Below are 71370 nucleotides of genomic sequence, written 5' to 3'. Positions count from 1 at the left end.
AGAAGAAAGTGGTATGCATACTGAGAAGACAGAAACATCAAATGTCCTCTACAAAGATTTTCCACTAAATGAGAATCTCTCATATTGTCCACTCTTTCCTGTTTTAGCAATCCTCACACTAGCTATTATAATTCTGGAACTAGCCCCTAAATGGGCTCGTTTGCTTTCAATCCCTCAGAAACCTATAGGCAACAGGATCTTCCAGAAGGGCTTCTCAGGTGTTTTTCCGCTTTTAACAATGTTTCCTTCTCTGATTTTAAAGTGATAAATGAGCATATTGGGAAATACAAAGAAAAAAAAAAAAAAACTTGCCCATAATCCCACACATACAGGGAGCCGTATTTCCGTCAGTCTTTTTTGTATGCGTGATAGGTGCTTTTTAGATACCGTCTCAGTTTTCTAGCGCTGCTGTAACACGAATATCACAAGTGGTGGCTTTAAAGAACAGACGTTCATTTTCTTACAGTTCTGAAGGCTAAAAGTTTCAATCAGGGTCTTGGCCATGTAGATTCCTTCTTTGCTGGTACCCTCAGGCGTTCCTTGGTTCCTTGGCAATTTTCACATGGTGTCTCTCATCCCAGTGTGTGGTATCTTTGTGCCTAATCTGCTCTTTTTAAACTCAGAAGTGATTAGGTTTAGAACCCACCCACTCAGGTATGATTTAAGCAATACAATAAAGAAAATACTACTTCCAAACAGGGTTATATTCACAGGTATAGGGGTTAAGATTCCAACATATATTTTGGGGGGACACAATCCATAACAGAGAAGTAAGCTCATTATATGTGTACAATTGTGTATGCTGTCTTTTCACTTCAGTAAAATCTGCTTGTAACCACCACTGTGACCCAAGAGGGTGGGGGCAGTGGGCCATGTCCCCAGCCCGTGGCCAAGAGCTATGGGTGCTATGGGTTTAGGGATGGCAGCCCCCAACAGGACTACAATCGATAAACCCACAACCAAACCCACTGCCATCGAGGGTTTCCAAGGCTGTGATCTTTACAGGAGCAGGCTGCCACATCTTTCTCCCACAGAGCAGCAAGTGGGTTCCAACAGCTGACCTTTTGGTTAGCAGCCAAGCACTTAGCCACCATATCAGGAAGGCTTCTTCCAAGATGGATAAGGTGGGAAAAAGTAGTTCCCCAGGTGAAAGGTGACTGCATTTTATGCAGACAGAAGAATAAATGGCAGGTGTTGTTTTTAGTTGCCATCGCAAGAGCAAATACAAATTAAAGTGTTGTTGTTGGTAGGTGCCAAGGAGTCGGTTCCAACTCAACATCGACCAAGAGAACACTGCCTGGTCCTGCATCATCCTCACACTTTTTGTTGTGCTTGAGCCCATATTTGCAGCCACTGTGCCAATCCGTCTCCCTGAGGGTCTTCCTCTTTCTTCCTGACCCTGGGGCCCTGCTGGCGAAGTGGTTAAGAGCTGGGCTGCTAACCAAAAAGTCAGTAGTTCGAATACACCAGCCACTCCTTGGAAACCCTATGAGACAGTTTTACTCTGTTCTCTGGGGTCACTATGAGTTGGAATCAACTCAAAGGCAACTGGTTTGGGTTTTTTTTTTTTAACCGAAAATAAGAGGTTTTAATTCTCCCTGTTGAAAATAGGAGAAGAGGCTCCCCTTCCCACTGCTCTTTCAGGACTCACTTTAGATAACCTGTAGAATCTTTATCATTCTGAGAAGTTACGTAAATCAAGGGTGTTTCCTCAAAGACCTGGGAACCCTCTCTTTTGAAATGTAATCACCCGAGGAACCTCACGTTCCTACCTCCCAGTATCCAGGAAGGAAATTAACATAACTTTAGGTATCCTGCCATGAAGATACTGGAAATTTAGCAATTTTATCTTCAACACGAATGTAATGGTTGTATCCACTCAGCTCCATAAAGGAGAAGATTTCTTTGTCTTTGCAATCTCTTTAGAGGGTTGCTTGCTTGTCGTGCATCCCATTCTGGTTCAGTGCTTATTCAAGGATAAAACTCCCCTCTCTTCTATTGTCGTGCCGAGGTTTTTTGGGTGGGGAATAAGCTCTTTGCATGTATTAACTCACAGGTACCTTACCACCCCATTTTATAAATCCAGAAACTGAGGCCCAGAGAGATTGATGACTTGCTCAAGGTCACACAGCTAGCAAGTGGCAGAAATGGGATGGGAACCCAGGTACGCTGACTGCAGAGCCTATGCTGTGAACCACTTCAAGAAAGTTTAAGAAAACCAAAGTGAATTGTGTCTGAAGCTGGGAAGTCGGGCAAATGTCAGGGAGTTTTTCTTTCTTCTGGTCGTGACTGTTGAGCCTTGAATCAACCGTTTGAGCAAGATGCCAAGCCAACTCCCCTTCAGACATGTAGAAACAGAAGTGATTGATCATGGAAGCCTCTCGATTGTAGCATGACTACCTGTGAGCTTCTCAAACCAGAGGTGTGGCGGCTGCTCCCCTCTGCCACCTCCCTGCTCTTTTCTTTACTGAGTTCATCCTGTCTGGACAACATGCTAATGAGCTAACCAAAAGGTCAGAACTGCTGATAGAGTTTTTTAATGAAACCCATGTACTCAATAGGAGAGCTGAGACTGGCAAATAAACCCGACAGCAGGAGTCGTGCAGGTTTGCCAAGTGGTGTTGGGGTAATTTAGTTCTGGGTGTTGTCCAGCCAACGTTACCACCTGCACAAGTAGAACTAATAAAACAATTGCAAAGCACTTACATTTTTTCATGAGGTACTGACGGTTCAGCGGTAGAATTCTCGCCTTCCATGTGGAGAACCTGGTTAGATTCCAGGGGAATGTACCTCATGTGCAGTCACCACCCGTCTGTCATGCTGCTATGATGCTTAACAAGTCTCAGCAGACCGTCCAGAATAAGAGAGAATACAGAGAAAGGCCTGGCGATCTACTTCCAAAAATCAACCAGTGAAAACCCTACAGATCACAGTGGTTTGATCCTCAACGCGTCACGGGGACAGCCCAGGACCAGGCAGGGTGTCATTCCATTGTTCATGGGGTCACCACGAGTCAGGGACCAACTCGATGGCAGTTAACAACCACCACAACGTATTTTGCAAGGTATTCAGAAGAAAGCAGCAGTATTAGAGGTAGAGAAGACACTGCTCCAAACCCTGGCTACCTCCATAGGGGAGGATGAGGGGATGGTTCCCATTTATGGTGCTGAATATGGCAACACTTAGCCTCGTTTAAAGACAGGTCCACTGAGCACATGCATTGGGCAAATGGAAAGAAATTAACAATGCCGCCACAGCAAGACCACGATTCAAACCTACAAGACCCGTTTATTTATTTACTTATGTATATTGTGCTTAAACCCTGGTGGTGTAGTGGTTAATTGCTATGGCTGCTAACCAAAAGGTCAGCAGTTCAAACCCACCAGGTGCTCCTTGGAAACTCTATGGGGCAGTTCTACTCTGTCCTATAGGATCGCTATAACTGGGAATCGACTTGATGGCAGTAGCAGTGGGTTTTAGATGAAGGTTTACAGAGCAAATTAGTTTCTCATTAAATAATTAATACACGTATTGTTCTGTGACATTTGCTGCCAGTCCCATGACATGTCAACACTCTCCCCTTCTCGACCTTGGGTTCCCCATTATCAGCTGTCCTGTCCCCTCCTGCCTTCTCGTCCTGGCCCCCGGGGCCAATGTGCCCAGCTAGTCTTCATTTACTCTATTTTTAATTCAGCAGCAAATCAAGAACTGCAAACAAACTAGCTAAGTGAAGACTTCAGCTTTAACAACTACAAAACTCTCCTAAAGCCAGGTCAGGGAAGACGGGAAACAAAGTCACAGAGATACATGGCTCCTTGTTGACGTCCATGACATGAAATTCATATCCCTTTTACTTTTTTCTGATCACGGGTACGTCCCGTGTGTGACAGAAAAACCTTTGCTGTGTCCCAGCGCGGAGAGTTTGGGGTTGTTTGTTACTGCAGCATAACTGAGTCCGATTCAAAAGTCTTGTCTTTGAAGGGTCTTCTGAATGGAAACCCAAAGGAAATGGGGGAGCAAGCCATGGGAGTATCTGCAGGCAGAGGGAACAGCTCAGCTGGTGCAAAGGCCCTGAGGCAGGAGCCTGCCTGGTGTATTTGAGGAACAGCCAGGAGGCCAATGTGGCTGGAGCAGTATGAAGAGGAGGAGGGTGTTAGGAGGCACATGTGGTGGCAAGGAAGGACAGGAATGTCCTTGTAGGCCACTGTAAGGCCAACAGTATTGATTATTGGCATTTTGGCAGGTGGGGTGGTCTACAAGCCTATCAACACACCTCCCCTTCTGGACCTGTTTGCAATGCTACCTTTAAAAGATATTAAGGAAGAGGCACAATGGTTGGTGCCCACCTCCCAATTCAATGGGCTAGAGCATCCTGTGTGACCCTCCCCCAATACATCAGGACCCTACCCTTTCTGTTTGCCTCCCCCACCCCACCCCCCAGTCTACCTGGGGCCCAGGGAGGCTCTCCTTTCTGCTGGGGGCAGGGGGAAGGCTCTAGCCGGCTTCCTGTTTTGTCGCCAAGTCCTCATTTGTTGCCCACCCCCCCCCAACTGATTCCAATCCGCCCCCCTCGCATCTGTCAGTTGCATGTGCCTCCCGGGGCTGTTCCATTTGTGGGAGCATCTGTTCAGCTGATTTTCTTTCTCTATTTATTTCTCCAATAAACAGCCAGGGCAAAGGCAGGGTTTGGTTGTATTTTCACAACTCCTGCTGCCTGTGCCAAGATCTAATGGGATACAGAGATAACAGTGGTGAAACACAGGCCCCAGGATCTGAGTGGAACATAGTGTGAGGCTCTGGAATCTCCACATAGAAGTCCGCATCCGTGTTGGAGGCACTGGGCACCAGAGGCCTGGGCCGAGCTGACCATGCCAGGGGATATCTGCTGCTTTGCCTGCTCGGCATCTGGTCCTTCTGCTGCTAACAGCACCCAGTGGCCTTTGGGACTGTTCCCTTTTCTCGACCCAGGGGTTTCAAGGTAGACCTGAAGCCCTTCCCTGTGCCTCCAGGAATAGCTATAGTACCCAGGCCTGGCCACTGGACTTATTCTATGCCCTGGCCTTTGTGATTAGGTTTATGGTGGTCATGAGACCCAGAAAGCTGCAGGACATGGACCTGGCCATTTAACTCATTCTATGCCCTGGCTGTTTTGATTGGTTCCACAGTGGTCATGAGACCCAAGCTGGGCCAATGCCAGTCACTCCAGGACTTGGAGGGAAACTGTTACCAAAAAAAGTGGGCTCTTGTTGCTTGGATTGCTACAATGGTACTTTGTAAGCACAGAGCTGCTGGTAACCATCTAGGCCACCCTGTGAAAAGAACCTGCCTAAGATGAAGACACCACAGAAAAAAGCACAGTGGATGGATGGGAAGATAGAGCTGTCTGAAAATTATATTTAAGCTACTAGATCAAGCTCAGCCTGAAGTCCCCGGATTTGGGGATTAAGTGCTTTACAGACTGATTCACATACATACAGCTACAGATATTGCAAATGGTTAATGCACTGACTGAGCTGCTAACTGAAAGGCTGGAAGTTCAAGTGCACCCAGGGGTACCTCGGAAGAAAGGCTTGGCAATCTACTCTGAAAAGTTAGCCCTTGAAAACCCTAGGTAGCACAGTTCTACTCCGACACACGTGAGATCCCCATGAGTCGGAATCGACTCGACTGGCAACTGGTTTAGGGCTTGGGGGGAGATGAGGACAGGGGCGTGATCACTAAGCAGTATGGGTTTCTTCGTTGAAAGAAGAGGGTTGGGGACCACGGAGCCGCAGTAGGCATTTGTTAGGTGAACCACGAATCTGCCAGGATGTAAATGGGGAGGCCCTCTGCTATATGCCCCTGCACAGGAAACTCGGGAACAGGAAGGGAAAACACCTTGGGAGTTCCAGCACGCTGGCTTCCAACACCAAGCATGCCTTCTGGTCTTTTGCAGAAGAGTGGCTTTCTATCAAAACCAGTTGCCAAGAAGTCTTAAAAAATCAAAAACAAACAATAAAAGGAGAAAAGGAAGAGGCCAAGGGGGAGGAGGAGAATTATTTTAGAACTTTAAAAGTCTCTTTAAATCAAAGCAAGTCTCTGTTTAGTGTTGACTGATTTTCAAAGCCGAAGACGAACAAGACTTCGATGCCTTTTGAAAATAGTTGTAGTGGAGTGTCTCAAGGTCATGGCCCAGCAGTTCTGACAAAGGGCAGCGGGTGGGGAGAGTCATTAGCAGCCCAGTTAGGGTGTGAGGGAGAAAGACATAAAAAGCAGAGGGGATGAGTCAGGCTGGGCTTACGCCAAGCAGCCACCCTGCATGCTCCGGGAACCAGGTCAGGAACCCTCCCTGCAGATCCACAGGACAGCTCAGCATGTGGAGGGAAACCTGCCTCTTCTCACTGTCCTCTGATTTCCTGGTCCGGCTGTAGTGGGTCTGTGGGTCCTCTGTGTAGGACCACGCGCATAAGCCAGTCTGCAGGGATTGTGCTGAGCGTGCTTCTGTTAAGGAGAGGTTCTGGCTAGCTCAGGGCTTCTCAACCTGGAGGCTGTAGCCATTGAAGTCCTGGGGGATTATAATGGAGGAACTAAACATTTCCAACTACCTATGAAAAATTTCCACACACCCCCCAAAAAATCGAACCTTAATCAATCAAGCCTCTAAATCTAATCCTCAATTTACAGGAAATGCCGGGGACTGAGAAATGTGTTAAATGACACTATGGGGACGCAGTCTATGAACTCTTAATTATAAAACTCTCTGGAAGAAATGACTCAGAAAGAAAAGAGCCCATAGAGTGGTTAAAGCGATGGACTGCTAACTGAAAGTTCGGCGGTTTGAAACCACCAGCAGCTCTGAGGCAGAAAGATGCAGCAGTCTGTTTCTGTACAGATTTACAGCCTTGGAAACCCTATGGGGTTGCTACGAGTCAGAATCTACTCAACGACAGTGGGTTTGGTTTATGGTTTTAGGGACCCAGACAGGAAGCCCTGGTGGCGTAGTGGTTAAGAGCTACAGCTGCTAACCAAAAGGTCGGCAGTTCGAATACACCAGGCGCTCCTTGGAAACTATGCAGCAGTTCTACTTTGTCCTATAAGGTCGACATGAGTCGGAATCGATTCAGTGGCAACGGGCTTGGTTCGGTTTGGTGGACCCAAACATACTGATGATCGTGAAGATGGCGCAGGACCGAGCAATGTTTCTTTCTGTTATACATAAAAAAAAAAAAAAAATACATAAGTTCACCACAAGTCAGAGCCAACTCAACTGCAACTAACAACAAGAGACGTATCAACCAACGGCCATCTATGGATGGACCTTATTTACAAATGAGGTGCTAACATGAACAAACTATTTAAAAAATCATAAAAAAATAATGGAAATTTCAATAGTGACTAGAGAGTTGGTGATATTAAAGACTAATTGTTGGCAGTTTTACTATGACAATGGGATTATGGTTATTTTATTTTAGTCTTTATTTTTAGAGGAGTCCCTAGGTGGTGCAGTTAAGGGCTCAGCTACTAGCCCAAAGTTTGGCAGTGTGAATCCACCCAGAGGCGCCTTGGAAGACAGGCCTGGCATTCTGCTTCCAAAAGGTCACAGCCCTGAAAACCCTATGGAGCAATTCTACTCTGCACACACGGGGTCGCCATGAGTTGACAGCAACTAACAACAACACTTTTAGAGATGAATTTTGGAATATTTATGGACGAAATAATATGATACCTGAGATTTGCTTGAATGAGGAATGTAGACGAAACAAGATTGGCCATGAGTTGACAGCTAGGGAAGCTGGTGATGGGGACATGGCAGGAACTGCGCATCTTTAAAAGCAAGCAAACTTGCTCAGATGTAACAAGTAGGACATCCTCTTCAACCAGCTTGTTTCCAGGGTGTCTTAGTCACCTAGTGCTGCTATAACTGAAATACCACAAGCAGATGGCTTTAACAAAGAGAAATTTATTACCTCACAGTTTAGGAAGCTAAAAGCCCAAATTCAGGGTGCCAGCTCTAGGGGGAGGCTCACTCTCTCTCTCTGTCAGCTATGGGGAAAAGTCCTTGTCATTAATCTTCCCCTGGTCTAGGAGCTTCTCAGTGCAGGAACTTCGGGTCCAAAGGATACACTCTGCTTCTGGCATTGCTGTCTTGGTGGTATGAGGTCCCCATGTCTCTCTGCTCGCGTCTCTCTTTTATATCTCAAAAGAGACTGACTCAAGGCACAACTAATCTTGTAGATTGAATCCTGCCTCATTAACATAGAAGAAAAGAATTTTTTTACATAGCTGCCTCTAATCCTGCCTCGTTAACATCATTGAAGTAGGATTTACAACACACAGGAAAATCACATCAGAAGACAAAATGCTGGACAATCACACAATACTGGAAATCACAGCCTAGCCAAGTTGACACACATTTTTTGGGGGGGGGGGACACAATTCAATACATAACATTCCACCTTTTGGCGCCCCCAAATTCATGTCCTTGCCATGTGTAAAACACACTCATTCCATCATATCATAGCAAAATTATTAATTCAACTCCAAATCCAAAATCTAAAAACTCCTCTTCATCTGTGAAATCTAAAATACAAATTACCTGCTTTCAAAGTACAGCAGTGGAACAGGCACAAGGTAGACATTTCCATTACAAATGGGAGAAACTGGAGGGAAAGAAGGTATAACAGGCACCAAGCAAGTCAGCAGAATAAATTACATTAGCTCTCTAGGCTTGAAAATAATCCTCTGTTCTCTAATACCACTTAGTCAATGGCCTTGTCCACCTGACTCTGGGTATTGGCCACACTGTCCTGATTCTGGGTGGAGGCCCCTTGGTCTTGGGCTTCAGCTTTGCCTTCCAACTCTGCTCCTTAGCAATTTGGGCAGTCCCATTCTCCTAGTCCATCTGAGTAGTGACTCCATCCTTTGAGACCCCAGACATCGTGACCATACCCTTTGAGAGTGAGGCAGCTCTGCTTCCTGTGTTCCTTGTCTCTTCAGCTTCTGCTTCTTGGTTCCTTGGCCTCTGGGGCAAGTGTTCCAAAGCTCTGTAGCTCCACTGATAAGTGCCTGGAGGCACCCCATGCAGCCACTAAACTTCAGCTGGAAGGCATTCAGCTCTCTTGCTGATAAGTGCCCTGAGGCACCCCACTCTACCAGGAAGCCTCCTGCACAAAGTCACTCAGCTCTCTCACTGTCTCACACAGGTCTCCTGGTTCTGCCGCTGCTGGTTCTCTGCTGCTGCTTCGCACTATCTGTTTTGTCTCCAGTGTAACATTTCTCCTTATTTCCTTCTGAGTCCTCACCAGAACTGTCTTCGAAGTCCATAATTGCACTAACAGTCTCTTCAAGGCAATCTAGGCTTTAACTATTACGCACTTTAAAACTCTTCTGGCCTCTATCCATTCAGTTTCAAAACAGCTTCCATATTTTGGGCATCTGTCAGAGCAGCACCCCACTCTAGGTACCAAATTCTGTCTTAGTTAACTAGTGCTGCTATAAAAAAAATACCACAGTGGATGACCTTAACAAACAAATTTATTCTCTCACAGTTTAGGAGGCCAGAAGACCAAATTCAGGGTGCCAGCTCTAGGGGAAGATTTTCTGTCGATTCTGTGGGAAGGTCCTTGTCATCAATCTTCCCCTGGTCTAGGAGTTCTCAGCACAGGAACCTTGGGTCCAAAAGACGTGCTTTGCTCCCGGCATTGCTTTATGGGTAGTATGCGATCCCCCTCTCTGCTTGCTTCTCTCTTTATATCTCAAAATAGATTGACTTAAAATACGACCTAACTTGTAGATTGAGTCCTGCCTCATTAACATAATTGCCTCCAATTTTGCCTGATCAACATCACAAGGGCTCCTCACTCTTCCCTCCCTCCTGCCATTATCTTTTCGGGTCTGTTAGGGCTGGATGAGGATCACTGAAAAAGAGGAAGATGCTCAATGAGATGGACTGACACAGTAGCTGCGACAACAGGCTCAAACATAGCAGTGGTTGTGAGGATGTTGCAGGATCGGGCAGTGTTCCCTTCTGTTGCACTTATGGTCACTATGAGTTGGAACCAACTCTATGGCAGTGGGTACGTAGGGTCACTGTGAGTTGGAATTGACTAAATGGCAACGGGTTTGGTTTTGATTTTTGGAACTGGAAGCAGTAATTGTACCTAATTTAAACGACACTCTTTTCCAACCTGCACAGAGGTTTGGACCTCAGACAAGTTTCTGGGTGTCAGGTTGTCTTCTGAGGAAAGACCCAATGGTGGGATTGGGGGGAAAACCTTTTACTTCCCCAAGTGAGTACAGGTGGAGTGCAGCTTGGAATGGCGTGACGGAAAGAGGAACTCAGTGGCAGGACTGGCCTGTCATCTGGCCTCTGCCTGTCTCATTTGCAGTCTGTTGCTAGGGGCGGAATATGTCTTCCTGGTTCCTTCTCACAGCCTGGGGCTGGGGCCCACTTCTTTGATGTGGGGGTGGTGTAAGCCGCTGCAGGGGGTATGCAAGCCAGGTGCCTGCATGGAGGCGGGATACCTGGAGGCCCCAGGCAGAGGAGCATCTGCATAGAAAGGACTTGCTAGGACTGTCTGCTTTTGTCTGCCCAGGTGGGAGCCCTATGGAGACCTTTCAAGTCAGCCCCTCAAGCTCCTCCCCGCAGGAATACCAGGTTTATTACAAGCTCGCTCACTTCTTGGTTTTGATCCCTTATCTTCCCTGTTGGATCTAGTAAGCCCGTTGGCTTCTGGCTGATTCCAGGACGAAGTGGTACACAAGGGTCCTTTCACCCCAGTTCAGCGATTTATCTCCAAGAGCCAGTGGCAAGACACAGAAAGAAGCAAGCCCAGAAGGTCCTCCTCACAGGTGAGAAGCACCTCCCAGCAGACAAGCCTCGATGACGTCATGGACTTGCCCACTGGCTTCATGGGCTTTTTAGTTGTTTGCTCCTCACTGAGGAGAATAAAGGAGAGCCCGCCGTGCCAGCTCCCAGCTGCAGGGGTAATTCCACCAGCAAAAAAGCCCCCAGAAAATTCTGACACTCCTAACCAGACCCCAGGATACTTCATATACTTTAGTTATGCATGTGAGTTCGGAGTCGAGGTGTGCCCCCAGCTCTGTCCAAAAAAAAAAAAATCATTGCTGTTGAGTCTATGCTGACTCATAGCAGCCCTACAGCACAGAGTAGAACTACCCCATAGGGTTTCCAAGACTGTAATCTTTAGTGGAAACCCTGGTGGTATAGTCGTTAAGTGCTATGGCTGCTGACCAAAGGGTCGGCAGTTCAAATCTGCCAGGCGCTCCTTGGAAACTCTATGGGGCAGTTATACTCTGTTCTTTAGGGTCACTATGAGTCAGAATCAACTCGACGGCACTGGGTTTGGTTGTGTTTTGAAATCTTTATGGAAGCAGAAGACTACTACATCTTTCTCCCACGGAGTGGCTGGTGGGTTCTAAATGCTGACCTTTTTGTTAGCAGCCAAGCACTTAACCACTGTACCACCAGGCCTCCTTTCTCTGTACCTTTTTTTGGGGGGGGATGCAATCTTGCTTGAATTGGTCAACGTCTCCAAGCCTCAGTGCCTTCTCCTGTGAAGTGGAGGTGATCACTTTTGCCTCTGAAGGCTGTGGATTATTTTAAATGCATTTCTTGGTGTGTCAACTGAATTATTTAAGTGGTCATCTGTTTCTCCTCAGCTTCCCCCTCCCCTGAGACTGTGATCCATTATTTATGATGGGGAACCAGTTATTTTCAGAACTATCAAGTAACTGGGAGCTGAGGGAAGAAAACAGTTCTCAGGAGTGGGACTGGAGACCGGTGGCTCTTCTGGGGCATAGTTCCAGGTCCCCATCCATCCACCTAGGACCAGGCCTCCACAGGCCATGATGTCACTCAGCCCAGAGATGAGCTTGCTCCAGTCTCTCCCCACTCTCCTCCCTCAATAACATCGCCCCCCCGCCCCAGGGCCAGGACTCCCTTCCTGGGCCTTCAAAGTTCCTACCTTCTGCCCTTCTGCTTTACAAGGCTTGAAGAAAGTGGGGGTTCATGGCGCAGCTCCTCAAGCCTGCAGTGGGAGGACAGGGTGCAGTGTCAGGGGTGCTAAATTAATAATAATTAAAAAAAAATACCCCAGTTAAACAAGAATTTCTGATAATTACTATTTTTAGTAAAAGTATGTCCCCAAGTATTTGTTGTTTCTCTTAAATTCCAGTTTAACAGGATGTCCTGTATTTAGTCTGCTAAATCTGGAAGTCCTACAAAGTGGTCAAGCTGGGATTTTAACTCAGGTCTGCCTAATTTGCGTGGACCTCACTTTTTCCTCTCCTACAAAATCAGGGTGATAACATTAGGAACTCCCTGGGGTTGCTATGACAACTGGAAGAGATCTGTTGTGTGAAATGGATTTTGCAAGCCTTCAACTACTGTGTAAATGTTAATGTCGAACCTAGCGCCTAGTTGTTGTTGCTGTTAGGTGCCGTTGAGTCGGTTCCTACTCAGAGAGACCCTGTATACAACAGAATAAAACACTGCCCGGTCCTGCACCATCCTCACAACTGTTGGTATGTTTGCATCCAATGATGCAACCACTAGGTCAATCCATCTCCTTGAGGGTGTTTCTCTCTTTCGCTCACCCTGTACTTTACTAAGCATGATGTTCTTCTCCTGGGACTGGTCTCTCCTGAAAACATGTCCAAAGTATGTGAGACGAAGTCTCCCCAGACTTGCTTCTAAGGAGCATTCTGGCTGTACTTCTTCCGAGACAGATTTATTAGTCTTCTGGCAGTCCATGGTATATTCAATATTCTTCACCAACACAACAGTTCAAAAACATCAATTTCTTCTGCCTCCCTTAGTCATTGTCCGGCTTTCCCATGCATATGAAAACCCAAAAACCCAAACCCACTGCCATCAAGTCGATTCCGACCTACCTTGGGTCAGGCACGCCTTAGTCATCAAAGTGGCATCTCTCCTTAATACTTTAAAGAGGTCTTTTGCAGCAGATTCGTCCAATGCCTAATTCTCTGTTTTAATGAAAAATCGCTCGTGCTGCTTTAACTAAAAAAGCAAGAAAAAAAGAGAAAATAAAACCATCTCAAGGAATTTTGAGTCCAACATCCCATGCATGCCGCATAAACGTCTCAGCCCTGCACATTCAGTTGCTGACCACACCGCGCATCCGGGAGGTGCGCATCACTTACACTCCCCAGGTGGGACCACACCGGAAAAGGGTGTGCGCTTGCGCACTCCACTCCATCGGAAAAGCGTCTGTAGGCATGCGTCCTCCCGACCCCGCCTCCCGGGGTGCGGTGTGCGCACGCGCGCTGGCCCAGCCCGAAAGAAAGCGCGGGAAAGGCGCGCCTAGCTGTGTGGAAGCGCGCGGTGGGCGGTGGGCAAGATTTCGTCGGCGGCGTCGGCCTTCATGGCCTTCGCACCCATGGGGCCTGAGGCCTCGTTCTTCAAGGTTTTGGACCAGCACAGGGCTTTCCTGCTGGCCGACCTGAGGAGAGTCGGCGAGGAGACCCCTCGCGGGGGGACCCGCCCTGCCTCGAGGTATAAGAGAGAGCGAGAATGTTCCATGGGGCGCATGGGTTGAGGAGGAGGATGTGCAAAATAGATTTTGGGGCGCCCCTTTCTGAGCTAATTCCTGTCGCTCTGACCTCAGGGGAGCAGGGCCATCTCGCTGTTGTCCAGGCCACGGGGGGGGGGGTGCCTCTCAGACCAGCCCCCAGCCCCCAGCCCCCAGCCCCCAGCCCCCAGCCCCCAGCCCCCAGCCCCCAGCCCCCAGCCCCCAGAGAGGCCCTTCCTTAGCGTTCCTGCCACCTTCCTGCTTCAGCTCTTCTTGCCAACCCCAAAGCCTGGGCACAGCCTGCTTTGTGTCTTCTAGAATGTTTTCCTAGAACGCTCTCCTAGAATGTTCTAGGAGCATCCTCGCAGTCAGGCTCTCGGAGTTCTTCATAAATTTTTAACTTAAAAAGATTTTTGACTGCAAGTTTTTTTTTTTTTTTTGAGGGAAAATGACAGTTCACACTCAGTAAGCAATGTTTTTCTCAAAATGACCAGTATTTCAGTGTACCTCTTTTAAGTAAGTTATAATAAAAGAACCGTTCTTTTGACGTATACACGGAAATGGACACAATGTAAATGATTTTTTAAAATTAATTACAGAGATTCTCCAGGTACTGCAATTGCAATTAACTACAGAGAATGTTATCAATTTCATTAAGTTAAAATGTTCTTCGTTTTGCTCGCTTTTTGTGTCTGGTTTATCAGCGAACTTTTTTTTTAAGCCCTAGCTAAGTGCCAAAAACGAAACAAAAACACCCATAAGCAAACAAACTTTTGACAAAAGAATTTAGTTTGAGGGAAAGCTTGAGAGGGTGAGAGAAAGGAGGGAGTGGGGAGTTCCTTGTTTACATTTCAGATGTAAATTAATCTGATTGTATCTTAAGGTTGGTTACAGTATTGTTGAGCAACATTTTTTCAAACTGGAAAAACTAATGAGATATTTGAGTTAGTTTTTACCTCTCATTGTTAGAAAATATTGCTTTTTAAATACGTGTTTTTTCAGCCAATGGAGTTTTCGTGGAAATTAAAACTCTACATTTTACCCATTTTCCAGATTTAATTTGATTTCCATTCCTACTCAATATGCTATTTGTGTATATAACAGAACATTTTTGAAAACTGATGGTTAAAGTTAAATGGTGAAATTAAAATTTTTGTCAGCTGACAGAAAACTGGGCTCAGTCTTAATATTGCTGTGAAATGGCATAAGAGTTGCGAAGTCAACCATTTGGTACAGAAATCAAAATTTATTCTTTTCATGGCACTGATTTAACTTTTTTTTCCTCTCTTTTGTATTACTAAAATCCAAAAACATTGATTCAAGGCACGAGATCAGCTAGGGTAATGTGCTAAGAGTAGTGTTTCTTTTGGAATATTTTCGCACTGCATTTTTGAGGAAAAAAAATCAAGTTGAAAGCCAGTATTACATCATTTTTAATTAAAACATTTATCGTTAGAATCTCAAGCCGACAAATTTGTATCTAAATTCAGCTACATTAAAGTAGGTTAGTATAAAAAGTAGGGAAAATGCGTTTATAAATTATATTGCCTTATTAATATAAAAGGGAGCTATGACTTCAACTGGTAATTGAGAATTACATAAAACTATAAGCAAATGAGTTTTTTTCCCTAAGTAATTGCTCTAAATGTAGCTGTTGTTTTAATGTACTGATGTCAAGGTTTAATGGGAGAAATCATTATTGATATGGATTACCTGGTCTTAAAAAACAACCAATGAAACGAAAGTTACTTAGTGTTGTTCTGGGGATAAGTCACATATTGTAAAGGCCTAATTTATAATTAAGATCAAATCACAGTGTGTTTCTTATTTCAGTACTGAGGTTCTTGCAGCTATCGAAAATATTATCCAAGACATAATCGCAAGCTTGGCAAGAAATGAAGCACCTGCATTCACTATAGACAACAGATCAAGCTGGGAAAATATAAAGTGGGCATTTTGCATTTTTATTTTTATATGCAGTATCTGTATCATTATTTGAATTTATCTCAGAGTTCTAATCAGACTTTATTTATTTCATTGCCTTTAACATGCCAAAAAGAATTTATGGAAATTTACAAAATATATTTCATACAGAAAGTTATGGAAGCTAGGTGTGAAAGATAAGGTAAAGAAAGAACAATGCTGTTGTTGGGTGCTGTAGATTCTGACTCATAGTGACATCATGTGGCAGAGTAGGGTTTTCTTGGCTGTAATCTTTAAGGAAACAGATCTCCCTGTCTTTCTCCTATAGAGCCTCCTGGTGGATTTGAACCACCAACCTTTGGTTATCAGCTGAGCACTTAACCGTTGCACAGCCAGGGCTAATTAAAAAAAAATAATAATAATGCTAGGGTTATAAGATGGAGCACCAAAAGAGGTTAGAATTCAAAATGCACATGATAAAGCCCTATTGTCTTGCTAAGAATAGACCCCAAACTTAGATCTAAGCTTTCATAGCACTCAGTGGAGGAAATGTGGTCAGTGGAAGTCTCATCAATAAGATACCGCAAAAGCAAACCACTTGCTCAGAGGAATTACAACCGATCCCGAAGACCAAAAACAAATGTATCTGGAGCATAGCAGCACATTTCAAAGGCTCTTGCTCTTGTCAGATCTCCTCTCTCTGCTGAGTTACATGTCCAAGAAGAGTAAGGTCAGCAATTGGCTTCATGAAAGTCCTCGAGCCTAGTTATATAGTTTTCCAGCTTTTCAGCGTATAGATTCTTCCCTGTAAAGATGCCTCATACTTTCTAAGAGCTACAGAAACAGAGTAAAAATAATTTGAGGCTCCTTACTCAGGAAGGTGCCTGGATGGGGCAAACTGTTTGCACTACTACCCTAAGGGTTGGGGGTTTGAACCCACCCAGTGGTGCCATGAAAGAAAGTCCTGGCAATCTGCTTCCATAAAGATTACATCCAAGAAAGCCCTATGGAGCAGTTCTATCCGGTAATACATGGGGTTGCCATGAGTCAGGAATCAACTTGACAGCAATCAGTTAGTTGCTAAATATTCCTTTGTAATTAATATAAACTGTAGTTTTGAATCATATTTTGTGTAATAATTTATTGTGTTTTCAGTGAAAATTAGGTTCCCATTTGACACTTTCTACAAAAATTGTTCAGTAACGTTAGTTACATTTTTCACAAAATATCAACATTCTATTTAATTGTGTTCTGGTTGTTCTATTTCCAGTACTTTAGTTTCCCTGACCCTTTATCTTCTCATCTTTGCTTGAGACTAAGTGTTGACATTGTGGTCTCATAGATCTTTTTTTTAATGGGTCCCAGTACTCATGGGTAATATCCTTTATTTTGTGTGCCTGTCTGTTATTTCCCTAAAAGGTGACCTTAGGGGATAATTTTGGTTCAAGGTTTAAAGAGTATCCCAGGGCTCTAGTCTCAGGGATTCCTCTAGTCTCAACTGATCAGGTAAGTTTGGACTTTTTTAAGAATTTGAACTCTGTTCTGTGTTTTCTCCCATTTTTTCAGGTCCGTTTATTGTGGCCCTGATCAGAATGGTCAGTAGTCGTGGCTGGGCACTATCTAGTTCTTTTCTATAATATTTTCAAAGATGGATTTCATCCAGTCTTCAAGCAGTCGACATCTGGCCTCTTTGCCTGGTGCATTCTGCCACCTTTAGGACAGGCTTGGCAGTTCTATTCAGCAACCTAATATAAATTATTTTATTTAATTAATTTTGGCATTAAATCAGAATTATAATGTTTCAAAACTAACAATTATTAAAATGAATAAAATGCCAATAAAAATGTGAAATATTTGAAAACTTTTTACATATACTACATATTTTACCAGGAAAGACATTATATGTGTGTATATATATATATATATGTATATCTAATTGTATATATATCACAGTAAGGTCTTTAATTCTTTTTCTTTAAACATTTTATTGTAGTGCTTTGTATGTCACAAAGCTAATTGCCACCTGTAATGATCTAAGTTTACAAAACAGTTATGCCAAAGCTTCAGTGAGTACACGGAGAGGAGATGTGTAACTTAATGTGAAGAGGACATTAAATACATACTGTTTGATGTTTAAAATGTTTTTTTCCATCTTACTCCCTTGTTTTAAACAAAATGACAGGTTTGAAGATTCTGTGGGACTTCAGATGGTATCGCAGTGTACCACAAGAAAGATCAAAAGTGATTCACCAAAATCAGTTCAAAATTTCGGTAAATCTTTCTTGTTTAGTGGTAAAGAAGAAATAAATATATTCAACTCCCTTCTGACTTTTAGTTGCTCCTAGTTAAATTTTACTTGTTCTTTAATAGACCACTCTTGTACTTGAGATAAATGTCTAGAATTTGTTGTCAACAACCATGGGAGTAGATTATCATTCCAAAGTAAATGTATGTTTCAGGGTATGTGGGTCAGTGGGACATTATTCTCTCAGTGTAGCTGTTCATGGAGAAATTAATTTTACTGATTCTCCAGGCAGTTATTACTCTGTATTTAGTCCTCCTATTTTGGAAAGATAAAATGTATAAAAAGTAACTGGGGACAGTTAATAATCCTTGTTTTTTTTAATTTCATATTTTTTTTAATTTTAAAATGAATACCATTGTAGTTTCTGTTAGCAGTATCTTTTTACTGTGTGAGATAATGATGAGTAACTTGTTTATCATGTCTTTTCCAGCTCTAATTCTTAAAATATTGTCCATGGTTTATAAATTAGTACAAAGCAACACTTACGCAACCAAAAGGTAAATACATTGTTCCGGCAAATTACCCTGTAAAATGCAATGTGTGATTTAGTTAACTTTTATTATATGCTTTCAAAAATTGCATAAGAGTAGACTATGGGTAATAACTTTCTTCATATGTTTAGCCTAGTTAACATTTTCTTCAAATAAGACCCCACTATTTGGAATTGACTCGACGGCACTGGGTTTTGGGTTATTTGTCATATTCAAAGAGAATATCATTAATTAAAAATGCATTTTTAAAATTTTCGTAGAGACATATATTACACTGACAGCCAGCTCTTTGGTAACCAGACTGTTGTGGACAACATAATCAATGACATTTCTTGTATGTTAAAAGTGCCAAGGAGGAGCCTACATATAGTAAGTAGCACTGAGTGCAAATCGGCTTATTTTAAAGCAGAATATGTAAAAATTGTGATCAAAATAAAAATTTAATCTGTGCCTTCTTTTGGTATTCCTAGATACTATATTATTCTTACTGTAAACTTAATCTGTTTTCAATATATTCCCTTGCAGGAATGAACTAAAACAGATGACTTGCCAAATATTCTCAATTCCTAAATTCTCTTACATGTTTTTTATTTCTTAAATCCCAAGCCGAGTTAAAACTGTAGTTTTGCAGGCAAACATGAGGAATGGCTTAAAACAAACAAACAAAAAACCCGTTGCCGTCGAGTCGATTCTGACTCATAGCGACCCTGTGGGCAGAGTAGAACTGTCCCATAGGTTTTCCAAGGAGCGGCTGGTGGATAACTTAGCAACATATATTAGTGAAAAAGGTTTTAAATATGCCTTTTTTTTTTTTTCAGTTATCTACATCAAAAGGTTTAATTGCTGGCAATTTAAGCTACATTGAGGAAGATGGCACCAGAGTGAACTGTACTGGTTGCTCGACAGTAAGCACCACTGATGCTCTCACGGGCTGCATTAAGTCCCTGTCAGACCCTTTGTTTCTGAGATGTGTTCTATTTCCTGCTTTATTATGTAGTCTAGAGCTTAAGATTTGAAATTAAACCTGAGGTATAAATAAGTATATGTTTTACAGTGCTGTACATTACATAGTTTCAAAATATGCCAATTGTCAAATGTCATGTTGAATTAAACGTTATGTGTACATTCCTTTAAAAAAGTATACTGTTATATCCAGGTAGAGTGTGACTTGACCATTATGGCATGGTTGTTCCTGTAACCTTGCTAAAACTTTCCTGGTTCTGAAATTAATATATTTAACGCTAAATTATTTGGTTGGCTTTGGTATATAGCAAGACGATAGTACTACGCTAGCAGAGATGTTTGGAAAAGGGCCAAGTTACCAGTTGGGAAAAGAGGAGGGTGATGCTTAGGAGACCCTGCATCAGGAAGCCTTATTCACCTTGGCCCATCAGTGTTGGCTTTTTGAACCTCTCACCTACAGAGCTTCCTAGAGGATCTCACCTGCTGGGAGATAGTTTGGGCCGTGTGTCTCTTTTCTTACTGAGGGGTAGATCTGTTTCCTCCTGTGTTCTTTTTTTTTTTTTAATAACTTTTATTAAGCTTCAAGTGAACGTTTACAAATCCAATCAGTCTGTCACATATAAGTTTACATACATCTCACTCCCTACTCCCACTTGCTCTCTGCCTCTTGAGTCAGCCCTTTCAGTCTCTCCTTTCTTGACGATTTTGCCGGCTTCCCTCTCTCTCTCTCCTCCCATCCCCCCTCCAGACAAGAGTTGCCAACACAATCTCAAGTGTCCACCTGGTATAATTAGCTCACTCTTCATCAGCGTCTCTCTCCCACCCGCTGACCAGTCCCTTTCATGTCTGATGAGTTGTCTTCGGGGATGGTTCCTGTCCTGTGCCAACAGAAGATCTGGGGAGCATGGCCGCCGGGATTCCTCTAGTCTCAGTCAGACCATTAAGTTTGGTCTTTTTATGAGAATTTGGGGTCTGTATCCCACTGATCTCCTGCTCCCTCAGGGGTCCTCTGCTGTGCTCCCTGTCAGGGCAGTCATCGATTGTGGCCGGGCACCAACTAGTTCTTCTGGTCTCAGGATGATGTAGGTCTCTGGTTCATGTGGCCCTTTCTGTCTCTTGGGCTCTTAGTTGTCATGTGGCCTTGGTGTTCTTCATTTTCCTTTGCTCCAGGTGGGTTGAGACCAATTGATGCATCTTAGATGGCCGCTTGTTAGCATTTAAGACCCCAGACGCCACATTTCAAAGTGGGATGCAGAATGATTTCATACTAGAATTATTTTGCCAATTGACTTAGAAGTCCCCGCAAACCATGTTCCCCAGACCCCCGCCCTTGCTCCGCTGACCTTTGAAGCATTCATTTTATCCCGGAAACTTTCCTCCTGTGTTCTTAATGAGGAATAAATCTCTGATGACTGGTATAGTCAAAGGAAAATGAAAATATAGATTTTTGTGATAGATTATAAAGTTATACTCACTTTTTATTTAAAAAAAAAAAACTTTCTTGTTTTGTCAACTTAGGCTGTTGCTGTGCCATCTAACATTCAAGGACTTCGGAGTATCCTTTGAGTGGGAAAATGAAACTTTTACAACGATTTCTCTTTTTAATTTTTATTGTGCTCTAAGTGAAAGGTTACAAGTCAGTCTCTCATACAAAAATTTATATACACCTTGCTGTGTACTCCTAGTTGCTGTCCCCCAGTGAGACAGCACACTCCTCCTCTCCACCCTGTATTCCCTGTGATCATTCAGCCAGTTCTGTCCCCCTCTGCCTTCTCATCTCCCTTCCAGACAGGAGTTGCCCTCATAGTCTCATGTGTCTACTTGAGCCAAGAAGCTCACTCCTCACCAGTATTGTTGTCTATCTTATAGTCCAGTCCAATCCCTGTCTGAAGAGTTGTCTTTGGGAATGGTTACAATAATTCTTCGTTTGTTCCTCTGATGAACCAAATCTTCATTATGTGCAGAGAACAAGTTAGACCCTCTAGTCAAAATAAACACACTGTGGTTCCTACTCTTAGGTACTTGCTGTCTAGCCAGGAAGACAATATTTAAAAGTATAAATAGATGTCTGCATTTATATATTTAAAAGTAAAATAAAATATTTTATTTATAGCTGTTTTTTCATTGATCTCTATGGCATCATTATTTTAGTTGGTGGGGTAAATTTAAATACTGTCACCTTCAAGAGTACATGTGGTTCAGCCTTAACTTCACAGATTTAATTACAGATGCAAAATTTCTGTTAATTGTGGAAAAAGATGCGACATTTCAGCGTCTCCTAGATGATAACTTTTGCAGCAAAATATCTCCATGCATCATGGTTACGGTATATTGTCTGCCTTTACTGCAGTCCCCAGACTAACATGTATGCTCTGGTGATGGGTAAGATGGGTTTATAATATCTCCACAGCTTGGACAACGTTCTGTTATCAATATGATGCAAGAATTTCAAGGTGTTCATTTAAACATCCTCAAGTCTGACTAAAATCAAAGCAGTGGCCCGATTCTTAAATACCTCAAAAGTGAGTTTCTTGTACTAGGGTGAGCTTGGGTCACCTCACCCTGTTGCCGCTGGGGCTGCTTGTTCCTACATGATATGGCAGCACTGGGGCTTCGGGCAGGTTGAGTTAGCAAGTGCGGCTCCTTGTTCTTCCTCATACAGTTTGTGGACCAGGTAATTCCATTAATTCAATCAAAAGGATCTGACTTTCTTTTTTTTTCTTTTTAACACGATTGTGCAAAGAATAGCAAAGAACACAGAAGCATAAGTTGTGGCTTCTGAGGTTGAGATAGCACCACACAGGGAGCCACAGGCATCAGTTAGTACTATGTGCTTTAAATTACTTCGCTATGTAATTCTTGCTTTAATGACTTTATAATATTATGTAATTCTTGCTTTAATGACTTTATAATATTATTTCATCATTTAGGGTTTATTAAACCCTAAATTTAACTGGGTAAGCTTCTAAGTGCTTTACAATTATTAAATAACTTCTTATAATAACCTTATGAAGAGTTATGTGAATTTTTGTTGTTGTTGTCAGGTGCCATCAAGTCGATTCTGACTCATATTGACCCCATGTAACAGAGTAACACTGCCCCATAGGGTTTTCTAGGCCGTAATCTTTATGGGAGCAGATCACCAGTTCTTTCTCCCTCGGAGCTGCTGGATGGGTTCAGTCAGTCTTTCAGTTAGCAGCCAAGTGCTTAACCATTGCACCACCAGGACTCCTGATGTGCATTTTACAGATGAAGAAACCAGGACGCAGAAAGAGCACATCACTTTTTCAGGTTCATGCTGCAAAGAAGCGGCAGTGTGAGGTGCACACCCAGGCTGCCTGGCCCCCAGATGCTGCATGCCATGCCGCCTCTCCACGTCTCCAGTGTTAGATATTTTGGTTATTTATAGTCATTTTTGTAATATTTTGGTATTTGCAGTAATTTTAAATAATACTGCAACAAATACCTTTAAGTGTTTGGGATTTTTTATTATTTATTTCTGCTGAAATATTTCTTAGGATCACTGCCTAGGAGTGGGCTAACAAAGGCAAAGGTATGAATGCCGGTGGGCTCATGAGCCCGTTTTCTATGCTGTCCGTTTCGTCACAGCCAGCCCCACCCCTCCACCACTTGGAACTCGGGGCGGCGGGGAGGATTTAACTCTTAGATTATTAGTAAAATAAGGGTGCAGTTTAGTCGATTTCATTCTACTGAAATTAAAATGTATAGTTCCAATCTTGCTTTTAGGGAAAGGGAGTACCTGACCTGAACACAAGACTGTTAGTCAAGAAGCTGTGGGATCTCTTTCACATTCCCATTTTCACTCTCGTAGATGCTGACCCACATGGTAATCTATCGTTGTACTATTTGAAAGTGCCAGAATTAAATCATATTTGTAGTTGTGTTTTTTTTTTCCTCTCGGGACACTTTTCACAAAATATTTAAAAGGTTATTATTATTATGTAAAAATTAAGGACTATAATCAAGGAAATTTATTGCTATTTTTTTGCTGTATTAGACTGAGAACTATACATTTTTCATTTGTTATGTCCTCGAAAATAAAAATTGCAGATGTCAGATAAAATTTTAGAGGGCAAATGATTCAAACCTGTAACATGCAAGAAGACATTTTAAAGTTGGTTTTCTTTTAACAGGCATAGAAATAATGTGCATCTATAAGTATGGGTCTCTGGTAAGTATAACAAGATATTTTTCCTTACTCCACTATTCAGATATTTTCTGTTCCTTAGTGCACTTTCTGCATTGCCTGTCCTTTATCACTCCCTAGTAACCTTAATAACCTGTTGCCGTGGAGTCAATTCTGACTCATAGCAACCCTAAAGGACAGAGTAGAACTGCCCCATAGGGTTTCCAAGGAGCACCTGGTGGACTTGAACTGCTGACCTTCTGATTAGCAGCTGTAGCTCTTAACCGCTATGCCACCAGGGTCTCCCTAGTAACCTTAAAAAAAAAACCCCAAAAAACCCATTGCTGTCTTAGTAACCTTAGGGCCCCAAATGTCCCAGAGGAGCCAGTATCCTAGTCTAGGACCTATCTGCATTTCAGTGGTTGTAATTCCAGCCTCCAGCATGGCTGATACAACCTCAGATGGCAGGTAGGATTAGCTGTGGGGTTCAGGGTAACAAGATAGTCTGATAGCCAGATATACTCTGAGTATTATGTTCTTCTTGAAGAAGAATGGGGCGTCAGGATTGGAGGAAGACTCGTTAAAAACCCATGTTATGCGGATGACACAACCTTGCTTACTGAAAGTGAAGAGAACTTGAAGCACTTACTAATGAAGATCAAAGACCACAGCCTTCAGTCTGGATTATACCTCCAACTCAACAATTTTTTTTTTTAAACAAAAATCCTTACAACTCAACCATTAAGCAACATCATGGTAAATGGGGAAAAGATTGAAGTTGTCAAGGATTTCATTTTACTTGGACCCACAATCAACAGCCATGGAAGCAGCAGTCAAGAAATCAAATGACGCATTGCATTGGGCAAATCTGCTGCAAAAGACCTCTTTAAAGTGTTAAAAACAAACAAACAAACAAAGGTGTCACCTTGAAGACTAAGGTGAGCCTGACCCAAGCCATGGTGTTTACAATTACCTCCTATTCATGTGAAAGCTGGACAATGAATAAGGAAGACTGAAGAAGAATTGACACCTTTGAGTTATGGTGTTGGCGAAGAATATTGAATATACTATGAACTGCCAAAAGAATGAACAAATCTGTCTTGAAAGAGGTAGAGCCAGAATGCTCCTTAGAAGCAAGGATGGTACGACTTCATCTCATTTACTTAGGACATGTTATAAGGAGGGACCAGTCCCCTGGAGTAGGACATCATGCTTGGGAGAGTGGAGGGTCGGTGAAAAAGAGGAAGTCCCCCAACGTGATGGATTGACGCAGTGGCTGCAACAATGAACTAAAGCAAAACAACGATTTTGAGGACGGTGGAGGACCGGGCAGTGTTTTGTTCTGTTGTACATAAGGTAGCTATGAGTTGGAATGACTCAACAACACTCAACAAGCATAACAACATTGTGTATAGACTTGGATTCTGACTTTGCCAATTCCCTTTCTCCTACCATAAGGAGAAATGAAAACACCAAATTTCTTCATGAGTCTGCAATTCAAATACATCAGTGATTCTCAAAGTTTGGGCCCAGGACCAAGCAGCATTAGCATTACCTGGGAGCTTGTTAGAAATGCATACCTCACCATTCCCGAAGCCAACTCTGCAGACATAGACTGGACTATAACATATAAAATGATACCTGTGAAGAGCGTGCTTCTTAGTTCAAATAGATGCACGAGACTAAATTGGCAGCTCCTGTCTAGAGGTGAGATGAAAAGGCAGAAAAGGATAGGAACGGGTTGAATGGACACGTGAATTCCGGGGTGGAAAGGAGGAGTGTGCTTTCCCATCTAGGGATAGCAACTAAGGTCACATAACAATGTGTGTATAAATTTTTGTATGAGAAACTAACTTGAGCAGTATACTTTCAACTAAATCACAAAAAAGAAAAAAAGTGCAAACCTCAGCCCCCATCCATTCTAGAGGTGGTGCCCTCCAAGTGATTCTAAGGCATGGCACAGTTTGGAAACCACTGTCGTAGCCCTGGTGGCACAGTGGTTAAGCGTTCAACTGTTAGCCTAAAAGTTGGCAGTTCGAATCCACCAACAGCTCCTTGGAAACACTGTGGGGCAGCTCTGCTCCGTCCTTTAAGGTCGCTATCAGAACGGACTCGATGGCAATGGAGTTGGTTATATAACTTAAGTGTCCTGAAGTGTCCCTGTATATGTTTATAGCTGACGAAAAGGATGGTGGAGCAAGGTGGTAAAATATGAGTCACAAAGAAGAATAATAAATGCAGGTCAGGTAGGTTCAGTTATAGTTTTGCTTTATGGAAAATTAATACAGAAACACTAAAAAACTCTTTCAAAATTGTCAGTGATAATCTGGTTTAGCAAAGCTCACTGGGATATTCTTCTGTGGACTCGGGGGATGTGAAGTTACGTTTAATGCTTGTACTTCCTAATAAATAAAAGTATGCTGGTTCTCTGCAATTTAGCCTGACCTAATATACTTTTTTTAATATACTTTTACTTTTTATTTTAGTCTATGTCTTTTGAGGCCCATAATCTCACAGTTCCAGCAATTAGATGGCTTGGTCTCCTCCCTTCTGATATTAAAAGGTTAGATGGTTTAGCACAATGGTGATTCATTATACTATGTAACAATAAGCCTAAAAAGTCACTACAAAGGTAAGCTTAGTGTTTTTTCCTTAGACTGTGAATCAGAATTATGTAATTATGAGTTAAATTCATCAGTGTTTCTATTTCATTTACTTAAAAAACTTCACAAATAAAGTTGGTCAGTTGCACTTTCAGCCAGCAAAAACATTTTTGTTTTACTTTTTATGGTTAAAACATTTTGTCAATTCTTTTGTAATTAGAAAGTATAACACATTTAATCTAATTAAATGGTAATTATTTGCTATTATGTGTTCCGTAGAAGGTATAATAAATCATCCTGCATGTGAGTCAATTCTTTCATAGATTTAGTTTTAATTTCATAAAACACATTTTAAGTTTACTTAAAGTTGGGGTGCCTAAAGTTTGGCAAATCTAATTTATGTGTTCTTTATAGAAAAAATATCATTAAGGAACAAGATAAAAATCACCTACAGATGAGTACCTTTAATGCTTTGTCTATATCCTTCTATTTCTGTACATAGCTATAATTTTTTTTTTTGCTTCAAGTGAAAGTTTACAAATCAAGTCAGTCTCTCACACAAAAACCCATATACACCTTGCTACACACTCCCCATTACTCTCCGCCTAATGAGACAGCCTGCTCTCTCCCTCCACTCTCTCTTTTCGTGTCCATTTCTCCAGCTTCTAACCCCCTCCACCCTCTTATCCCTCCTCCAGGCAGGAGATGCCAACATAGTCTCCAGTGTCCACCTGTTCCAAGAAGCTCACTCCTCACCAGCATCCCTATCCAACCCATTGTCCAATCCAATCCCAATCCATGTCTGAAGAGTTGGCTTCGGGAATGCTTCCTGTCCTGGGCCAACAGAAGGTCTGGGGGCCATGACCACCGGGGTCCTTCTAGTCTCAGTCAGACCATTGAGTCTGGTCTTATGAGAATTTGGGGTCTGCATCCCAAAGCTCTCATGCTCCCTCAGGGGTTCTCTGTTATGTTCCCTGTCAGGGCAGTCATCGGTTGTAGCCGGGCACCATCTAGTTCTTCTGGTCTCAGGATGATGTAGTCTCTGGTTCATGTGGCCTTTTCTGTCTCTTGGGCTCGTCATCACCTTGTGTCTTTGGTGTTCTTCATTCTCCTTTGATCCAGGTGGGTTGAGACCAATTGATGCATCTTAGATGGCTGCTTGCTAACATTTAAGACCCCAGATGCCACTCTTCAAAGTGGGATGCAGAATGTTTTCTTAATAGATTTTATTATGCCAATTGACTTAGATGTCCCCTGAAACCATGGTCCCCAGACCCCTGCCCCTGCTATGCTGGCCTTCGAAGCATTCAGTTTATTCAGGAAACTTCTTTGCTTTTGGTTTAGTCCAATTCTGCTGTCCTCCCCTGTCTTGAGTGCTGTCTTTGCCTTCACCGAAAGTAGTTCTTATCTACTATCGAATGTAGTGAGTGCCCCTCTTCCACCCTCCTTCCCTCCCCCCTCTCGTAACCATGAAAGAATGTTTTCTTCTCAGTTTAAACTATTTCTCAAGTTCTTATAATAGCAGTCTTATACAATATTTGTCCTTTTGCAGCTGACTAATTTCACTCAGCATAATGCCTTCCAGGTTTCTCCATGTTATGAAATGTTTCACAGATTTCTCACTGTTCTTTATCGATGCGTAGTATTCCATTGTGTGAATATACCATAATTTATTTATCCATTCATCCGTTGATGAGCACCTTGGTTGCTTCCATCTTCTTGCTATTGTAAACAGTGCTGCAGTAAACATGGGTGTGCATGTATCTGTTGTGTAAAGGCTCTTATTTCTCTGGGATATATTCCAAGGAGTGGAATTGCTGGATCGTATGGTAGTTCTATTTCTAGCTTTTTAAGGAAGCTCCAAATCCATTTCCAAAGTGGTTGTACCATTTGACATTCCCACCAGCAGTGTAGAAGTGTTCCAGTCTCTCCACAGCCTCTCCAACATTTATTCTTTTGTGTGCTTTGCATTAATGACAGCCTTGTTGGAGTGAGGTGAAATCTCATTGTATAGTTTTGATCTGCATTTCTGTAATGGCTAACGATCGTGAACATTTCCTCATATGTCTGTTAGCTACTTGAATGTCTTCTTTAGTGAAGTGTCTATTCATATCTTTTGCTTGTTTTTTAATTTGGTTATTTGTCTTTTTGAAGTTGAGTTTTTGCAGTATCATGTAGATTTTAGAGATCAGGCGTTGATCAGAAATGTCGTGGCTAAAAACTTTTTCCCAGTCTGTAGGTAATCTTTTTACTCTTTTGGTGAAGTCTTTGGATGAGCATAGGTGTTTGATTTTTAGGAGCTCCCAGTTATCCAGTTTCTCTTCTGCATTCTTTGTAATGTTCAATATAGTGTTTATGCCATGTATTAGGGCTCCTAATGTTGTCCCTATTTTTTCTTCCATAATCTTTATCGTTTTAGATTTGATATTTAGGTCTTTGACCCATTTCGAGTTAGTTTTTGTGCATGGAGTGAGGTATGGGTCTTGTTTCATTTTTTTGCAGATGGATATCCAGTTCTGCCAGCACCATTTGTTAAAAAGACTGTCTTTTCCCCATTTAACTGTTTTGGGGCCTTTGTCAAATATCAACTGCTCATATGTGCATGGATTTATGTCTGGATTCTCAATTCTGTTCCATTGGTCTATATTTCTGTTATTGTGCCAGTACCAGGCTGTTTTGACTACTGTGGCGGTATAATAGGTTCTAAAATCAGGTAAAGTAAGGCCTCCCACTTTGTTCTTCTTTTTCAGTAATGCCTTATTTATCTGGGGTCTCTTCCCCTTCCATATGAAATTGGTGATTTTTTTCTCCATCTCATTAAAGAATGTCGTTGGGATTTTGATCGGAATTGCATTAAATGTATAGATTGCTTTTGGTAGAATAGACATTTTTATAATGTTAAGTCTCCCTATCCACGAACAAGGTATGTTCTTCCACTTATGAAAGTCTCTTTTGGTTTTTTGCAGAAGTGTACCGTAGTTTTCTTTGTATAAGTCTTTTACACCTCTGGTAAGATTTATTCCTAAGTATTTTATCTTCTTGGGGGCTACTATAAATGCAATTCACTTGGTGATTTCCTCTTCGATGTTCTTTTTATTGGTGTAGAGAAATCCAACTGATTTTTGTATGTTTATCTTGTATCCTGATACTCTGCTGAACTCTTCTGTTAGCTTCAGTAGTTTTCTGGAGGATTCCTTAGGGTTTTTTGTGTATAAGATTATGTCATCTGCAAGTAGAGATACTTTGACTTCTTCCTTGCCAATCTGGATGCCCTTTATTTCTTTATCTAGCCTAATTGCTCTGGCTAGGACTTCCAGCACAATGTTGAATAAGAGTGGTGATAAAGGGCATCCTTGTCTGGTTCTTGATCTCAATGGGAACGTTTTCAGGCTCTCTCCATTTAGGGTGATGTTGGCTGTTGGTTTTGTATAAATGCCCTTTATTATGTTGAGAAATTTTCCTTCTATTCCTATTTTGCTGAGAGCTTTTATCATGAATGAGTGTTGAACTTTATCAAATGCCTTTTCTGCATCAATTGATAAAATCATGTGATTCTTGTCTTTTGTTTTATTTATGTGGTGGATTACATTAATTGTTTTTCTAATGTTGAACCATCCCTGCATACCTGGTAATGAATCCCACTTGGTCATGGTGAATTATTTTTTTGATATGTTGTGGAATTCAATTGGCTAGAATTTTGTTGAGGATTTTTGCATCTACATTCATGAGGGATATAGGTCTATAATTTTCTTTTCTTGTGGTGTCTTTACCTGGTTTTGGTATCAGGGAGATGGTGGCTTCATAGAATGAGTTAGGTAGTATTCCGTCCTTTTCTATGCTCTGAAATACCTTTAGTAGTAGTGGTGTTAACTCTTCTCTGAAAGTTTGGTAGTACTCTGCAGTGAAGCCGTCCGGACCAGGGCTTTTTTTTGTTGGGAGTTTTTTGATTACCTTTTCAACCTCTTTTGTTATAGGTCTATATAGTTGTTCTCCCTCTGTGTTAGTTTAGGTAGGTAGTGTGTTTCTAGAAATTCATCCATTTTTTTCTAGGTTTTCAAATTTGAGTATAGTTTTTCATAGTAATCTGATATGATTCTTTTAATTTCAGTTGGGTCTGTTGTAATATCACCCATCTCATTTCTTATTCGGGTTATTTGCTTCCTCTCCTGTTTTTCTTTTGTCAGTTTGGCTAGTGGTTTTTCAATTTTGTTGAGTTTTTCAAAAAACCAGCTTTTGGTCTTGTTAATTCTTTCAATTGTTTCTGTTTTCTATTTCATTTAGTTCAGCTCTAATTTTTATTGTTTGTTTTCTTCTGGTACCTGTGGGTTTCTTTTGTTGCTCTCTGTCTATTTGTTCAAGTTGTAGGGATAATTCTTTGATTTTGGCCCTTTCTTCTTTTTGGATGTGTGCATTTATTGGTACAAATTGGCCTCTGAGCACCACTTTTGCTGTGTCCCAAAGGTTCTGATAGGAAGTGTTTTCATTCTCATTGGAATTCTATGAATTTCTTTATTCCATCCTTAATGTCTTCTATAATCCAGTCTTTTTTGAGCAGGGTATTGTTCAGTTTGCAAGTGTTTGATTTCTTTTCCCTGCTTTTCCTGTTATTGATTCCCACTTTTATGGCCTTATGGTCAAAGACGATGCTTTGTAATATTTCAATGTTTTGGATTCTGCTAAGGCTTGCTTTATGACTTAATATGTGGTCTATTCTAGAGACTGTTCCATGAGCACTAGAAAAGAAAGTATAGTTGGTTGCTGTGGGGTGGAGTGTTCTGTATATGTCTACGAGGTCAAGTTGGTTGATTGTGGCATTTAGATCTTCCATATCTTTATTCAGCTTTTTTCTGGATATCCTGTCCTTCACCGAAAGTGGTATGTTGAAGTCTCCTACTATTATTGTGGAGCTGTCTATCTCACTTTTCAATGCTGATAGAGTTTGTTTTATGTATCTTGCAGCCCTGTCATTGGGTGCATAAATATTTAATATGGTTATATCTTCTTGGTGTATTATCTCTTTAATCATCGTATAGTGTCCTTCCTTATCCTATCTGATGGTTTTAACTTTAAAATCTATTTTGTCAGAAATTAATATTGCCACTCCTGCTCTTTTTTGACTGTTGTTTGCTTGATATATTTTTTTTCCATCCTTTGAGTTTTAGCTTGTGTCTCTAAGTCTAAGGTGTGTCTCTTGTAGGCAGCATATAGATGGATCTTGTTTTTTAATCCATTCTGCCACTGTCTGTCTCTTTATTGGTGCATTTAGTCCATTGACATTCAGGGTAATTATGGATAGGTATGAATTCAGTGCTATCCTTTTGATGTCTTTTTTTGTGTGTTGATGGTTTCTTTTTCCCGCTTGATTTAATGTGCTGAGTAGATTTTCTTTATATGTTGTCCTTTCCTCATATTTGTTTTTGTTTCTAATGAGTCTGTGTTTTTCCCTTGCATTTTATTTTGATGAGTAGGATAGTTTGTCTCCTTTGTGGTTACCTTATTATTTACTCCTATTTTTCTAAATTTAAAACTAACTTTTATTTCTTTGTATCGCCGTATCTTCCTCTCCATATGGAAGGTGTATGATTACATTTCTTAGTTCCTCTTTATTATTTTAATGTTGTCTTCTTTTGTATAATAACATTGCCATTACCCTGTGTTGGGCTTTTTTTTTTTTTAATCTTGCTTTGTTTTTTTTTTTTTGTTTTCCCTGTCTGGGTTGACTTCTGGTTGCTCTGCCCGGTGTTCTAGTCTTGGGTTGATACCTGATATTATTGATTTTCTAACCAAGGAACTCCCTTCAATATTTCTTGTAGTTTTGGTTTGGTTTTTACAAATTCCCTCAACTTGAGTTTATCTGGAAATGTCTTAATTTCACCTTCATATTTAAGAGACAATTTTGATGGATATATGATTCTTGGCAGGCAATTTTTTTCCTTCACTTTTTTAAATATGTCATCCCATTGCCTTCTTGCCTGCATGGTTTCTGCCGAGTAGTCCGAGCTTATTCTTATTGGCTGTCCTTTGTAGGTGACTTTTCTTTTATCCCTCACTGCTCTTACAATTGTCTCTTTATCTTTGGTTTTGGCAAGCTTGATTATAATATGTCTTGGTGACTTTCTTTTTAAATCTACTTTATGTGGAGTTCGATGAGTAGCTTGGATAGATATCTTCTCATCTTTCACAATATCAGGGAAGTTTTCTGCCAACAAATCTTCACCAATTTTCTCTGTATTCTCTGTTATCCCTCCCTGTTCTGGTACTCCAGTCACTCGTAGGTTATTTCTCTTTATCAATAGAGTCCCACATGATCCTTAAGGTTTCTTTATTTTTTTTAATTCTTTTATCTGATTTTTCTTCAAATATATTAGTGCCAAGTGATTTATCTTCAAGTTGAGAAATTCTAGCTTCTAGTTGCTCAATTCTACTCCTCTGACTTTCTATTGAGTTGTCTAATTCTGTAATTTTATTGTTAATCTTCTGAATTTGTGATTGCTGTCTGTCTATGGATTTTTCCAGCTTATTAAACTTTTCATTATGTTCCTGAATAATCTTTCTGAGTTCTTCAGTTGCTTTATCTGTGTATTCCTTGGCTTGTTCTGCATATTGCCTCATTTCCTTCCTGATGTCTTGAAGGGTTCTGTATATTAAACTTTTATTTTCTGCATCTGGTAATTCTAGGAATGCGCTTTCATCTAAAAGATCCCTGGATTCTTTGTTTTGAGAGCCTGTTGAGGTGATCCTGGCCTGTTTCGTTATGTGACTTGATATTGACTGTTGTCTCTGAGCCATCTATAAGTTATTGTATTAGTTTATGCTTGCTTACTGTGTCGTAGTTGCTTGCTTTGTTTTGTTTTGTTATACCCCATGGGTTGCTTGAGTGAGCTAGCTTGATTATTTTCGCCTTTGGAGCTCTGGCGTCCTGTCCCCAGCTGGCTAGAGCTGTTATCTGGTATATCAGTCTAGGAGTCCATTCAGTTTTCTTCTATGAGTTCAGCTCAGGTTTCCAGGTAGCTGATAACAAGTGTGTGGTATAGGCTCTGTCCTACAGTCTTAGAGGGGCAGGGGTGATTGGCATATATGCCTGTATCTGATTGCAGCAGGGGGTGATGCTCAGAACAAGGCAGGGGGCTGAGAACCAACCCCCAAGTGTCTCTGAGGAAAATGCGTCTCTGTTCCCTAGAGTGTGCTGGTGGGTGGGCTCTGCAGAGAGACCATGGGCACCCAAAGATTTGTTGTAAGGACTGGGAGGTACCAGTTATCCTGGGCCCCTGTCGAGGGTGGCTGGGCGACCCAAGTGGAGCCACCAGTCATTAGGTCCCTGTTGTGGGTAGGTGAGGACCTTGTTTACTAGGCAAAGCAATGTCAAACGTCAAACACCCACCTCTCCACTGCACAGCTGAAATGGTTGGAGTTTGTGAGTAAGGGCCTATTCTCCCAAAATAGGCCCACACAGGTCCATGCAGAAGGGAAAGGTGCTCAAGGTCCATGGATGGTTTATGCCTGGATAGGAGTTGCTTCTGTCCTGAGCTCCCCCAGTTAATGGAGCTAGCAGATTATCTTTTCCCCCCATTTGCAAATTTTTTCCTTCCCCAAGGCTGGAAGGATGGTTCTAGGTGCTCACCAGGGTCTATCTCAGGCCTGGGGATTCAGCTGCTGAAGCTGGCTTGGGGGTGGGGGGGGCGTGGTAAAATATACGCAAGTAGCAATTACTTAGCTTTTGCCGAGAGTGCCCTTCTCAGGTTCCGGAGGTGCGAGTGGGCTGTGTGGCTGGCTGCTTCTCCCTGAGGAAACTGTGGCCGAACGTTAGGACCAGCCCGCTGCCGCCACCACTCTGGGAATGGTGCCTGAGGGCTCCCCACGATTCAGGTCTGGTAACTCCTCTCCACTTCTGAACGGTCTCTTCCTTCCGCTGCCCCTCAGTTCGTTGTCTAAGCTTGCCTTTGATGCTCAGGGCTCCCAGCTTGTCACAAATATACTCGTTTCACTTGTTTTTTCGGGTCTTTGTTGTAAAAGAGGGCTCGACGGAAGCATCTGTCTGTTCTGCCATCTTGGCTCTGCCTCCCATAGCTGTAAGTTTTAGCAAATATGGGATCATGTTCTAATATTATTTTGTAATCTTTTTTCTCACAACACGATGTGATCACTTTCCCATGTAAATAAACATATTTCTCTTCTACAATCTCATTTTAATGTCTTCTGTGACTGAGTTCCAGTGTGGGATGTGCCAAAGTTTGTTGAGTTAACCCCTCATAGTCAGACATAGGTGGTCTCCAAATCCTGTTCTTACAGGTAGTGTTTGACGGATGCTCTTGTAACCCAATCTCTGCCCACATCTTGAATTAGTCCCTTAGGCTGAATTCCCAGAAGAATTGCTGGGTCAAAAGGTATGCACATTTTTAAGACTTTGTCCTTGGAGAGGTTAACTATTTTGCTTTTCCATCAGAGAGTAAGAGCCCACCTGTCCCTCAGCATAGGGCATTATCACTTCTTTTTCATCTTCGATAATGTGATATTAAAAAAAAAAACATTATCTGGCTGTGTTAATTGGTTAATGAGAGTGAACTTCAAAATGTTTATTGGATTTCTTTAAGCAGCGAGCAACCCCTGGACACAGGTGCTTATTTCCTAAATATGGAACATGTGCAGGTTTTGGGTGATCAGCCCCCTCTTAAAAAACTAGGGCACGAGAGAAAACATTGTGTTTTAGATTTTTGGATATTTATGCTCTAGTGAATCAAAGCTGTGGAATTTAGTGTATATGTCGTGGTCAAAACCCCGTGGTGGTAACCTGTTTGTGTGAAGACCACTTCTAATGCAAAGTCAGGACAAATGATCCAATCATTATTAAAGTGAGGGGCTTGGAGAGACTCTAGCTACGTCTTATGTCAGCTCCATCAGTGACCTCAAAGGCCACTCCATATTAATATACAATCAAAGGAAAAACAATGTGGTAGCTGCAGAAACATGACTTCAAGAGAAATTCCATAGGCTTCCCTTTCAATCAAATTGTCACCCCTATACAGGAGCTGCCACTGCAAATGGTCATAATTATGGGGACACTGAAAAAGACTATGAAACTGGAGCTCCCCTGGGAAATCCGGGATCTGTGACTTCAAACAGTAGCCACACCATCAATCCTGGACTTTTCATGTTCTATTTTTAAAACGAGCCGGAATCGACTTGACGGCAGTGGGTTTTATACCAAGATAAAATTATGTTCTACTTTTTTTTAAATAATTTTTTTTCAAATTTAAAACTAGATACTTGTATGTGTGTGTGTGAGAGAGAGAGAGAGAATTAAACAGGAATGTTCGACCTTCCCTGTCCCAGAATTCTCAGTGAATTACAACGAATCAAGTACTCAGTGGAACCGGAAATCTCCCAGTGAATTCCAGCCGCTGGTCGCGCACGTTGGTGCTCCCTGCTCCAATAGTGGAGCTTAAAGGACTCTGGGAGGCTTCCCTGCATCTATCCTCGGGCTGCCCTGCTGCTGATATGCATGGCGTTAGTGGATTAACAGGTGGACTTGCACCACTTTTCCTGGCTGTCATTTCTCAGTTTCTTGAAAGAGCACAACAAATAGAGGTGAAATGTGAATGACCTTCAAATTATAGGAGCACTCCGCTTTTACTGATAGGTTTTTTTCTTCTGTTTTTTTTCTAGGTTAAACATACCTAAAAATACTTTAATTCCACTGACAAAACGGGACCAAATGAAACTTGACAGTATCCTGAAGAGACCTTACATTACCTGCCAACCATTTTGGAGAAAAGAAGTATGTTTCTTTCTAAAATCGAAATGTTGTAAGTTTAATTACCATTTTCTTTAGCAGTGGCTATTCATATATTCATATAAGACAGCCTCCTTGAAATTTTATATAACCAACAACCAATGTTAGTAAACATTGAATTATATAGATGCTAACAGGTAACATCAACAGAACGGAGAGAGCCTGTTTTTATCCTCATCAGAGTTATATAACCACCGTCTACAGCTGTATCATAGGTTGGGAGTGGCTGGGGTGGGAGAGAAGGGGGAGAAATAATCGTAAAGAGCCCAAATCACTCCTAATTTTTGAAGGCACCCTCACAGGTATCCTCATTCCGGATATTTTTAGCTATAGCAGCTGTAGAATATTCTGGTTGACCCTAAAGGCTACTGCCAATGATTTTGGAGAACAAAGTCTGGATGTACCAGTCTGTTGAACTGACAGAAATGCAGCAAAGAACTCTGGTATGACTATATTTTAACTTTTGTTGACAGATGGAAGTAATGGCAGACTCTAAAATGAAGGCAGAAATCCAAGCTTTGACCTTCATATCATCTGATTATCTTTCCAAAGTATACTTACCTAACAAACTAAAATTTGGTGGATGGATATAAAAACATCAGAAGAACCCGTGATTGCCAGAAGCTTTCCATTAGTTTTGTTTTAATTGGTAGACACTGTAGTGGAAGGGACACATATTTTTATTTCTATAAACCATTTTCCACTAATATTTTTTTCTCAAAATGAAGGCTGCATTCTAATTTTCTTTAAAGATTATATTTCATTCTTCTCTATAGAGATTGATTTCTATCCTATGATTTAAGTAAATTATAAAGGAACATACATATTATTTTGACCTTTGAATTTTATTTGAAAAATTAATATTTTTATCAATTAGTCTCAAAGTGTGAAAAAATATTTTGTTTACTTTCTACAATATAACTAATGTTAAGGTATGATATAGCTTATTAGTGACAAAATAATAACAATGTGAATTTGAGATGCTATACTATTCAGGAATTTCTTCTTAGTTACATTTTCCTTTGCTTTCACGGTATGACATTCATTCATTCACGTATAAAATTAGTAAAATTTATTATGAAATAAGGGTTTGAGGTGATGTAGTCTTCAGTGTTTTATTTTGTTTTTGAACATACTTCTTATTGATATTATTTCTTAAAAATTTTTTTCTCCAGAATTTTAATGGGTTATTGCCTCATTTCAGTTCACTTGAATTCTTCTCTCATCTAAGTTTATAAAAACAGAGAATTTCAGTTTTAAGATTTACAGAAGCCTCAAATTTTTACAAGGTGCTTCTCTAACAGTAAAGATGTGACCTTCCCCACCCCCATAAACCTATCTTAATTAGAGATGAGTGTTATTATCTTATTCTGTACTGTCAGTAAACTTTTAACAGCACTGAAATTGTAGTTGTAATTTCTTGTACTTGAGTTCTGACAAACTACACTTAAGATTGCCTTTTTTTACATACCACCACATCGTTAGTAACATGTGCTACATACAGTGTGGCAGCGCGGAATCTGCTGGTGCTACCATTCTCAGAATTACCATTCTCAGATGTTTACTCAAAGATTTTCAAAGATCGGATTTATAAAGATACTGGTAATAAAAGGCAATAATTATGAAACCTAAAAAAAAAAGAGGTATTCCACTCACGTTAGAGCTGACTTACAAAGGAGTTGTCGGAACAGAACCCCGGTGTAAGTCAGGGACTGCTTCTAATTGTAAGCAAGAATATGTATTGATAGGAAAAGTATAGAAATACCAGGTTAGTTACTTTAAAAAGATAAATGGTAATAAAAACAACAATAAAAATAGTGGTAGAGACCACTCCTGAGAACTCACATGTGCCAAGCACTACATACACAATTATCTTATTTACTTCTACCAGGAACCTTGTAGTAACATCCATAGTTTACTGGTGATGACACTGAGGCTGTTACTTGTCCAGAGGCACAGGGCCAGAACATGGCAGAATGGGGACAAGAGCAGGACCAGCTACAGAATATGTCCGACAAAACGTAAATGTAGGGTCCCTTCTTCAAAAATTATTAAGAATTTCAAGACGAGGACAGCAAAGAATTAAACCAAGCCAGGACATTTCTTCGCATGGAGCCCTGTGTGATTGCATGGGTCACACACCCAGGAGCCGGCCCTGCTCAGGAGGCTGCAGTAAGGATTATTGTTCTTGTGTTCCGCTGGGTGGGTTGTGACTCACAGCAACCCTATATGACAGAGTCAAACTGCCCCACGGGGTTTTCTAGGCTATAATCTTTACAGGAGCAGATTGTCAGGTCTTTTTCTCACAAAGTCACTGGATGGGTTCGAACTGCCAACATTCTGGTTAGCCACTGAGCACTTAATCACTGTGCCAGCAGGGCTTCCTGTAGTAAGAATTAGATAGGCAATATTATAATAATAATAATAAACCTGTTGCTGTCGAGTCGATTCCGACTCATAGCGACCCTATATGACAGAGTAGAATTGCCCCATAGGGTTTCCAAGGAGCACTTGGTGGATTTGAACTGCTCACCTTTTGGTTAGCAGCCATAGCTCTTAACCACAATGCCACCAGGGTTTACATAATAATAATAATAGAAAACGCTTATACAGCACTTTATATGCCAAGCATTTTCTCGCTCACTTTACAAACATTAGCTTATTTCATCTTCACAGAAACCCTACGAGCTAGGTACTTGTATTATCACCTCCATTTTACAGATGAGAAAACAGAGGTACAGAGAAGTTAAGTAACTTCCCCAAGGCCACATAGCTAATAAACAGTGGGAACCTGAACCCAGAAAGTCTGGCTCCAAAGTCATGCTTTTAACCACCACAATGGTACATGTAACATGTACCACACTTCATACCTGGCCTGGCAGGCGCCTGCTCAGGAGCGGTCTGTATGCTTATTGTTGGCTAGATGTCAGAGACTGTGCCGTGAGCAATGACGTTATATTCCCTGGCCATATTAGAGCCAGAGTTCCATTTTAAGAGCATACTGGCATGCTGTTAGTTGACTTACCTGTGAGACTCAAAAATCCTAAATACATTTTTATATAATGTAAAAGTTTTCCTTTGAATTTATACCGTCATTCTCCCTTAACACCAAATAATATCACCGAACTTTGATAAGTTTTGTCAAGAAGAAAATTAGAAATATATGTTCAAATCACAAAATGTTAGCATTAGGATATTTTGTCAGAATGGAAAAGGCTGAAAAATCTGCAGTAGTCATTAAAATTTGAAAATAAAATTGAAAAAGGCTTGCAGGTACATTTAATTTGAATAATTAATTTCTTCTCAAATTTATGATGGGAAATTTATGTAAAATAATTTTCACTTATTTGAGAAAGGGAACTGAAAGGAGAGAAAAGGTACATTATAGTTTGGTTTTACTGCCTATCTTTATAAAATGCAGAGGAGAAATTAATTTGTTAGTAGCTATTTGGGAACCAGCTAGAATTCTAATTCTTAAGATCTGTTTCCAACTTGCATTGGTGTGTTTTGCCGTGTATATTCTCCACAACGAAATAAAATTTAGAAAATAAAAAAAGATATCCAAATCAATTATGTGACTGTGAATATTGGCATAATTTTTTTTTTTTTTAATGCACGCCCTTACTAGCTGGGTGTCAGCTCTGTGTCAAATTACTGTATAAATAGTGTAAACAGAAAAAAAAGGTATTTCTAAAAAGCATTACTGTAAATAGGCAGATATTTTAAATGGCAACTGACAACAGACTTCCTTTCTTCACCATCATCTACTGGTCTTTATCTTACATATTTTCATAATTTTAATCAAGAAACAACATTTGGGTTGGAATTTATTTCTAATTTAAAGCGAGCAAAAACTGGCACAACAAAAAGATGTTTGGAGAATCTTGATTTTTCCTTAAGGGCTCATCATTACCCTCATGAGCTAAAAGTTGTTGTAACATCCCCAGGTGTCTGGGAAATTAAATTGTCATCAATGGTGATGCTAAGTAATTTCGGAAGTCATGACTTCATGAAAAGAAAACTTCGTGCACTTTCTACGACGTTGGTAGAACACTCCACAATTCCAATCCATGACTTCCTTAATGAGAGCATGTTCAGCAGTGCCACAAAGACCTGATGCTTTCAAAGCTAAGTCACATGTACGGCTACATTAAAAAATGTTCAGTGGAACACTGTTGTAGAGAAACACCGAGAAACATTTACTTCTTTTTTTGGAGGGGGGGGGCATCGCTTCACCATTAGACGTGTGTATCTGAAAACAATCCTGTAAAAAATAAACCAAGTTCGCCCTCTGCTGGCAATATCTCCGTGGTTCTCTCAATTTCTCCCACTACTGGAAACCTTGGTGGTGTAGTGGTTAAGTGCTATGGCTGCTATTCAAGGGTTGGCAGTTCGAATCCACCAGACACTCCTTGGAGACTCTACGGGGCAGTCCCACTCTGTCCTATAGGGTGACTATGAGTCAGAATCGACTTAATGGCAACGGGTTTTATTGGGCATGGGGAAACCCTGGTTGCATAGTGATTAAGAGCTATGATTGCTAACCAAGAAGGTTGGTATATTGAATCCACTTTGTGCTCCTTGGAAACCCTATAAGGCAGTTCTACTCTGTCCTATAGAGGCTCTGTGAATTGGAATCGACTCTGTGGCAGCAGGCTTGGGCTTATTGGGCATGGACATTTCTTTAAAATATGTTCAAGTCATTTTTTAAGGAATAGGGTGGAAGAGTCTGAGACACAACCAGAGGTTGGTGAAAACCATGAGGATTCATGTGTGAGACTGAGTACTTCCTAACAGGAGTTTTGCACTAAGCAAAGGGTCCAGTGGGCAAATCCCACCTTCGTAGCTAACTGCATAGTAAGAGTCAGCATGGAAATGGATCCAGTCATCAACTTAATACTTCTCCATCCTCCTTTCCAGCCACTGCAAGCAGCACTCTCTGACCACGCCACCTGGAGCTGTTTCAGAGTCACAAGTTAAAAGGACATTGTCCTTCAGATGGCCAAATAGGCAGGCGTCAGCCCCTGCTAGCTCTCACTTCCACCATGGGTTTGATAATTCCCTGGAATGACTCACAGAATTCACAGAGAGGATACCGTACTGATTCATTATAACCAGAAAGGATGTAAATGAAGAGACACATAGGGCGAGATCTAGCGGGGGCTCCCAGCACAGAGTTTCCATGTCTCTGGTTATGTGCAACCCTCCCGAAAGCAGGTGTTCTCCCCAACCAGGAAGCCCAAGGAATTTTCACGTTCAGAGCTCTTTACTGGCCTCATTGCATGGTCATGATTGGGGCCTCATTATGATTGATTGACTCACTGAATGTACATGATTCATTAAATCATGTCCCTCTCCCTTCCTGAGGTTAGCTGACCAGGTGGGGTCCGTGCAGCCCCTGCTCATTTGTACAAATTCCCAAATGTTGCCTGGCAGTTTTAGGTAACAAAGACACTTCAACTTCCCAAGAAAGGGCAACTTATTTTAGGTAAGGAAATTCATTACAGTACAGGTTTGTAACATACGCTTTGGATGCCCCCAATTCTCTGTGAATTTTAATTGACACATTTAACTTGTGTTCCTTTGCAACCAAGCTATTTACAAAACCTTAAACCAAATTAAAATTTTAAAATTAAAGATAATTTCAAATGAAAAGGAATCAAGACTAAAATTACCAACATATTTAGTTTCTATTCGCCTAGAGGAATATAAATTCTGGAGTCATTCATAAATATTTCCCATGGTAAAAATGGCAGAAAGGGTTACTAGTGTGAAAAATAAAAACCAAAACCAAACCCAAAATAGTCACAACCAAAATTTAATTTTAATTATTTTTTATTATTTTTCATCTATATGACTTGGTAATCATACTCATGGATACAGATTCTAGAAAAAAAAGTGAGGGGGCTCAGCACACTTTGGCCTCTGTGGAGGTCAGAGTCAGGCTCTAGGGGCAGATGCTACTCACCAGGTCTGTGGTTGGAATAAGGTATCCCTTGGTGTCCATTTCATTGACTGTAAAATGAGGATAGCAATAGTAATACCTACCTTACAGGGATTATTGTCAGGATTACCTGAGGTAATTCATGTAAAGTGTGTGTTGGAATCAGTGCTTTGAACCAGTTCATTCCAGATCAAACTCCTGCTGCGAATTTGCATTTCTAACAAATTCCCTTTTATTCTGACTCATAGTGAGTCTATAGAACGGAGCAGAACTGCCCTATTGGGTTTCCAAGGAGTGGCTGGTGGATTCGAACTGCTGACCTTTTGGTTAGCAGCTGAGCTCCTAACTACTGCTCCAACAGGGCTAACAGGTTCCCATGCAATGCTAACGCTACTGGTTAGGGCCCAATTCTGAGAACCACTAGTAGGGCAGTGGTTCTTGAAATTTATTATACATGAGAATCACCTGGAAATCTTGTTAAAATGTAGAGTCTGATTCAGTATATCTGGAGGTGGAAATGCAAATTCTTAGCAGGTGTTTGAACCGTTTGAAGCCCTGGTTTGAATAACACCCTTTAGAAATAATTAATAGTACCAACCAGTTGCCCTCGAGTCAATTTTGATTCATGAGGACCCCATGTATGTCAGGTAGAACTGTGCTTCCTACGGTTTTCAATGGCTGATTTTTCAGAAGTAGATTGCTAGCTTTCTTCTAAGGCACCTCTGGATTGACTCAAATATCTGAGCTTTCTTTTAGCAGCTAAGCTCATTAGCTATTTGTACCATGTAGTATATGCAAAAGTAGCTTACCAATTATGTATCTCTAAACAGCAGAAAAGGAACCCTGGTGGCGCAATGGTTAAGTGCTCTGCTGCTAACCAAAAGATCGGCGGTTAGAAGCCACCAGCCACTCTGTGGGAAAAAAGACCTGGCAATCTGCTCCCATAAAGACTGTTGTCGTTAGGTGCCATCGAGTTGGTTCCGACTCATAGCGACCCTATGCACAACAGAATGAAACACTGCCCGGTCCTGTGCCATCCTTACCATCATTGTTATGCTTGAGCTCATTGTTGCAGCCACTGTGTCAATCCACCTTGTTGGGCATAAAAACAACAAACAAACAAACCAAACCCACTGCCATTGAGTCGATTCCAACTCACAGCAACCCTATAGGACAGAGTAGAACTGCCCCACAAAGTTTCCAAGAAGTGCCTGGTGGATTCAAACTGCCGACCTCTTGGTTAGCAGCTGTAGTACTTAACCACTATGCCAGCAGGGTTTCCTCCTTGGGCATGGAGCAATATAATTCAGCAGGTATTAAGACCAAAGAAGAATTGATGCCTTTGAATTATGATGTTGGTGAAGAATATTGAATATACCATGGACTGTCAGAAGAATGAACAAGCCTGTCTTGGAAGAAGTACAGCCATAGTGCTCCCTGGAAGTGAGGATGGCAAGACTTTGTCTCACATACTTTGGATACGTTATCAGGCGGGACCAATCCCTGGAGAAGGACAACGTACTTGGTAAGGTAGAGGGGTCAGCAAAAAGAGGAAGATCCTTGACAAAAATGGATTGATACGGTGGCTGCAATAATGGGTTCAAACATAGCAACGATTGTGAGGATGGCGCAGGACCGGGCAGTGTTTCATTCCGCTATGAGCTGGAACCAACTTGACGGCACCTAACAACCACACCTGTAAGACACTGTGCTTGACAGTGCAAACAACATACATGAGAGGAAGACACAAATTTTAAAATCTAGGAAGCTAGACAAGACAAACATTATTCTATGAGGCAGAATATCATAAACTCTGAGAGAGCTTTGTCAGGGTTTTGAGACTAAAGGAGAAATGATATGATTCATTTATCAGAAAATAAGGAAGTGTCACCAATGAGGGTGTACTTGGCAGAGATGATTCCAAGGTTTTGATAATAGGGAATTAGGCATGGGGCAGATTTCCCCAGCTCCACTGCTTAATGACAGTGAGATATCTGGCAAGTCACGTGCCCACTCTCAGCCTCACTTTCCTCATCTATAAAACAGAGATTATGAGGGCTCAGATGGAAATTACAGGAGAGGGAGCATTTATCCAAAGTGCTTAGCACGGACTTGCGCACATAGTAAGTTCTCAGGAGGGCTATTACTACTGTCAATATCTAGAACAAGGTTCTCCATTTTGGCTGTATATTAGAAAAACTTGGGAAGTTTTTTAAAAAGATGAATTCCCAGGGTTCCACCCCAGATCAACTGAACCAGAATCTCTGCAAGTGTGGCCCAGGCACCAGATCTTTTAAAAGCTCCTCTGAGTGATTCTAAACCCCTGATCTAGATCCTTGGTATTCCACTGTGGTGCTTGCTAGCAACGCGGGTTGTCAGATGCACCCTTGACCTATGAATCCGCATTTTACAACATGATGATCTCACCCAACCTAAAGCTCCCAAATGATGCCAAGGCTCTTGATACAAAGACACAGCATAGTGAAAGGATCTAGCGTATGTACCACAAGCTCAAGCGATCCCTCCCTCCCTCTCTCCCTCCCATTTGTTTTTTTCTTCAGACATTCCTAAAAGAAGAAAAGCAGCCAGCTGGAACATAGGGATGGGCTGTGCGAGAATAACAATCTTTTTCCACTTAATTCTGACTCGTGGAGACCCCACGTGTGTTACAACAGAACTGTGTTCCATAGGGTTTTCATGGCTGTGACCTTTTGGAAGCAGATCGCTAGGCTTTTCTTTTGAGGCGCCTCTGGATGGATTCAAACTGCCAACCTTTTGGCTAGTGATAGAGCCCGGCGACTGGAGAGTGATAATAACAGCTCCTGAACATTCCTTTGAAATCTCACACTTACTTAGCAAACGTCTTTTACGGATGTTATTTCATTTGAACCAAATTAACAGCCCTGGAAGCCGGACATCACTTTGCCTATTTTGGAGCCCGAAACCGAGGCCCAGAGAGCCTTGGGCACTCTGATTGCAACCAAGAGGCCAGTGCAGGGACTCAGGTTGGCCGGCTCTCCGCACTCCAAACTAAAATCGTTGCCATGGAGTCGATCCCGACTCACAGCGACCCTATAGGACAGAGAAGAGCTGCCCCCATAGAGTTTCCCAAGAGCTACTGGTGGATTCGAACTGCCAACTTTTTGGGTAATAGCCGAGGGTTTAACCACGATACCACCAGGGTCCTACTGCACTCCAAAAAAAAAAAAAAACATTTTTTTTTTAAGGCAGGGTTAAATCAGCTAGTCTCAGGGTTAAATGGCCTAGGCCTTAAATTGGCAGCAAGCGGAATTTTATTAAGCTGTTAAAGACCATAATTAATTCACATGCGAAAACAACTACTTATTCTCGACTGGCGACGGGTTTATAAAAGCAGTCGCTTGGCAACTAGCGGCCAACTTCCCCAACGTTTGGCCAATCCAGAAACTGCTGGCACATGAACTTCCTCTCGGCGTCAATAGCGCTTGTACGCATGTGTTATCGCCTCGCGGAAGAAGAAGCCTTTGTCCTCTCTTCTGCTTTCCGGTCGACACGGGAAGTGGCTCGGAGGCGCATGCGCTATGTCCTCGAGGTAATCGGAGCAGTTTCCATTGTTGGGGTGAGCAGACCTCGAGCTTTCGGGACTCCTCGGTGGCACCTCGCCCTCGCCCCGTCTTCGGAGCGGGGTTGCAGGCTCCCCGGTCCCTCCAGCTTCCTGCCTCCAACTTCCTGCTGCGGGCGACTCTCAGGTAGGCCCCGTGCCGCCTCTCTGGTTACCCGCCGCCATGGCACCCGCGGAGGCCGGCTGCCCCCAGCGGAGTGCCGGTTGGAGCGAGATGCTGGGAGACGAGCCGGACTTTTAGCCGAGTTTCGTTAGTGGCCCCTGGAAGGGATGTCCGAGCCGGGAAGGGTCTTCGGGGCCCCTTAGGCTCTAACCCCACGTTTATCTTTTGCGGGAAACCGAGGCTCCGGGAAGGGGCACACAGCTGATGGCAGTGTCTGTCGCCTCTGCCTAGAAAGCCTTTCCCTATCGCATGTCTGGTTTCTCCCCAGACACGTCACCTCAGAGAAGCTTTCCCTGACTGTCCTTCTAAAGAGAGGCCTCTCTTAGTCTCCCGCGTTAACCTGCTTAATTTCGTTGGTATCACTTAGCATTGTTTTTTTGTTTTCTTATACTGTTTTCCCCAGAGAAATTCTGCAGCGTGCTCATTTAACGAGTATTTATTAAGCAGTAGCCGCCACGGGCTAGGCAGTGTGTGGAGGCGCTAGGTGAATAAAAAGGAGGGGAGAATCCAGACACCTCCCCCTTGGAGCTGACATGCTCCTGGGGAAGAAGTTGATTGTAAACAAGAAATTCCAGATGATATCGAGTGCTATGAAGAAAACGGGGTGAGGGGATGTGGTGGAGGGAGTAGACATGGTAGATTAGGAAGGCAGGGAAGCTTCCGAGGAGGTGACTTTTAAAAAAATATGTTTAACAGCTTCATTGAAGTGTAATTTACATACCATAAAACTCATTCGTTTAATGTACATTTGGATGAGTTTGGGAAATTTTATACAATTGTGTAATCGTCACCACAGTGCAGTTTCAGGACACTTCCATCACCCCAGAAAGTTCTGAGGAGGTAACTTTTGAATTGGGACTTGAAGGTTGGCGGGGAGGCTGCTGGGGAGGAAGGAGAAGGGAGGGAATCCCCCCAGGCTGGAGCTACAGGGAGGAGGAATGCACCTAGGCAGGGATGAGCTGCCAGTGGAGTCAGCCCAGTGGAGACAGCCGGGCTAGAGTGCAACAGAGGGAGGGGGAGAGTGGGAGGAGGTCAGTTGGAGCTGTGGGTGCACGTTCTGAGATTCTGGAGGGTTCTCAATGCCCAGCATAACGTGTGGTTCCTACAGGCTGGGCTTACACTTGCATGACTCTTGCCTCGAGTTCCAGGCCCTTTCCCCTAAGTTCATTCCTAGTGGCAGAAATGTTCTCTCGTGACTTGGGGTTGGGGGGAGGGGAATGGATGGAAGTAGCATTTTGTGAGAACTTCTAGTGTGTCAGTCACTGTGTGTGTGTGTGACATTGCTTAGTTCTGCACTTAATATGTCTGTACTTGCTTGTTACACGAAGCTCTAGGGACGCTCAAGCACCTTCCCAAAATTCTTTGCTGTCTATCTGTTCTGTGCCATCCTGGGTGTAGAAATGAGTTGCTAGGCTCATTTTGGAGAGGTGACTGACATGGCAAACTGAGAGGTGTAAGAATTTGCTAACCCATAACAAAATTGAAAATGTGGCATCAATGTGTGCCAGTGAACAGGGAATTACAATGCGTAGATTTTTTCTTTGAAAGGAAAAAGGAAGAGAACATTGCTTATTCCACCCACTATGCACTATGTTCTACTATGCCAGGAATGACAACTTGAAGAGAAATGGCATTGCATTTATCATCAGAAAGAACATTTCAAGATTTATCCTTAAGTTCAAAGCTTTTAGTGATAGGATAATATCAATATGCGTACAAGAAGAGTAATTTCTATATGCCTTCAAAGAAGACCAGTTAATAGGACTATTATTCAAATTTATGCACCAACCACTAAGGTGAAAGATGAAGAAATTGAAGATTTTTACCAGCTTCTGCAGTCTGAAATTGATGAAACATGCAGTCAGAATGCATTGATAATTACTGGTGATTGGAATGCAAAAGTTGGAAACAAAGAAGGATTGGTAGTTGGAAAATATGGCCCTGGCGATAGAAATGATGGCGGAGATCGCATGATAGAATTTTGCAAGACCAACGACCTCTTCATTGCAAATACCTTTTTTCACCAACATAAAGAGCGACTGTACACATGGATCTCGCCAGATGTAACAAACAGGAATCAAATTGAATACATCTGTGGAAAGAGATGATTGAAAAGCTCAATATCATCCGTCAGAACAAGACCAGGAGCCAACTGTGGAACAGACCTTCAACTGCTCATATGCAAGTGCAAGTTGAAACTGAAGAAAATTAGAACAAACCACGAGAGCCAAAGTACAACCTTGAGTATATCCCACCTGAATTTAGAGACCATCTCAAGAATAGATTTGACGCGTTGAACACTAATGACGGAAGACCAGACGAGTTGTGGAATGACATCAAGGACATCATATATGAAAAAAGCAAGAGATCATTAAAGAGACAGGAAAGAAAGAAAAGACCAAAATGGACATCAGAAGAGACTCTGAAACTTGCTTTTGAACGTCGAGCAGCTAAAGCAAAAGGAAGAAATGATGAAGCAAAAGAACTGAACAGAAGATTTCAAAGGGTGGCTCGAGAAGACAAAGTAAAGTATTATAATGACCTGTGCAAAGAGCTGGAGATAGAAAACCAAAGGGGAAGAGCGCACTTGGTGTTTCTCAAGCAGAAAGAACTGGAGAAAAAATTCAAGCCTTGAGTTGTAATAGTGAAGGATTCTACGGGGAAAATATTAAACGATGCAGGAAGAATCAAAAGAAGATGGAAGGAATACACAGATTCTTTATACCAAAAAGAATTGGTCAACATTCAACCATTCAGGAGGTACCATATGGTCAGGAACCGATGGTACTGAAGGAAGAAGTCTAAGCTACACTGAAGGCATAGGCAAAAAAACAAGGCTTCAGGAATTGATGGAATATCAATTGAGATATTTCAACAAGAGGATTCAGCTCCGGAGGTGCTCACTGGTCTATGCCAAGAAATTTGGAAGACAGCTACCTGGCCAACCAACTAGAAGAGATCCATATTTACGCCTCTTCCCAAAAAAGGTGATCCAACAGAACACAGAAATTGTTGAACAATACATTAATATCACACACAAGCAAAATTTTGCTGATGATCATTCAAAAGCGGCTGTAGCAGTATGTCAACAGGGAACTGCCAGAAGTTCAGGTTGGATTCAGAAGAGGACGTGGAACCAGGGATATCATTGCTGATGTCAGGTGGATCCTGGCTGAAAGCAGAGAATACCAGAAAGATGTTTACCAGTGTTTTATTGACTGTTTAAAGGCATTCAGCTGTGTGAATCATAACAAATTATAGATAACATTGTGAAGAATGGGAATTCCAGAGCACTTAATCGTGCTAATGAGGAACCTGCACACAGACCAAGACGCAGTTGTTTGAACAGAACAAAGGGATAGTACGTGGTTTAATGTCAGGAAAGGTGTGTGTCAGGGTTGTATCCTTTCACCATACCTATTCAGTCTGTATGCTGAGCAAATAATCTGAGAAGCTGTACTGTATGAAGAGAAACAGGGCATCAGGATTGGAGGAAGACTCATTAACAACCTGCCATATGCAGATGACACTACCTTGCTTGCTGAAAGTGAAGAGGACTTGAAGCACTTACTGATGAAGATCAAAGACCACAACCTTCAGTATGGATTACACCTCAGCATAAAACAAAAATCCTCACAACTGGACCAATAAGCAACATCATGATAAACAGAGAAAGGATTGAAGTCAAGGATTTCATTTTCCTTGGATCCACAATCAACATCCATGGAGGAAGCAGTCAAGAAATCAAAAGATGCACTGAATTGGGCAAATGTGCTGCAGAGGACCCCTTTAATGTGTTGAAAAGCAAAGCTGTCACCTTGAAGACTCAAGTGCACCTGACCCAAGACATGGTATCTTCAACTGCATCATATGTGCGCGAAAGCTGAACATTGAATAAGGAAGACCGAAGAAGAATTGACGCCTTTGAATTGTGGTGTTGGTGAAGAATATTGAGTATACCATGGACTGCCAAAAGAATGAATAAATCTGTCTCGAAAGAAGTACAACCAGAATGCTCCTTAGAAGCAAGGATGGTGAGATTGTGTCTTACATACTTTGGACATGTTGTCAGGAGGGATCAGTCCCTGGAGGACGTCATGCTTGGCAAAGTACAGTGTCAGCGGAAAAGAAGAAGACCCTCAACGAGGTGGATTGACACAGTGGCTGCAACTGTGGGCTCAAGCATAACAATGATTATGACCATGGCGCAGGACCAGGCAGGGTTTCTTTACGGGTCACTAAGAGTCAGAACCGACTCGACAGCACCTAACAACAACTGTGCACTAGATGCTGTGTGCTTTCTGCATACGTAATCTGATCCTCAGAGCAGCCCTGGCGAAGGTATGTTTCCTGTGTTTGCAGAGCAGGAGAATGAGACCCAGTGAGATTAAGGTCCCAGCCCTGCTGAGTGACAGAGGCACAGTTCAAACCATGCTGGGCTACTAGACTATACCAAAAACCCGTTGCTGTCCTGTTGATTCCAACTCGTAGCAACCCTGTAGAGTAGAACTGCCCCATAGGGTTTCCAAGGAGTGGCTGGTGGATTCAAACTGCCAACCTTTTGGTTAGCAGCCGAATTCTTTAACCACTGCACCATTAGGCTGTGGCACTCAGGAAAAAAACTTGGAGTGGGAGGGGACTCTTGCTGGGCAAATGCCCAGAAACATTATTGCTGTGCCAGCCCTTTTGGAACCAAGCAGACCGGAGTGGATTACTTTAAACTCCTTCTCCGGGGAAGTGGCAGAACCGCTGCCAAGTCTGGTTGGTTTTCTAAGTACCTATGTGGGGATATTGTAAGAAGAAAGTGAACTCCCACTGAGTGGAGTCCTCAGTGGATGGCAACCTTCTGCCTTATTCATTGTTGTAGTCCTCAGTTTCTGTAACTATTTAAAGACCAAGCAAATTCTTTAAGCTAGGGACTGAAAAATACTCTACTATAATGAATCAATGTTTGTTCATTTATTGTGACAAGTGTATCATACTAATGTAAGATGTTAATATTAGGGAAGCTGGGTATGGAGTATTTGGGAACTCTCTGCCCTGGCCTTACGGTTTTTCTGTAAATCTAAAACTACCCCAAAGTAAGAAGTTTATTTAAAAGATACTCTGCTTGTCACGTATTTGTTTAGATCACTTCTAAAGAGAGACGCCTGAAATCAAGCCAGTTAGAGTCTTCATTTTCCTTTTGTAACTTACATTTATTTTGCCTATCAGTAACGTTTAGTACTTACAGAACCTGCTGTTAACCTTCTCCGTTATTTTTTAGGGCCAAAATGAGTCTGTTTGGAACAACTTCGGGTTTTGGAACTGGTGGGACCAGCATGTTTGGCAGCACAACCACAGATAATCACAACCCTATGAAGGTACCAGGAAAACTTCACAGGGTCTGTAGGGAGAGTGCAGGCCAGTGACAGTGAGGCCTGGGAGCCTCGTCTGGGGACCCGTTTGTCTAGCCCAACGTTCCCAGACACTGCATTAATGTCGTGTTGCCCCTAGCTTCCTCAATCACTGGAATCACCCAGAGTGCTTGTTAAACTTGTAGATTCCTGAGGCCATGACCACAGCTATCAGATCAGAATTTCTGCGGGCGGGGACCAGGTGATTGCTGTGATCAGGCACTTTGGAGCAAAAGTGAACTGGTGGGACATGTGGGAAGTAGGGCCGTGGGCATTTTGTCGAGAGTGCTGTGTCTGGTCCTGGCAGTGCTAGTACTTACACTGGCCTTTGTTTTTCTTTTGAGTCGGGAAGGCTAGTTCAGTTAGTTCTGGAGCACCAGGGAAGTCTGCTATGCCATGGTTAGTGGAAAAGAAAGGAGCTTTGAATTGAATCGTAAAGATGCACTTTTTTTTTTTTTAATTGTACTTTAGATGAAGATTTACAGAACAAACTAGTTTCTCATTAGACAGTACACGTATTGTTTTATGACACTGGTTAACGATCCCACGACATGTCAACACTCTCCCTTCTCGACCTTGGTTTCCCTATGACCAGATTGCCCGTCCCTCCCACCCTTCAGTCCTTGTCCCTGGGCTGGTGTGCCCATTTTAGCCTTACTTTGTTTTATAGGCCTGTCTAATCTTTGGCTGAAGGGTAAACCTTGGGAGTGATGTCATTACTGAGCTCAAAGGGTGTCTGGGGGCCATACTCTTGGGGTTTCTCCACTCTGTCAGACCAGTAAGTCTGGCCTTTTTTTGTAAGTTAGAATTTTTTTCTACATTTTCCTTCAGCTCTGTCTGGGACCTTCTATTGTGAACCCCGTCAGAGAAGAACTGGGCACCATCTAGTTGTACTGGGCTCAGTCTGGTGGAAGCCATGGTAGATGTGGTCCATTAGTCGTTTGGACTAATCTTTCCCTTGTATCTTTAGTTTTCTTCACTCTTCATTGCTCTGAAAGGGATGAGACCAGTGGATTATCTTAGATGGCCACTCACAGGCTTTTAAGACCCCAGACGCTTCTCACCAAAGTAGAACGTAGAACATTTTCTTTATAAACTATGTTAAGAATGCATACATTTTCACAAGGACTTTTTCCCACCAGGATATTGAAGTAACATCTTCTCCTGACGACAGCATTGGTTGTCTGTCTTTTAGCCCACCAACCTTGCCGGGGAACTTTCTGATTGCAGGATCGTGGGCTAATGATGTAAGTGCTGCTTAAATGCGTGTTAAAATAATATCTCTTTATAAGGTCAAGGTGAACTTTTTCTTTTTTTAGTTCTGTTCTTTCCCAAGCAAATGAAGCAGAGTTAAGGCTTATTTGTGGCCTTCTTAAAGAAATCAGTTTAGGGGGTGTGAACTCTTCTGAATGGCAGATACCACTTGTCCTTACTCTAATTTTTGTTAGAAAAGCATAATCATGCTCCGAAATTCTGATTCTAGTTCACTGTCTGTAAGTGTATTCCTACATCAAATGCAGTGTTCCTTGAGAGTGAATATTGCTCATGGTGGTGGTATACATAAACAAATTCCCCTCTTGACATCCTGAAAACGTTTTTCAGGCACGTGTTACACCCTCTTTAGCTTTAGATATAGCACAGATCCTGCATAGAAGTTATCCTTAACCATTGTTACAGAAAGAAAGGTAAAAACTCTGATAGAAAAATAAGCACAGATTGTGAAAAGATACCTCATGAAAGGAGGAGGGCACCTTAAACCATCCAGCCTCACTAGTAATCAGATAAATTCAGGTTTAAATGCTAGACTTTTTCCCTGGCAAATTAACAAAAATGAAACATTTGAAAGAGTGGAACATAGTGTTGGCAAGGATAAGCCAAAACCTGGCATGTACTGCTGGTAGGTGTGGGTATTGGTACAACCTTGGGAAAGGGTGATAGGCAGTGTTTGTCAGGAATCCTTTGTCTCATTGATTACCCTTCTGACAGAGGAAATTAGATAACGCATTTTATAGACAATATCTGATTTAATATGTACAACAGATAAAGTAGTATGAACTTACCATCATCTCTGTTTTATGGATCAGGATGTTGAGAAGTAAAACTCCTGGCCCAAGGTCACATATCTGAGTGAATGGAGAGCTGGGATGCAGACCTGATGCAGTCTGGCCCAGGGCCCGGACTCCTAGCCACTGCCTGGTCCTGCCCCTCATAAAAACATGTTATTACTGCATTAAATTGTGCTAACCCTAACCCTACTTGAAATTTTGAATAAATTGTAATATCCAGTAGTAGTGATAATTTATTGCATGTCCATATGATAGTGTACCATTTTCAAAGTTCTTACAAAGGGTTTTTAAATTGTGGCCTGCGAGTTGTGAGGGAGGCAGAGGGGCAGGAGCGGAGAACAGGTGGGGGAGGAGGGTGGCCACCGTTGAACAGGTTTCCTTTTTACTTGCAGTTTCTGGAGAAGATTTCAATTGATTTGCTGCTAAAAATGTTTAAGGACAACTGCGTTAGAAAAATGTTTAATGACGAATAGGCTACTGGTGAGAGGGAGAAAAGGTGCAGTTATTTTCTTATCGTAATTATAAAATCTCTTAAGTGAAATACATTACTCTTACAATCCAGAAAAAATTGTATAAAAATTCAAAGTACAGTATTCAAAAAGAAAAGTAGGTTTCCACTTTGGTCTTGATTCTTTAGATGGTAATGGGTAAGTGACATTCTGTCTCATTTCATAGATGTGATGAGAACATGATCCGCAGTTTGGGGTGCCAGCAGTAGAAGTTGCATTTTTTAATGGCTCAGAAATAGACATGTAGCTGCTTGCAGACACGTCTCACTTGCTTCGTTCTTGAAGTTAGAAGATTAGGTCGATGTGAGAAGTCCACATATGTTTAAATCGTATGCTCCTGGTTGTTAGGTGTTCAGACGATGTAGCACATTGTGAGTTGTTTTGCTGACACCAGTCTGCCTTACTTCTCTAGGTTCGCTGCTGGGAGGTTCAGGACAGCGGACAGACTATTCCAAAAGCCCAGCAGATGCACACCGGGCCTGTGCTGGATGTTTGCTGGAGTGACGTACGTCTCACCGACTTTTAATCTTCTGCTTAAGACAGTGCAATTCAGAGTATTTAATAATTAGAAACACAAATTGTGTGTGTGTATACATATTGTAAGGAGCCCTGGTTGTGCAGTGGTTAAGTTCTCAGCTGCTAACTGAAAGGCTGGCAGTTCAAACCCAGTAGCCGCTCCAAGAGAGAAAGATGCTGCAGTCTGCTTCTGTAAAAATTACAGCCTTAGAAACCCTATGGGGCATTTCTGCTCTGTCGTGTAGGGTCGTTAGGAGTTGAAATCAGCTTGACGGCCAACACGTTTGGTTTTAGTTTATACGTATTGTAAGAATTGTAAATTCTGAATGTAAATAATTTATCGATGTCTCCCGAAAGATCACAGCCTTGAAAACCCTATGGAGCTGCTCTACTCTGTACACGTGGGGTGACCATGAGTCGGAGTTGGCTTGATGGCACCCTGACGACGACAACAACTCGACATTCTTAGTGTAGTCAGTTGATGTTCACTTGAATTAGTTACTCTCTGGAAGCAGGCAATGCTGAGAGCTTTTTTGGCATAAAAAGCCGTTATTTTATTAACATGTTATCTTGAGCAAGAGGGCAAATAATTTCTTGAATTCTTTCCTGCCTCTAAATATGCCATGACCTTATGTTGTTCAGAATTAGAAATTTAGCATTCCAGAAGATAAATACTTGAAGAAAATGGACTCATTTCTATTATAGAATCTTTGGATTTTTAGAATTCTTTTTCCTCCCCAAGCCCCATACATCAGCAGTATAAGGAAATGTGTATCGTTTGTTCAGCTTTGAGCCAAATTTAAAAAAATGGAACCATGTGCCTGCAGCTTTTCTAGCATTTTCGCATTCAGTCCGGGCCTGGCTTCCGGTGTTGGTTCTCTCATGGCTAGGTTTTCCATTGCGCCAAATCTCCGAGTCTGCTTCCTCATTTATAAATGAAGGGGGTGGTAATGATAATTCAGTACATACTTACCAGGCACTGATTGTGTGCTGAAGACTGAGGATAGAGTGGGGCTCAAAACAGGCGAACCTTATGCTCATGGAGCTCAGGCACCTTTAGGAAGGGACAGGCGAATACAGACAGAAACAGGAATTTCAGATAGTGGGAAGGTGTGACTAAATCAGTATACAGTGTGGAGCCCAGTGCCTGTCATGAAGTGGTTAAGGGATTTGCCTAAGGGAGCACAGCACAAGTGGACTGAGGCTGGGCCCAGACCCAGACCCTCCCAGCTCCAGAGCCAGTACACCCAAGAGGCCTCCCTCTGAGAGCCTGATGGGGAGAGGATGAGGGACTGGGAGAGGCAGGAAGGGCAAGGTTGCAAGAGAGGCAACCACTTAGGTAACGGCATAGGCATGAAAGCGCCAGGGTTACCTTTGAGGCATAAAAGCCAAACCTGCTGAAGGTGGTTCTGCAGTTCTCTAAGGACATGCCTCACCTGTGTGGCCATGGCAGGTAGAACTTAGCATCACGGGGTGGAGAGGTGTGGGGGCATTATTTCCCTGAGCCTTTTGGTAGGTCGTCCTCTGTCTGCATGCCCATGAGGATCTGGCTGGCTGCTGCTCCATGGTGATGGCTACATACCTGGAGACATGAAGGGGAAGTGGGGGGCCGGCATTTTGTAATGACTCTGAGAGCTGTACCATCAGTCCACTTAGCCCCAAGGCAGTACTTGTATGCATTGGTATATCTTGTCTTTGTGTTTCCAAGATCTGTAGAGTTATCCTCATAACTTCATTAGCAGAGTGAGGAGCAGGTTTGTGTCTTCTTTCACATGGAGAACTGGTGACTTACTAATGGGATGAAATTTTTGCTAGGGGATGTTGGTGCTAAATCTTGGAGCTATGAACCAGAAATGAAATAGTCTAGGCCAGGGGTTGGCGAACTATGGTCCTTGGGCCAAATGTGGCTCATTGCCTGTTTGTGTAAATAACATTTTGTTGAAACACAGCGACGCTGATTGTTTTACATAATGTATAGGGCTGCTTTCAAGCCACAGTGATAGAGCTGAGTCATTGCAACAGAGACCTTCTGACCCACAAAAGGTCAACACGTGTACTGTTTGTAGCTTTTAAGTTTGCCGATCCCTGGTCCAGACTTTAAGTTCAGTACTTTTTTATTTGATTTACTTTCGACTTCCATATATAAATATTTTAAAAGTGTTGCATGGTGTGCTCATTTTTTAAACCATTCTGCAGTGTAGATAGGACCAGTGATTATTGTAAAGTAGCGTAGTTGTACTACGTGAGCTTTGGAATGCTATTAAATATGGAGAGGAACAAAAGTAATGATTGTGTGTGTGTGTGTGTGTGTGTGTGTGTACAGAGAGAAAAGAGAGAGAAAGTAAATCTAGCCAAATGTTTACAATTAGTCAGTTTAGGTGAAGGGCTCATGGGTGTTTATTGTGTTATTCTTGCAACTCCTCTAAAAGTTTTATCAAAACAAGGGAAATTTTAAAAAGTGCATAGATGTACAGTGTGCAAAGACTGTTCCTGGAGGGTACACCAGTGGCCCATGTTTCCTCAGACGGGAACCAGGGACGGGAGGATACTTGTTTTTCCACTATGTAACTTTAAATGCCACTTGAATTTTTGATCTCACTTACATATTCTCTCTTTAAAACATAATTGGTAATAAAAAATAGAGCTGAATAGAACAGAATTCAAATTCACATAAAAAGACCAGATTTAATGGTGTGACGGATACTGGAGGAACCCCCAAAACTGTGGCCCCCTATGCTGAAACTATTTCCAGAGCCTGGTTTTCAGGCAGAGATTAGACAGCCCTATAAAACAAACAACAACACACATGAGGAACGTGCTTCTTAGTTCCATTGAATCTGCGAGACTAAATGGGCAGCCCCTGTCCAAAAGCAGAATGAGAAGGCGTGAAGGGACAGGAACTGGACAAATGGACACAGGGAACCCAGGGTGGAAAAGGGGACCATGCTGCCACATTGTGGGGATTGCATCCAGTGTCACAAAATACGTGTATAAATTTTTGAATGAGAAACTAACTTGAGCTGTAAACATCCACCTGAAGCGTAATTAAGAAAAAAAAAAAAGGTTTAAAAAGAATAGAGCTGAAAATGTGTTTTGTATCTGACACTATAGTTTGTAATACAGTGGCCCCCAAACAGTTAGAAAATTTTAAATTGCAGAGCAAACAAACCTTCCTCAATGATGTTCAAGCTAATATTTAATTATACGTATAACCCAAAAACCAGCACCGTTGAGTTGATTCCGACTCATAGCAACCCTGTAGCAGAGAGTAGAACTGCCCCATAGGGTTTCCAGGGAGTGCCTGGTGGATTCAAACTGCCAGCCTTTTGGTTAACAACTGTAGCTTTTAACCACTATGCTACCAGGGTTTCCAGTTATGTGTATAGAGATTTTATTTGTCTTAGAGTGCCACATTTTCTCCTCTGTTTTATTTTAGGATGGGAGCAAAGTATTTACAGCATCTTGTGATAAAACTGCCAAAATGTGGGACCTCAACAGTAATCAGGCAATACAGATTGCACAGGTAATAAAAACTTAACCGTGCACATAAATGCTAGGTGGGGCCGATGTCTTTAATTGTAACTATAATAATCCTCTGTTTAAAAAAAATACAGTTTGACTGTACCAAATGAATTAGAATTAGGCACAGCACACAGCTCCTTAACGTGAGAACAGCACCAGTTTCAGAACCGTTCTTGTTCTGGTTAGTGTTTCCCAGGTGGGTCTGTCACAGGTCTTCCATATGTGTGTAGAGTAGGAGTCTCCTGAGGAAGGCATTATAGGGAATTGGCGACATTAAAATCTATAACAGACAAATATCACAAGTGGTCCTTGTCACTCACGTGTTTGACTTTGGAACACTCACATGTGGCTGGCCTTTTACCGACTATATTAGTCACTCGTTCATGCAGGAAATAGTTGTTGAGTGCCTCTCTATGTGGCAGTGTCATCAGGGGCTCGGGATACAGCAGAGTAAGGGGGAGGCTTTTATTGCCCACTGCGGCGACAGACAGATTTTTGTGTGAAGAGTGCTAAGAAGGGGGGAGGTGCACAAAGGAAGAGAAGTTAGAGCCGGGGAGTCCAGCCTGGTCAGAGGAATTCAGGAAAGCATTTTCAGAACGGCGTTAGGTCCTCTTTTTCATGTCCCCTTAGTAAACAAACCTGTGGAGTTCTCTACTCGTGATTTCTGAACATCTCCCTAGTTAATTACCTTCCATATCAAGTTCAAGTTTATTAAAATGGAAGGTAGATAGATGGTGTTATACTAAAGAATATACTCTGATCACGGGGAGGGGCTGAAATGTATTTTTTTATTTGGTGTGATTTCTGTATCTAAATGAATGTTGAGAATTAAAGCCACTGGGCATGTTGTCACATTTGCCCTGATCAGTGTTGCATTTGTCTTGTTGAAAGCATGACGCACCTGTTAAAACCATACATTGGATTAAAGCACCAAACTACAGCTGCGTGATGACTGGGAGCTGGGATAAGACATTAAAGGTATAACATGCCCTGGGGATCGGGTGGCCCCATGGGGACTGACGGTAGTCCTCGCCCTCTTTGGACTTGCTCTCAGCAGTGGCTTACTGACTCCATTTTGGTTTTAGTTTTGGGATACACGGTCATCAAATCCTATGATGGTTCTGCAGCTCCCTGAGAGGTGTTACTGTGCTGACGTGGTAAGGAATTCCCTTAACTCGATGTTTACTGATACGCATTTCCTTTCAGATTTTTTTTTTTTAAAGACAAAATACGTATTTTGTTTTTATAACTTAATATGTGTTCCTTTTTCAACAACAAAGCATTTCTTACCTTAAGGCGTCTTGCAATGAGAGGGTAATCTGAAAACCTGTCAAATTTTAATAATAGATCTGAGAGAGAGAGTTCAGATGGCCTCGGTCGCCTTAAATTGGGACATTTCTGTGCTTTGTAGCAGAATTACTAAATACTCAGTGTCCAGTGTTCTGCACGGTTGTTATTTGAACATGTGCAGATGGCCCCATGGCATCATTAACGTGACCCTTTTTTTTTTTTTTTTTTTTAGTTCTATAGGGTGTTATCTTAGAATATTAATGGAAAGCTATACAGGTTTGTCATGCCTATCCCTGTAGAAACATACAGAACACCTTTATTGCGTGGCCGTAGGAAAACTGTAGCTTTGCGATGTGGTGCTGGGTCTTTGGGAACTATCTGAATGGGGTAGAAACTAAAGAACTTTCTCCACTGTTTAACCTTTCAGTTTTATACCAGTTACCCCAGTAACTGTATTTTTAGGAATTGATCATGATGAAATAATCATAGATGCAAACGGTTCTTGTCTTATATAGAACAGTGAAACACTGAAAGTAACCTAACGGGTCAGCAAGACAGACATGATTAAATGAACCCTGTGGAGCAATCACTGGATGGCATATCAGGCAGCCACTGTTCGTATTCTCAAAGGGTACGGACTAAGGCTCACTAAACACACGTTGAGGAAAGGATCACAAATTATATAGAAACACACGAACACACACACGTGTGTGTGTGATGCCCAGAAAAAAGGCCGGACTGAAATGTGCCAGAATGTTCCATGGTTATCATTGGAGGGCATGCTATAGGTGATTTTCCTTTCTTCTCTGTTCCTAGGAGTATTTTCTAAATGTTTGCACATTACTTTTATATTTAGTTTTTAAGAACAAACGTTCTAAAAATTTATGAAAGTTTTACTTTAAAATAAGATTTCTCTAAGTCTTTGTAAAACATACACTGGATTATTAAACTTAAAAAAATTTAGACTTATTTTTGTGATTAAAAATTTGATCTCATCCTTTGGAATAAAAGGTACCCTCCTTCACCCTGAGCATGTCTGTTCTCCCCGCCCCCTAGATCTATCCGATGGCCGTGGTGGCGACTGCAGAGAGGGGGCTGATTGTCTACCAATTGGAGAACCAGCCTTCTGAATTCAGGAGGATAGAGTCACCGCTGAAGCATCAGGTGAGTCAGACGTCACCTGCTGTATGCCAGACAGTGCTTGCACCTGGAATACGATTGTACTTTCAAAAACCAATTAATGTTTTTAAAGATAGTATGGGCAGGGTGGTTGGTTCTCCAGGGCTTGGCCAGGAATTCATGACTGGAAGGAGGAAGTGAGGACCCTGAGGTTGGCTTCTCTGGGTGACCCCTTTTGTCTCCATAATGCCTGGCACCTGCTCCTCCCCCACAGGAGTTTGGAAGTGGACCATTGCTGGGGATTCTTGGGTAGAGTTACAGAGACCCTCCTTTGAGCCACTCAAAGCTGAATCTGGATTGCCAGCAGTGGCTGGCTTCTGGGTAGCACGTTCACAGTTTAGAAAGCACTGCCACAGCCACTCCCACTTGTTTCCCTGGGTGGTGGGCCAGGCAGACACAACGTCCCTTTCCAGGGCAGCAGAGGTGCAGAAACCAGTGACTTGTAGAGGGGCTCCCACCTGGTCAGTGATGGCTGCCAGTCAGGGAGTGTGTCTTGCTGCCATCCCGGTCACCACGAGGGGCCGGGCAGGGTAGGGGCTGTTGAGAACAATTAGTTATTACACAGGAAGAAACTAAACGCTTGCTGGAGGCATAGAGACATCTTCTGTATCAAACATCTATCTGAGGGACATACTTCTGGCTTTCCTGAAAACTAAAATGGGATAAAAATTATTTATGTTAGTTGTGAAATGTTGTATTTTACCTTGTGATAATGTCCGTTTTTTTTTTTTTCTTTTGTTAAACTATAGCATCGGTGTGTGGCTATTTTTAGAGACAAACAGAACAAGCCGACTGGCTTTGCCCTGGGGAGCATTGAGGGAAGAGTTGCTATTCACTATATCAACCCCCCAAATCCGTAAGTGGGACTCTGGCAACTTGTACATTTTCACTTCAGGCTTTTTTCTTTTAAAAAGGAAGTTTTAGATGGGCCTTTGTTTTTCAGTGCCAAAGATAACTTCACCTTTAAGTGTCATCGGTCCAACGGGACCAATACTTCCGCACCTCAGGACATTTATGCGGTATGTTTGTTTCTTTCTTTCTTTCTTTCTTTATTATTGTGCTTTAGATGAAGGTTTACGGAGCAAATTAGTTTCTCATTAAACACTTCATACACATACTGTTTTGTGACATTGGTTGCCAACCCCACAACGTGTCAACACTCCTCTTGTCGACCTTGGGTTCCCCATTGCCAGCTGTCCTGTCCTCTTCTGCCTTCTCGTCCTTGACCCTAGGCTGGTGTGCCCCTTTAGTCTCATTTTGTTTAATGTACTTGTCTAATCTTTGGCTGAAGGGTAGACCTCAGGAGTGACTTCAGTACTGAGTTTTAAAAGGGTGTCCAGGGGCCATACTCTCAGAGTTTCTCCAGTCCATGTCAGACCTCTAAGTCTGGTCTTTTTTAGTGAGTTAGAATTTTGTTCTACATTTTTCTCCAGCTCTGTCCAGGATCCTCTATTGTGGTCCTTATCAGAGTAGTTGGTGGTGGTAGCTGAGCACCATCTAGTTGTGCTGGACTCAGTCTGGTGGAGGCTGTGGTAGTTGTGGTCCATTAGTTCTTTGGACTGATCTTTGCCTTGTGTCTTTGGTTTTCTTCATTCTCCTTTGCTCCAAAGGGGGTGAGGCCAGTGGAGTGTCTTAGATGGCTGCTCACAAGCTTTTAAAATGCCAGACACTACTCATCTAAGTAGAATGTAGAACATTTTCTTCATAAACTATGTTATGCCAATTGAGCTAGATGTCCCCTGATAACATGGTCCCCAGCCGTCAGCCCAGTAATCCAGTCCCTCAGGGAATTTGTATGCAGTATGGTTTAGAAGCTTAACTTTAATCTTGAAAAGGCAGCTAGAAACTAAACTTGGAGGTGGGTGTCTGAAAACATGGAGCAAATAGAATTGAGCTCTCTTTGAAGAGCTGTGGAGCGTGTGTGCATTCATGGTAGGAGGGAAGGGCTTATGCTGCAGGCTTCCGTTTTTGTGAACGTGTCAACTTACTCCATTCTGTTTGTTTCTAACTCGAGCTTAGAATGCTTTCTGGGAGAGTCTTCTACCTCCTTTGTGAGTGCGGTAGACCACAAGGCAGCTAAAACAGAATTGCTGTTTGCAAAAAAGAAAACGTCATTTTTCTGGGGCACATCCTTGGTGTTACTAGCACACACACATCAGTTCCTGTGACTTGTGCTTGTCACAGAGACGAGCGGTAGCTCCGGGTTGGCAGTAGGGTCAGGAAGTGTGGCTCACTTCCTGTGTGCCCAGAGGGCAGCCGCTCTGATGAAGTGACAGTCATGCATTTGGTTTCCAGACCAACACAGGCCACGTGTGTGAAGAATCTTGAGTTCTTTGCACCTCTGCTCTGCTTCTCATTGTGCATGGATTCTCGCAGGTCAACGGAATCGCGTTCCATCCCGTCCATGGCACTCTGGCAACGGTGGGGTCTGATGGCAGGTTCAGCTTTTGGGACAAAGATGCCAGGACAAAACTAAAGACTTCGGAACAGTTAGACCAGCCAATCTCGGCCTGCTGCTTCAATCACAATGGAAACATATTTGCCTACGCATCTAGCTACGACTGGTCCAAGGTGAGAACCTGCCAGGCCTGCCTGGTGCTCTGGCTGCAGATCCAGGCTCTGCCAGAAGGCCCGGGCTGGGATCCTGACTGTCCGTATTTGCCATCTGTCCTTGGGCCAGTCAGGTTCACCTCCCTGTGGAAGGAGTTGTCGGGGCCTTCCTCTCAGGGCCGGGAGGCTCAGTGACGTACCACATCTGCAGCCGTCTGCAGGCCTAGCTGGCTTCCCACAAGTTCTCTAGCTCAACTGAGGCGTAACGGAAACGTGGTAAACTCACACATTTAAAGTTCCGGCGCCTGCAGATACCATGAAACCATCTTCACACTCAGGATGACAAACATTTCACCTCCCCCAAAAGTTCCCTTGTGTATCACTCCCCTCCCCCAGACAGCCGTTAACCTGCTCTGTCACTATCGATTAGTTTGCATTTTCTACGATTCGGTATGGATGGAGCCATATTCTGCCTCTTTTTTTGCCTGACTTCTTTCACTCGAGCAATTGAAATTCACGCCTTTTGCTGCCTGGATTCCTGGGTAGGGACAGACTGCCACTTGTTTATCCACTCGCCTTTTGAAGCCAGGTGTTCCATTTTGGAGTTTGGGGCTTTGCCTGTCTGGGGCGGCAGCCACGTTGGGGCCTGTGTAGCAGCCTGAGGCCCTGGACCCCGGGGGCTTTGCAGCGGCTGCCTCCACAGGCTCAGCCCAGGGGCTGCAGCAACACTCTGTGTCTCAGTTGAGATACCGCCCCCAGGGCTCCGCGTTACCAGCACTAAAAAGGCTGTAGGAGATTGGGAGAAGTGAGAAAGCTCACTGCTTTAAGTGCTACTCACAGACTGAAGTCATCAGATTTATCTAGCCAGTCAATGTCATCTCATAGTGAGAGTTACTTAAATTCTAATCTTCTGTATTTAAAAAAAAATTCAGGAATTGTCTGCTTTTTTAGTTTAGGGAAAGAGTGTACAGTGATCTCCCACATGAAATCCGGGTCACCATCATTGCTGTGTCACTGCAGCATGGTGAGGCCGAGTGTGCCGGGGCGCTGTACCACCCTGACCAGGCCTCGTGGTTACCTGGGGCTCCTGCCTCCCATGCTTTGCCTGCTCATCTCTCTTCCCTGCCCAGCTTGGGTCTCTCCCGCACTCTCAGATCTGATCACGTCACCGACCTACTTACCACCTTTGTGGCTGCCACTCCTTTTCCCTGTGGGACATTCACGGCTCCTTCCTGCTTGGCTTCATCCTGATAATCCAGCCTCCCCCAGGGTTATGCAGCACCCCTTTCTCCAACACAGCCATGAGCAGAACAGCCCTTTCTCTAACACAGCTACGAGTGGAACACCCCCTTTCCCAACACAGACACGGGCAGACACACCAGCTGCCACCTGTCCTTGTGCCCACTCCCTGCGTCTGGGTGGGGTGGGCTGTCCTGGCTGTGCTCTCACCCTGTGGTGTCTCAGATAGATGTCTCTTCTGTGAAATCTTAAGACAGAGCTCGTCATCCACGGCCCTCCCCAAGGGAATGCGGGGCACTCGACTTTGTAGGGAAGTGGCAGAAGGTTGAAAGGGCTTTAACATGAACACACAGATAGGTGAAAGTGTGCTGTCACAGGCTGTCCCTCCAAGCAGGACACTGAAACAGGCATCCACCAGCTCCTCAGCCTTTTCTCTGAGGACTGGGGTTTGGTTTAATATTTATTTCTCTCCGTCCTTGTTGCTGTCGTTTGGTTTTGTTCCCTTAGAGGGCTTATGCTTCAGCACATGGCCTAGGACCTGGCTTATAAAAAGTGCCCCCAAGATGTTAGCCACAAAATGCTTTTTAGTCATGAGCCTGTGGGTTTTCTTTCCTCTTTAGGGCCATGAATTTTACAATCCCCAGAAGAAGAACTACATTTTTCTGCGTAATGCAGCTGAAGAGCTGAAGCCCCGGAACAAGAAGTAGTGGCTGCGCCTTCTGGGCTGATGTGCATTGCGTCCCCTCTGCTCTGCCTCATCTGTGTGACTGGAGGGTGGTCATCCATGGACTTCACCCCTGAGGGAGCCATGGAACTGCTCAGCAGTCCAGCCCCGCTGGCAGCAGCCATTCACGGTCTCCATTCCACTGCCCGTTACAGGTTTCCCCCGAAACTTCAAGGGGTTGAAGTGACTGGGGGGGCCAGACTCCTGTGGGCTGCCACTGCCGGTGTTCCCTGTGTATCACTCAGCCCTGTGTACGTTAGAGGGCGGGAAGCGCCCTGTGAGCCCTGTACTCAGGCCTGTGTGCGTTAGCGGGGCGGGAAGCGCCATGTCAGCCTTGTACTGTACTTTGTAATAAAATGTTTTGAAGACTGCCTACCAAGCCATCTTTGTCCACCCCTTCTCTCTCCCCACCTCGTCTCTCTCAAGCCTTGTCCTGCTCCTCGTCAACATAGGGTTTTAATTGGCAGTTGCAGACCCCCTCTGGGAAATGCAGACATCTCGTACCCGGGAGAGGAGAGATCCTGAGCTGTGGTTTTTCCTGCCCTGTGGAATGCCTGACAGCTTGTCCAGGTGTTGGCAGACTGTGTTTGATCGTGTTTCCTCTCTCTCATCCTTTATTCCTATCTTGAACATTCCCATTTTTCCAGTTCTTCTAGTGACGCCAAAACAGGCCCGTTCTCTGTGCCGAGTGGACAAGCCTGGGAGGCCGAAGTGGGGGCATCTGTGTGAGCGTCCAGCCCAGGCCCTGCGTGGACATGCTCTTCACTCAAGCCCTCGGGCGCGGTAGCTTGGCTTTTGCTGCTTTTTTATTTCATGTAATTTAAAATTCCTGGTAAGCATCGGAACTGGATTTCAACTTCACAGTTAATTTTTAGTCTTGTATTTTTACCTTGTGATCCCAAATGCTTTTTATGCCTTATGTTTGGGGCTGGTGTATAAACTCTTGTTGAGTGTAAAATCTGGCATTGGGACCTTGTAATACGTGTTTGCCGACTCAGAAAAGAATGACAATAAAATTTTCTACCGGAAGACACTGCCTGCACGCAATTGCTTAAATTCTTTGGTAGTCAGACAGCAAATGGTTTCAGCCCCATTCATTCTTTGGCCCTTTCTTTTAGCCTAAAATTATTTTTTGAGAGAGAAAAAGGCAGGTGCACTAGAAAAACCTGAATTTCAAGGTAACCGTTGACAGCCAATTTTCCCTTGTGCTTATGAATCATCCCTGTGGTTTTACGATCTGTACTTAGGGGAAGGTCTAGCAGAGGAGACTGCTGCAGTGAGAGATTTAAGCTTGATCATCTCAGCCAGCTGCCATTTGAGGTGCGAGTAAAGGTACTAGCTTGAGTTCAGCTGTGGTTTCATTCTTTTTACAAGCTAGTCTCTGGCTGTGGTTGAAAATGACAACAGAGTAAGGAGTCTAAGTCGTGGGCCTCTTTTTTTTTTTAGTGTCCTTTTCCAGGATTGGACCTTGCTAGGGACTTTTTTTTTTCTTTTTTAATTGTACTTTAAAGGTTTACAGAACAAACTAGTTTCTCATTAAACAGCACACATATTTTATGACATTGGTTAACAACCCCATGACATGTCAACACTGCCCTTGGTCAACTTTAGGCTCCCTATTACCAGCTTCTCTGTCTCCTCCTGCCTTCTAGTCCTTGCCCCTGGGCTGGTGTGCCCCTTTAGTCTCGTTTTGTTTTATGGGCCTGTCCACTCTGGCTAAAGGGTGAACCTCAGGGGTGGCCTCATTACGAGAGCTGAAAGGGTGTCTGGGGCTCATACTTTCAGGGTTTCTCCAGTCTGTCAGGCCAGCAAGTCTGATCTTTCTTTTTAAGTTAGAGTTTTGTTCTACATTTTTCTCCAGCTCTGCCAAGGACTCTTTGATCCCTGCGAGAGTAGTCAGTGGTAGCCTGGTACCACGGAGTTGTACTGAACTCAGCCTGTTCAGGCCATGGTAGGTGTGGTCCGTTAGTCCTTTGGACTAATCTTTCTAAGGGACTAGTTTTTAATTGGTAAATTTAAAACTCCCTAAGTCCAAGGTTGGACTGCCAGAACCCAGGAGTGAGGGAGCTCTAGTGGCCCAGCGTGCTGGGAATATTGGCAGATGGGGCCAGGTGACATTTCTCTGTGTGCCCCACACCTAAAGCATAAACCTGCACCCTTGCTGGTGATGAGCCAGGAGCTACAGTCTGAAATCATCGAACTTAAGATAGTCGGGTTGTCTAAAAGCACGTACAGTCCTTGATCTCGTAAATGTTCAGTCCGCGTGGGTATCTGCACTGTGCTTTATATGCGGCAGGACACAGTGGTATTAGTAAATGGTTTTTAAAAATAATGTGTTCGCAGTGACAGCTTACACAGCAAATTAGGTTCCCATTTGACGATTTCTATATAAATTGTTCAGTGGCATTACTTAATACTTACCACGAAGTGTTAACATTCTCTTGAATTGCGTCCTGGTTGTTCCATTCCTCTTACTCTAGTTTCCCTGCCCCCTTATCTTCTCATCTTTGCTTTAGAGTAATTGTTGACCTTTTGGTCTTATACAGATTTTTTTTTTTTTAATTTGTGCTTTAGGTGAAAGTTTACAGATCCAGTTAGTTTCTCATACAGAAATTTATATGCATATTGTTATGTGACCCTCGTTGCAATCCATATAATGTGACAGCACACTCCTCCCTCCCCACCCGGCGTTTCCAGTGTCCAGCCAGCTCCTATCCCTTTCAGCCTTATTTCACCTCTGGACAGGAGCTGCCCGTTTAGTCTCATGCATCTACTTAAATTAAGAAGCACACCCTTCATGAGTATTTTATAATCCAGTCTAATCTTTGTCTCAAGAGTTGGCTTCAGGAATGGTTTTAGTTCTGGCTTAACAGTCTGGGGGCCATGTCTTCTGGGGTTCCTCCAGTCTCAGACCACTAAGTCTGGTCTTTTTACGTGAATTTGAGTTCTGCACTCCACTTTTCTCCTGCTCTGTCAGGGACTGTCTGTCAGGGCAGGCATATGGTGGTAGCCATGCACCACCTAGTTCTTTCGGTCTCAGGCTGATGGAGTCTCTGGTTTATGTGGCCCTTTTGTCTCTTGGGCTAATATTTTCCTTGTGTCTTTGGTGTTCTTCATTCTCCTCTGCTCCAGGTGGGTTGGGACAAATTGATGCACCTTAGCGGGCTGCCTGCTAGCTTTTAAGACCCCAGACGCCACTCACCAAAGTGGGATGCAGGACATTTTCTTAATAAACTTTGTCCCCCAAAGCCATGTTCCCCAGACCCTAGCCCCTGCTATTCCATGCCTCGAAGTGTGGTTTGTTCATGAAACTTCTTAGCTTTTGATTTAGTCCAGTTGTTCTGATTTCCCCTGTATTGTGTGTTGTCCTTTCCTTCGCTTAAAATAATTCTTACCTACTATCTAGTGGGCTGTTATGACTCGGAATCGACTCGATAGCACTAGGTTTGCTTTTTTTTGTTTGTTTATCTACTTAATGAATACCCCTCTCCCTCCTCCCCACCCTCATAACCATCAAAGAATGTTTTCTTCTGTGTTTAAACCTTTTCTTGAGTTCTTGTGATAGTGGTCTCATACAATATTTGTCCTTTTGCGACTGACTCATTTCACTCAGCACGATGCCTTCCAGATTCATCCATGTTGTGAGATGTTTCGCGGATTCATCATTGTACTTTTTCATTGCGTAGTATTCCATTGTGTGAATATGCCGTAATTTGTTTATCCATTTGTCTGTTGATGGGCACCTAGCTTGTTTTCATCTTTTTGCTACTATGAACAGTGCTGCGGTGAACATAGGTGTGCGTATATCTGTTTGTGTGACGGCTCTTATTTCTCTAGGATATATTCCAAGGAGTGGAATTGCTGGATCATATGGCACTTCTATTTCTAGCTTTTTAAGGAAGCACCAAATCGATTTCCAAAGTGGTTGTACCATTTTACATTCCCACCAGTAGTGTATAAGTATTCCAGTCTCTCCACAATCTCTCCAACATTTATTATTTTGTGTTTTTTGGATTAATGCCAGCCTCGTTGGGGTGAGATGGTATCTCAGTGTAGTTTTGATTTGCATTTCTCTAGTGGCTAATGATGGTGAACATTTTGTCATGTATCTGTTAGCTACCTGCATGTCTTCTTTGGTGAAGTGCCTGTTCATATCCTTTGCCCGTTTTTTTAATTGGGTTATTTGTCTTTCTGTTGTTGAGGTTTTGCAGTATCTTGTAAATTTTAGAGATTACACCCTGATCGAATATGCCGTAGCCAAAAATTTTTTCCCAGTCTGTAGGTTGTATTTTTAGTCTTTTGGTGAAGCCTTAGGGTGAGCGTAAGTGTTTGATTTTTAGGAGCTCCCAGTTATCTAGTTTCTCTTCTGGTATTTGTACATTCTCAGTTATGTTTTATATACTGTTTATGCCATGTATTAGGGCTCCTAGCATTGTCCCTATTTTTTCTTCCATGATCTTTACTTTTTTATATTTAGGTCTTTGATCCATTTTGAGTTAGTTTTTGTGCATGGTGTGAGGTATGGGTCTTGTTTCATTTTTTTGCAGATGGATATCCAGTTACGCCAGCACCATTTGTTAAAAAAGACTATCTTTCCCCCCCATTTAACTGCTTTGGGGCCTTTGTCAAATATTAACTGCTCATATGTGGATGGATTTATGTTTGGATTCTCAATTCTGTTCCACTGGTCTATGTATCTGTTGTACCAGTACCAGGCTGTTTCGATTACTGTGGCAGTATAGTAGGTTCTTAAATCAGGTAGCGTGAGGCCTCCCACTTAGTTCTTCTTCTTTAGTAATGCTTTACTTATGCAGGGCCTCTTCTCTTTCCATATGAAGTTGGTGATTTGTTTCTCCATCTTATTAAAAAATTGTCTTTGGAATTTGGATTGGGATTGCATTGTATCTGTAGATCACTTTGGGTAGAATTGACATTTTCACAATGTGAGTCTTCCTATCCATGAGCAAGACCACTTATATTGGTCTCTTTTGGTTTCTTGCTGTAGTTTTCTTTGTATAGGTCTTTAACATCTCTGGTTAGATTTATTCTTAAGTATTTTTTCTTTTGAGGGGCTATTATAATTGGTATTGATTTGGTGATTTCCTCTTTGAAGTCCTCTTTGTTGGTGTAGAGGAATCCAACTGATTTTTGTATGTTTATCTTTTATCCTGATATTTTGCTGAAATCTTGTATTAGTTCCAGTAGTTTTCTTGTGGATTCTCAGGTGTTTTCTGTATATATGATCATATCATCAGCAAATAGGGGATATTTTTACTTCTTACCAATTTGGATATGCTTTATTTCTTTTTCTTGCCTTAAATCTCTGGCTAGGATCTCCAGCCCAGTGTTGAATAAGAGTGGTGATAAAAGGCATCCTTTTCTGGTTCCCGTTTTTGTCCCAGGGCTGGTGGGCCCCTTTTGTTTTGTTTTATGGGCCTGTCTAATCTTTGGCTGAAGGGTGAACCTCGGGAGTCACTTCATTACTGAGCTAAATGGGTGTCCAGGTGCCATACTCTCAGGGTTTCTCCAGTCTCTGTCAGGCCAATAGGTCTGGTCTGTTGTACTCAGTTTTTTGGCTCTTTGTTGTGGAGGGATGGCGTAGTGCTTCCATCTATAGTGCCATGTTGGCTCCGCCTCCAGGGAAGGGTTTTTTTTTAACCCTAGCGGTAGGTTAGAGGCTTGCACTTAACTTTTGCAGATTCAACGCCGCTTCCCCCTGGTTCCACCGCTCCATTTCTCCTGGTGTGGAAAACGCATCCTGAGTGCCATTGCTTGCCTCACCCTACTCACACTAGCTGATCCAGCCTGAGGGTGTTGGTGCCGACCAAGTCAGGTCTGACAACGCCTCGCTGCTTCTGAACTCTCTCTCCCTCCTCCTGCCACTCAATCTGACTCCTCAACTTTGATGTTCAGGCCTCCTGGATCGTCATATATAATCGATTCATTTGTTTTTTCGGGCCTTTGTTTTAAGAGGGACCACGGGAAGTGTCTGACTACTTTGCCATCTTGGCCCCACCTCTCCAGATGGTTTTTTAATGGAGCACTGAACTCATGGTAATACCTTTATTTTGTGTGCCAATCTGTTATTTTGCTAAAAGGTGACCTCAGTTTCAGTTCAAGGTTTAGAGTATCTCAGGGCAATAGTCTTAGGGAGTCATCGAGTCTCAAATGGTCCAGTAAGCCTGAGGTTTTTTAGAATGTTAGCTCTGTTCTGTGTTTTTCTCCTGACCTAGCAGGGTCCATCTGTTGTGGCTCTGATCAGGATGGTAGGTAGTGGTAGCCGGGTGCCATCAAGTTCTTCTGGTCTCAGGGTAGTTTAGGCTGTGGCTCGTGTAGGCTGTTAGCCCTGTAAGCTATTTTTTCTGAGTCTTTGGGTGTCAGTAGATTTGATAGCATCTTCTAGTTCAAAAAAATAAAAGTGTAATCTTGACTCCTCTGATTTTAATAAATGTCAAGTCATATTCTGCCATTAAATATTTACTGTACACAGTTAAACATTCTTTTCTGACTCATGGCGACCCCACGTATTTCAGAATAGAAATCACACCACAGGGTTTTCAGGACTATGACCTTGTGGAGATAGATCACCAGGCCTTTCTTCTGAGGCACCTCTGGGTAGATTCAAACAGTCAATCTTTTGGTTAGTAGCCGAGTGCATTAATCCAGGAATTCCTGTTAAAAATAGGGCTCCTCCCTAATTCAAGGCATAAGCAGAATACAAAACATTACCAAAAATGACGAAGAGAAACCAGGTAACTGGAAGCTCCTAAAAATCAAACACCTATGCTCATCTAAAGACTTCACCAAAAGAGTAAAAAGACCACCTACAGACTGGGAAAGAATTTTCAGCTATGACATCTCCTACCAGCACCTGATCTCTAAAATCTATGATTCTGTTAAAACTCAACCACAAAAAG

General features: G+C 42.6%; 2 protein-coding genes across 3 annotated transcripts; both read left to right on the top strand.

Annotated features, from left to right (window-relative positions):
* Positions 1 to 13385: 13385 nt before the first annotated feature.
* On the top strand, positions 13386 to 36347 carry SPO11 (SPO11 initiator of meiotic double stranded breaks). Of its 2 annotated transcripts, XM_049869673.1 has the most exons (13): positions 13386 to 13516; positions 15366 to 15479; positions 17638 to 17726; positions 18191 to 18257; positions 18512 to 18620; positions 19070 to 19156; positions 20733 to 20769; positions 21431 to 21540; positions 22962 to 23061; positions 23369 to 23406; positions 25848 to 25924; positions 35628 to 35739; positions 36228 to 36347. In XM_049869673.1, the coding sequence occupies exons 1-13, from the start codon at positions 13386 to 13388 to the stop codon at positions 36345 to 36347; spliced, it is 1191 nt and encodes a 396-aa protein (XP_049725630.1). The 2 variants fall into 2 exon arrangements, with proteins under 2 accessions (XP_049725630.1, XP_049725631.1); XM_049869674.1 differs by lacking the exon at positions 15366 to 15479.
* An 8887-nt stretch (positions 36348 to 45234) lies between these two features.
* On the top strand, positions 45235 to 65475 carry RAE1 (ribonucleic acid export 1). The gene is made up of 12 exons (XM_049869549.1): positions 45235 to 45426; positions 50729 to 50825; positions 52001 to 52105; positions 53846 to 53938; positions 57386 to 57472; positions 58363 to 58449; positions 58557 to 58628; positions 59818 to 59925; positions 60690 to 60796; positions 60884 to 60959; positions 62317 to 62511; positions 64350 to 65475. The coding sequence occupies exons 2-12, from the start codon at positions 50736 to 50738 to the stop codon at positions 64434 to 64436; spliced, it is 1107 nt and encodes a 368-aa protein (XP_049725506.1). The 5' UTR covers positions 45235 to 45426; positions 50729 to 50735; the 3' UTR covers positions 64437 to 65475.
* The last annotated feature ends 5895 nt before the right edge of the window (positions 65476 to 71370 follow it).

This window comes from Elephas maximus, chromosome 25 (assembly GCF_024166365.1).
Source record: "Elephas maximus indicus isolate mEleMax1 chromosome 25, mEleMax1 primary haplotype, whole genome shotgun sequence".
Lineage (NCBI taxonomy): Eukaryota > Metazoa > Chordata > Mammalia > Proboscidea > Elephantidae > Elephas > Elephas maximus.
Note: the sequence above shows the minus strand (reverse complement) of the source record. Positions and strands in the feature narration are given on the sequence as shown.

Coding starts and splice junctions, on each gene's coding strand:
- SPO11 (XM_049869673.1), top strand. CDS start 13,386: ATGGCCTTCGCACCCATGGGGCCTGAGGCCTCGTTCTTCAAGGTTTTG. Junction 19,157..20,732: donor ACTGTACTGGTTGCTCGACA/GTAAGCACCACT, acceptor TTGTCAACTTAG/GCTGTTGCTGTGCCATCTAA. Junction 25,925..35,627: donor CTCCCTTCTGATATTAAAAG/GTTAGATGGTTT, acceptor TTTTTTTTCTAG/GTTAAACATACCTAAAAATA.
- RAE1 (XM_049869549.1), top strand. CDS start 50,736: ATGAGTCTGTTTGGAACAACTTCGGGTTTTGGAACTGGTGGGACCAGC. Junction 50,826..52,000: donor ATAATCACAACCCTATGAAG/GTACCAGGAAAA, acceptor TTTTCCCACCAG/GATATTGAAGTAACATCTTC. Junction 57,473..58,362: donor AGGCAATACAGATTGCACAG/GTAATAAAAACT, acceptor TCTTGTTGAAAG/CATGACGCACCTGTTAAAAC.